At 39.9% G+C, this 68960-nt stretch overlaps 3 protein-coding genes across 3 annotated transcripts; 2 read left to right on the top strand and 1 right to left on the bottom strand.

Moving 5' to 3' along the window:
* The first annotated feature begins 12028 nt into the window (after positions 1–12028).
* Positions 12029–12929, top strand: LOC124236747 (putative tripartite motif-containing protein 61). Its single transcript, XM_046655720.1, is given in 3 exon segments — positions 12029–12305; positions 12308–12624; positions 12876–12929. Coding segments are annotated over 3 exon segments (648 nt in total).
* A 188-nt stretch (positions 12930–13117) lies between these two features.
* LOC124236746 (putative tripartite motif-containing protein 75) lies at positions 13118–23978 on the top strand. Its single transcript, XM_046655719.1, has 3 exons — positions 13118–13312; positions 22353–22468; positions 22562–23978. The coding sequence occupies exons 1-3, from the start codon at positions 13118–13120 to the stop codon at positions 23976–23978; spliced, it is 1728 nt and encodes a 575-aa protein (XP_046511675.1).
* A 19672-nt stretch (positions 23979–43650) lies between these two features.
* On the bottom strand, positions 43651–52734 carry LOC124237630 (tripartite motif-containing protein 60-like). Its single transcript, XM_046657503.1, has 2 exons — positions 52662–52734; positions 43651–45502 (listed from the first exon to the last, which is right to left on the bottom strand). Exon 2 carries the CDS (start codon positions 45159–45161, stop codon positions 43743–43745), a length of 1419 nt encoding a protein of 472 aa, XP_046513459.1. The 5' UTR covers positions 45162–45502; positions 52662–52734; the 3' UTR covers positions 43651–43742.
* Positions 52735–68960: the final 16226 nt, after the last annotated feature.

Raw genomic sequence — 68960 nt, 5'->3', positions numbered from 1 at the left:
CCCCCCCCCCCCCCCCCCCCCCCCCCCCCAGTACATAGTTGTATATCCTAGCTGCAGGTCCTTCTAGTTGCGGGATGTGGGATGCCGCCTCAATGTGGCCTGACGAGTGGTGCCATGTCCACGCCCAGGATACAAACCCTGGGCCGCCACAGTGGAGCACGTGTACTTAACCATTTGGCCACGGAGCCAGCCCCGAGCCTGAGTTTTATGTGTGTGTTTTCTGTCGGCCCCACTCTGGAGAGCAGGGACGTGATTCTATTCACTGTCATTTCCTAAACACTAGGAACCTGCCTGACACTCAGTCCCACTCAACCCCCATGTAACAATATGTAAATATACTAATAATTATGTTGTGAGTATACAGTGTAGATAGTACATCAAGGTTTAAATTAAACCATTAACAGTGATTATTGTGGGGCCTTGGTGGACTTTCTCTTTGTCCTTTCCATAAATGTTCTCTTGTTTGTTTATAACCAACATATATTACGTTTTCAAGAAAAATAGTATTTCCAGGGGGCCGGCCCCATGGCCAAGTGGTTGGGTTCATGCTCTCTGCTTCGGTGGCCCAGGGTTCGCTGGTTTGGATCCTGGGTGTGGACCTACACACTGCTCATCAAGCCATGCTGTGGCGGCATCCCACATGGAAGAACTAGAAGGACTTACAACTAGATTATACAACTATGTACTGGAGCTTTGGGGAGAAAGAAAAAAACAAGAGGAAGATTGGCAACAGATGTTAGCTCAGGGCCAATCTTCCTCACCAAAAATAGTATTTCCAATTAGAAAAACAATGTTAAGATATCAAAGGACACCATATTATCTTTTGTTAAGTGGAGGGAAGAAGGTTAAGGAAATGCATGTAGAATATACCACCATTTATGCTAAATAATCCCTCATAAACAAAAAACATAAATAGGTAGATATATACAAATTTCTGAAAGCAAACAATTGAGAATATGAATCCTGATTATATCTAGGTGGTAAGATTAAGGTTGATAATTTCACCTGTGAGTTTTTTTGTTTTTAAATATTTTCTTCTCTGATCGTATAACAATACTAGTAACAATATTAATCAAAACAGTAACAATACTAAACAAAAATTGAGTACTTCATGCTGTAGTGTGCACTTTACATGCATTCTCATTTTAAACATGGATTGAATTTCTGGTTATATGACTAGATAGACTCTAAGGGTAAAGTAGGATTATTGTCCCCAATTTAAAAATGGACAGAATGACTTTCAAGGTGTAAGAGATAACTTGCCCTGCTCTCACAGCTGTAAGGGAGCCGGGCATGACTGGAGTCTTGTAATCTGTGTATGAAATGATTCTATTAAATATCATCTATCAACCAATAAAACTCAGCCCCATGCCCAGCACTCAGCTGTTGCTCCCTCATTAGTAACTGCTGTTTTACTCAATGTTCCCCAGCCTCCTCCGCATCTGCAACCTTCAGTCAGGAAGGTATCACTTCGCAGCCTCCATGGCACTTTGCTGCCCACCATGTTTTCTCCCCCGACTCCCGGCCCGCTGGGGCCCTCTCCACTGGTCTCCTCTCTGCAGTCTGAGTGAGGACTCTGGGTGAGATCTCAGCCAGAAATCTGTCCCATCACCCTCTTCCTACCACTTTTCTCTCCATCCAGGAGTCTTTCCTTGACATCCCAGCACGGACAGTGCCTTTAGGATGCACAGCTGCACCACCTTCTAGCATCTCCTTCTATCCCCTCGCACAGAGCAGCTGACTTTATGGATCTGGCGCTTGTTTAAACCCTTTCATTATGTGAGACTGGGAGTTCTGTAAGGGGAGATGTGGGACTTGTTTTCCGTTAGTCACGGTATCTTAAAAGCCTAGTATCGCAACTGGCCCAGAAATTATGCTCAACCATACTTGTCAAGTTCAGTTTTTAAAAAAAGGTCCTGGTATTATCTGCAAATTGTTCTCTATTGAATATTTCTAATGTCTTCAGTACAATCATGAACAATACAGGGCTGTTTGAGGATTGAAGAACTTGACTGAAGTTGCCATTGGGGTGCCCACAATAGGTATTCTCATCCTTCTACTTCCCTGCCGCCCACAGCCAGTCACATAGAAGCATCTTTACCGAGCCACACGGCCTGGGACCCCCACACCTGCCTTCAGATTTGAATCTACTGGGCAATTGGTCCAGTGCAGCCTCCCTGCACCCTGTCCAGACTCTGCATCTCTGCGTCAACCAGTTATTAGATGCAGCTGCACCAGGAGAGTTCTAACTGTGGGCAAGGCGGCCTCCAGCACTCGCGGCAGTGGGGAGAATGAGTGAGCAGCATCCACTACAACTCGCCAGCAGAAAATGCAGCAGGGGGAAAGAAGAGACCCTGAGGGCAAGTCACGCAGGACACCCAAAGTAAAATAAACCAGGAGCATGGGGCAGGTAGCTTAACTAAGAAGTCCAACTGCCTGGGGGCCCCTGGAAACTTCCTCTCTGTGTGGGGCCCAGAGTGCGGCTGGAAGTAAACTCAGAGGTCAGAGGTCTACCCTCAAATGGTCCATGTGCTTTGGCAAACTGAATAGTTATTGGTGGCATTTCTTCCTGGAATGGGGCACACAGAACTAGCTGCCATGAAGCAAGTGAAGGAAGCAAGGGACAGCGGGCAGGGAGCCATGTGAAGAATCTGGGGTTTGGCCCTGGGAGCAGTGGGAACTGGCCGGCAGCTTCTAAGCAGAGGGACAGCAGGAGCAGCAGGTGCTTTTGAAGAGATCTCCCTGGGGCATCTTAGAGCTCAACCGTGGGGGCTGAGTGGACGAGGTGGGGTAAGATTCAGCGGCCAGATTGGACTGTCAGGAGGCTTCTGCTGGAAATTATGGTACCCTGAGGCGGGGTGGCGGAATGAGATTAGAAGAGGACATAAAGGAATTAGTAAATGGTGGGACATGGAGGGATGGGCAGAGCTCCAGGCACTGAAATAACAACCGCTGGGCGAGAGTGGGATTGGATAGGAAGGCAGGTTCAGTGTCTTTCGTTTTTGTTTTCCGAGGAAGATTAGCCCTGAGCTAATTGCTGCCAATCCTCCTCTTTTTGCTGAGGAAGACTGGCCCTGAGCTACCATCTGTGCCCATCTTCCTCTACTTTCTATGTGGGATGCCTACCACAGCATGGCGTGCCAAGCGGTGCCATGTCCACACCCAGGATCTGAACCGGCGGACCCCGGGCTGCTGAGAAGCGGCACATGCGCAGATAACCGCTGCGCCACCAGGCCACCCCCGGAGTCAGTTTCGAACACTGAGAGTTTGGTGCCATTAAGAAACTGAAATGTCCAGCTTGCAGTTGGATTTACTGATTTGACATTTAGGTCAGAGGTTTAAGCTAAAAACACTGACTTGAGACTCTTTAAAAGAGACACAGTAGTTGAAGTGATTAGAGTGGCTGACATTTGACAGTCAATCAAAGAATAAGGCCTTTGAGTTCTCTGATGTGGCTTCATTTCCTGGTTTTTAGCTCTGAAAAATGACTCAATTTTAAAATATCCAATTTCTAGTCAGAGTTTTTTCTCTCAGTATTCATCCTGTTGGAAAAAAACAAAAAACTTAGTTCTCTTATAACAGATTCTCCTGTGTTATATGTGCCATAGCCAATTCCTTTCTCATTGTGTGGGGCTTTCATTCAGACGGAATTATCCAGTAGGGTGGGGAAAGAGTTTCTTGCTTCAAATGCAACTTGCAGATTCATGGTCCTCAAACTTTAGGGTGCACCAGAACCACCTGGTGGGCTTTTAATAACACACATTGATTACTGTGACCCCGCCCCCACCCCCAGAGTTTCTGATTCAGTAGATTTGAGGTGGGGCTCAAGGATTTACATTTTTAATACATTCCTACGGGGTCCTGATGCTCCTGGTCTACACAGCACACTTTGAGAACCACGTTGCAGACCACTGCTTGGAATAAGTAGTGTCTGGGCCCAGGGCAGGCCACTCCAAAATACCCCACAACGGCATAATGATTATTTTGAATCAAAGCTACTTGAGAAGCAAAAAGGGCTTTCTGATCCTCCTGTCTCTGCTCCCCTGAAAGCAGGAAATAAATCTCCCGTGTGAAAGGTGCTCCCGCTGCACCCTCACCTCCAGAGCTGGGAATTCAGGCTGAGAAGTCTGTATAACAAACTTTGCTGTACACTCGAAGTTACACAATGTTATAAACCATTCTGATCTCAATAAAATTACTGGGGGAAAAAAAAACCCTTGTTAATTTACTACCTTAAGGCTAAACTCTACTTAAATTTCTCACTAATTATGTACCTCAAACCTAAGTTTCTCATCCTGTCATTTCTCACAAATTCATTGTTTCTTGGTATAAAAGATATATATATTGCCTGCTTTGTTCATCCTCTGAGCATCATTTCTCTATGATCTCCAATAGGTACATATTAAGCTGGGTTTTTCTCCTGGTAATCTGGTCTTGTGTCAATTTTATCATCAGTCCAGCTATGAAGACACAAGAAGTGTAGAAGGGGGGAATTTCCCCTCCCTGCCAGTATCCTCACTGCATCTTCTTCACACCTTCATCTCCCACTCCACTAAAATCGTTCTCAATAATGTCATCAAAGATCCAGGTTGCCAAGCCCACAGAATAGTCTCTGTCTCTGTTTTACTGTTCCTCTTGGCCTGTTTAATGTTAGGAGACACTCCTCCATGGGTCTCTTGGGTTTCTGCACATCTTGTGAGCAGAGGCACTGACTGCCTTTTGGTTCTGGACTATCCTTTCAAGGATGTTGGCATGAGGAACTGCCTAGGAAGATAGAGAGAGAATCACCCTCCAGAGCAGAGGGAGGCATGATTGCTGCACAATGTAATAAAGGGGATGCCTCCCTGTCAGGCGAAGATTGGGCAAGTGTGCTTGGAGCCCGTTAGGGAAGATTGAGATATCCTGAAGTGGAGGCTCCTGGACTGCGATGCAAACCCACTGTGTGCACAGCATCCATCTAGGCCCACCCCACGGGATGGGGGACTTGGGGAGTGGATGTTAACATAAAGCTCATGCTGCCTGCTGTGCCATGAGTAAGAAAGTACTTTGTGTCTGATCCACAATGATCCTGTCTCCTGCCAGCATCCATGAAACAGGGACAGGCTAACTTGTTAGCTCAAAAATAAGGTAAAATCTCAGATCCTTCATAGTTCTTAACATGTGTATCAAGCATTTAAAAGGGTTTCTTCTCCCAGATCTTGATTTTTAAATATCCTTCACCAATCAAAGGAGTCACGGTGTCATGGAGAAAGGTTCGAAAAAGGAGAAAGGTTTCTAGGTCTGATATCAGGAAAAGACAAGATGAGACTGAGACCCCATATGTCAGAGAGCAGGAAGGGGCTCAAAGACTAGTCAGGACTTGTCATAAGGACACAGAGTCAGGTAAAGGGGTTCATCTGGTGAAACGTTGAACACTTTGATCCTCAATGAGAAAAGTAATGGGTTAGAACGCACTGGATAAAAAAACAATTCATGAGTCCAAAGGGTGACTTTAAGGAGGCAGGAGAAGGAGTTGGGAAGGAAAGCTCTTCTTTAGAGAAGATGCCAGTAATGCAGAGAGGATGAAGAATCTGAGAACGCCCATATGCTACCCACAATGTGACCGCTGATTCAAGCAAGAATCACCACTGGTTGTTAAGGCCCTTGGAGAAAATGTTGTCAGGAACAGGGTATCCCCTCCACAAAGGAGTTTTATTCATGAAGGGAAAGGGAGCTTTATCACGGAGACATTTGCAGACACCACTGGCCCAACTGATCCTCTTTTATTATTAACAAGATCACTGTCGCTTTTGTCTTACATTAATTTTGCAAAAAATGAAAGTGACGTTCAGAGGAATTAAATAACCTTTCCTGGACACCTAGTTAGTAAATAAGAGAGCCGAGATCACACTGAAGCTTGAACTCGTTCTGTTTCCCCTGTTCATGGCCGTTTCTCATCTTCCCATTTGATAAATACTGCTTGCGTGGAAATCTTCTTATAAATCACAACTTTCCTCTTCTTTGACTATTTTTTGGGAGCGTATTCTCAAATGGGAATTGCCATGGCAAGGGGTAATAAAAAGTACAGAGCTCTAAGCATTTGGAAAGAGCTGGGCTGCTGTGGAGCACAGAGAAGGATGTTCCATCCCTGTGGCCCCAAGTAAGTTGCCATTTGAAGTGTCCCTATGCACTCTTTCTACAATACAGAATTTGAAGTTTCTGTGGGCGGTTTGAGTAAAGCATAGAGCACAGCGTCTCTGATACAGTAAAGGACTCAGTGAACGGTAGCTTTTACTTGAAAACGAGATGGTAAAAAATACTGCAGGAAACACCGATCTGGTGGAAAGAGTATCCTGCTGGTTCTTTAAAGACATTCTTTTTCTACCACGAATAGAACATTTTCCATTCAGGGTTTTGCTCAAAGTTGACCCAAAAAAGCGAAATATTTGTGCTGATATGGGAAAATTTCTAAGACCATATGTTAAGTGAACAGAAGGAGCAAGGGGAAGTTACAGAACGCGTGTCCTCTCCTTTGCAGTTTAGAATCAGGAATGGACCTCTGCCTACGTGTGCGCAGAGCACTTCCAGGATGGACCGAGAGCCGGAAACATTACAGCTCTATGAACTTGGACCCGTGCTGCGGTGGCCGCCAGAGGACTGAATATTCCTGCGTGACTTTTCATCTGTGTGAAGTTTTATAACCATGTAATGTCATTTTGATTGTTCACAAGTTTTCCAGCAGATGGCGCTAGACACACTCAGTGCCCAGGTCTGGCGGACCGAAACACGTGTTCTGGACGGAAAGAAAAGCCTTATCTCCTCTCCTGAACGGATGGTCATCCACGGTGAAACAGGGCAAACACGGCAATGCCTTTTTTATGTCACTTCTCCCTGGATGGCCAGATGCCACGCCTGGACAGTGGCTATTGTCTCTGGGTTCTAGAATTCTACTAAGTTATTAACTGCACAAGTAAAGTTTGTTGAACGGAGAACTAAATGAAGGTGCTGATAAGGAGATGACAGGCATTAAGAAGATGGAGTCAAAGCACAGGGCTGAAGGTCAGATTCAGCAGCGGTTACCACTTAGCTATCAACTGAAAAGAGTAGTTTGTGTCTGAGGTTACCTAAGATCTCTTAACACATCAGGATGTTTTGAAAACTACACACTGTGCTCCCCCAAATCCAAAATGTGTATACATCCCCCTAAACAAGTAGGCTTCTACTCTTTCCTTTCCGTGCCCTGCCAGGGCGTCCTCCTTCCCCTGACCCTCGAAAAGACCCCAGGAAAGGAAAACCCCTACCGGTTTTGAAGGGGAACTGGGCCGGTTCAGACCCTAGCAGTGGCCGCGAGGTTGGGTGTGATGCGTCTTCTGACCTGGATGAGAAGGCAAGTCTGCGCTGCAGGGAAGGGAGGGGCCCCTAATCCTGGGTGGGTGGTCGTGGCAGCAGCACCCGGGCTGCAGGAATGTAAGGGCTGCTTCCTACCCAGAGCAGAGCCGCAACCCAAGCATGTGTGGCAGGCGGGTGAGTGCTTGGGGTCATAGGTGAGCGGGGACTCGGGAAGGGGCGGGGGCCTCTCCATAACCCCAGCTGGGGCAGCCAGCCAGCCTGGGCTGGAAGTGTGGTGACTTGCCGAGGGCCCTTAACCATGGTGTCGGGGTGTTGTGGAGAGGTCCTTAGAGTCACCGGTGAAACAGGGAACGCTGGTCATGGGTGCGAAGAAGCTGCCTCACGCCACGCTCACCACCTGGATCTGGGATTCCTCCCTAGAGGAGCCACACACGCACTGTGTGCTCATGGGGTCAGGCCAGGCTTGACCTGGCCCCACCCTGCGAGTTGGGGTTGCCGGGTTCCAGACTTTAACCAAAGACTCAGATGGAAATGCCTCATTCCGCTGGGTCCGTTCTAGGAAGGGGGCCCTTGCGGGCTACGACAGCCTGCTATGTAGGAAGCGACTCAATCAGGGGAAGCTGGGAGGCTTCAGGGGCAAGTGGGGGTGGTTTGGGAGGGTGAGTTGATTGGATTCACCATTAAAAAACCACCTAGCTGGAAGGTTGGATACGTTAGTCTAATCCAGAAGGGGATGCAGCTCTGGGACAGCAGGAGAGAGAGTGCTCTAGCTGTGGGTGTGGACATGACCCAACATCTCTGTGTCCCCTGCTGGATCTGGACTAGGAGTGAAGGGGAGCTGGGGAAGGGGGTTACTGTGAGCTGCTCCTGAGTGACCCCCTACTTTGGGCTCTTTTTTGTTTTTGCTAAATATTTTACCTGAATATAGCTATAGATATAAATATATTATTATGTAAACATCTTTTTAAAAAACTTTTTACAGTATTCTAATCATGTTGGGAGACCCTGAGCTAATTATAACCTCCTGGAATCTTGTTTTCCCTTCTCTACAATGGAGGCAATAGTAGTACTATTTTTGAAATCATTTCTTCTCTCAGATGGGTAGCATATAGTGGAATCTCAATGTTTATTGAGATTCAGTGAATTAAGTATTTGATGAGAATGCATGAAGAGTTTTCAGGAAACAGCAAGGTGGTCAGTGTGCAGGAGCAGAGAGAACCAGAGATAGAGAGATTAGGAGGTGAAGTCAGAAAACTGAGGAGGGGAGTACATGTTGAGTCTCATAGGTCATGCTAAGGACTTGGGCTACTTTCCTGAGTCAAGTGGAAAGCCAGTGGAGGGTTTAGAATGGAGGAATGACATACTTAATTTATATTTTACCAGGAACATTGGCTACTGTGTGGAAAATAGAGAAGTGGAAGAAGCAGGGGAAGCATTAGGAAGTTATTGCAATTATCTAGGCAAGAAATGATGATGGCTCAGAGCAGGGTGATGGCAGTGGGAGTGATGAGAAGTAATTGATTTCTGGGTTCACTTTGACAATACAGCCTATAGGACTTGATGATCCTGACATGAAGTGTGAGAGTAAAGGAAGAATCATGGATGGCATGAATATGTTTAGCCTGAGTAACTGCTAAAATGGAGTAAGCATTAGCAGAAATGGACAGGACGACAGCAGGAGATGGACTGCTCAGGGCTATCAGGACCTCTGTGTCGAACATATTCAGGTGGCGACACTTATTTGACATATGAGTGGAATGTCAAGTAGAGGTCGGATACATGGATCTAGAGTTTAGGGAAGAACTCCAAGCTGGAGATAAAATTTGGGAGTTATCCGCATACAAATTGTATCCAAAACCTTGACTGTAGAAGAGCTCACCTAGGGAGCCATGTAGATAAAACAGATAACAAGGCCAAGACTGAGTTCTGGCTAGGGATGCCTGATAGACTACAGGATGCCCACTGACATTTGAATTTCAGATAAACAACAAAGGACCATTTAGGATACGTATGTTCCATGTAATATTTCAAATGTAACTGGTTATCCTGCAGTTTTGTTTGCTAAATCCAACAATCCTAGTTGTGGCATCCTTTAGAGGTAGTGGAGATTGGGATGTCTAGTGAAAGAGATTCAAAGAAATGGCCGGAAAGGAAGGGGAAACCCTGAGTTGGTGGTTGGAAAGCCAGGATAAGAAAGTGTCTCTGGAGAAGAGAGTTATCAGCTATACCAAATGCCAATGATAGATCAAGGGTGTTCAGGACAGAAAATGACCACTGAATTTGGCTAACTAGATACCATTGATAAATTTAAGGAAAGAAGTATTCATGAAATTGGGACTATGACAACACTTTCTAGTGGGTTCAGGAGAGAATGGGAAGAGAGAAATGGGCAGTAGAGAAAACTCTGTCAAGGAGTTTTGCTGTGAAGAGTGAAATGAGGTGGCAGTCAGGCAGGAGGTGTTAGATCTAGAGAGGATTCTCTTTTGAGATGGGGGCAATGACATCTCATTTGTGTACTATTGATAGAGAAGCAAAATTGATGCAGGAGGAGGGGGAATGACTCAAGATATGTGGGTGAATAGGGAGGGGATGCGCAGATGCAAATGTTTTATATACTGTGTATACACACTATAGATGAAAATAGGAATGTACTCCCCATGTGGAGAATGCCTCCGTTCCACGAGACATACAAAAGGAGGCCAATGTAGGGCTTCTCTTCACTCCAAGACTTTGGCTTCTCAGGTGCTGACAGCCTTGTTTGCTCTTCCATGCCTTCCATCAGTTGCATTGCATATTCTATCCACTTTCATACTTATTCTCAAGGGAGGAGTTTGACCAGAAAGTTTCAAACATGTTCAAAGTAGACAGATGATTAGTAAAATGAATCCCCACATACCCATTGTCTAGCTTCAATAATTACCAACTCTTGGACCATCTTCTGTCATCTATACCACACCGTCTTTCCTCTGCACCTAATTATATTGAAGCAAATTCTAGATAACATTCCACACATGTCACTTCATATGTACATGCTTGAGCTTGCATCTTTAAAGGATAGGGGCTGTCTTTTTTTAAAAAAATTACATCATCTTCTCTCACACACACAATACACAATTAACTGCAATTCTTTATTTTAATCACATATTCAGTCAGCTCTCATATTTGTGTGATTTTCTTGTTGCACCGGGCAATTTTGATTAATGAAACGTTTTGATTCATAAGATATTGTAGGGCATACTTATTATCATATTAGAAGGATATGGAACAAGAAGCAAAGCTTGCCAGCAGGTCAGCATGAAATAAATCCTTCTGTGGGAGTCCTTCCTCCTTACTCCACTCCCTCACTAGGCTCAGGGAGACCAGATCCACAAGTGGGGGAATCACCCTAGCTGAAGAGCCTCATGTCTAGTTTCCATGGTCCCTTTAAGGGACATATCTAATTACCAGGTCACCATACTCAACAAAGGCCAAAGCTATGGTATCCCCATCAAGTATTTACGGCATATTTTTAGTTCCTCCAAGTCCAAATGCAATTTACCATTAGGGGTCATTTTTGCCATACGCAATGTTGCCTGGCAACACAGGTGACAGGCCACCTTATGAGATTGCTGGAGGAACAGCTGGGAAGTTAACTGAAGGTCAAATATGTGTGCAAAACAGGAAAGGGTTCATTACCTTTTAAAAAACAAAGCTGCTTGAGGTATAATTGACATAAAACTAACTACAGGTTTTTATAGTGTAAAATTCGGTAAGTTTGACAAATGTATACATCCATAAGTCCCTCACCACATTCAAGATAATGAATACATACATCAACCTCAATGTTTGCTCGTGCCCCTTAGTAATGCTTCTGTCCACTACACAACCTCCCCACTCCATCCCCAGCCAACCACCCACCTGTACTCTATTACTATAGATTAGTTTGCATTTTCTAAAATTTTATGTAAATGAAATAGTACAAGATATTATATATATACTTTTCTTTTGGAGGGCGGAGGAGGGTGAGGCACCTTTCACTCATCATAATTATTTTGAGCTCATTAGTTCATTCCTTTTTATTGCTAAATACTACTCCATTATGAGGATGTACCGCTATCTCTTGATCCAGTCACCATTTCTTGGCCATTTAGGTTGTTTTTAGTTGTGGTTGTTTCTTTTGCTGTTGATAGGGTTTGGTTTTACAATATATTCTTTTAAAACAAAATCCAAATAAGGTCAATACATACTTCTCTACTTCCTACTCTGTTTCTTAGCCGGAATACATCTGTGAAGAGAAATTTCCCCTCATCAACATTTTAGTTACAGTAGAGTCTGTGCTAGAAGGCTAGCGTTGGTGCTCAACTGAACTTCAGTTTCGGATAAGAGTAACTTCTTGCCCACAGGAATGACTTGGTGACGTGGATTATGACTCTGTCCCAACAGCTGGATTCCATAATTGTCCTTCAATTTGTCTGGGCATGAGACCAGAGGAGAATGTGCAGGGACATCTCTGTTTGGTGTGTACTGTGGCTCCTTATGGAACCTTCCTCTGGGACGGAAGGGAATGAGGCAGAAGTACCTGTAGGGGCTGTGGCTTCCTGGGTGCTGTCTGCCAGGAAGGAGAGTGAACACTGAGAGCCATTGGCTTCTCATTTCACAAGTTCTAGGAGAACCAGACCTTTCCAAGGGAGAATCCTATGATAGAAACCCTGACTACAAAATGGCCTTTGCAGTCTCCCTGGCCAAGCTCCAGGCAGAAGCCAGCTGTCCTATCTGCCTCGATTACCTGAGAGACCCAGTGACCATTCACTGTGGGCACAACTTCTGTCTGTCCTGCATCCACCAGCGCTGGGAAGACCTACAGGACATCTTCCCCTGTCCTGTGTGCCTCCACCACTGTCCTGACAGGAACTTGAAGAACTCCCAGTTACGTCACCTGACTGAAATTGTTAAGCAGCTGCCCACCACGAGGAGCAGGAGGAAAGGGCAGGAAGAGACACCCTGTGCGAGAAGCACAATCAGGTTCTGGCCCTGTTCTGCGAGGAGGAGCTGGAGCTGTTGTGTCCCCAGTGCAGGGTCTCCTCTGATCACCGGGATCACCTGGTGACACCCATTGAGCAAGCTGCCGCTAGTCACAGGAGGAGGCTCAAAAGCTACAGTGAGCCCCTGAGGGAGCAGGGTGAGGATGCTGAGAAGAGGTTAGAAATCCACATTTCAAAACCATTTGAATTGCGGGGAAAGATGAAGATTCAGCAGGGGGAATTCTACTCTGATTTTAAACAATTTAAGAGTTTCCTGGGGCAGCCCCGTGGCCAAGTGGTTAAGTTCATGTGCTCCGCTGCAGCAGCCCAGGGCTTTGGTTCGGGTCGCTGAGGCGGCGTCTCACGTGCCACAACTAGAAGGACCCATAGCTAAAACATACAACTATGTACTGGGGGGATTTGGGGAGAAAAAGCAGAAAGAAAAAAAAAAGATTGACAACAGTTGTTAGCTCAGGTGCCAATCTTTAAAAAAAGGAAAAAAAGTTTCCTTAGAAAAGAAAAGGAATAATTCTTTTCAAATTACAGATGGAAGACAATGCTGTTCAAGAAAAACTGAATGAAGACGAAGTAAAATTCTGAGAGCATGCGTCCACACTAAAAATGCTTCTGATGAAACAGCAGAAAGGTGTGTGAGTCAGACCTGGATGTGCTCACAGATGTTGAAAGGATCTACAGCAAATATGAAAACCTAAACCCCAGCCTTCTTTTCATATGAATTCAAGAAAAAATGTATTGGGCCTTATGAACAATATTTTAAGCTACAGAAAATGATCAACCTGTTTAAGGTCTATTTGACGCTAGATATTGAAACCACGCACCCCAATCTTATCTCAGAAGACAGAAGAAATGTGACGTTGGGAAAGATGAAAGCAAACTTTCCTTACATCTCAACAGCTTTCCATTTTGCCAGCCATCCAGAGTCTTCAGAGGTGGTCTCTGGCAGGCATTACCGGCAGGCGGAAGTAAGAGGCCGCAGTGAATGGGCCGCAGGGATCTGTGAGGGATCTTTTCCCAGAAATGCTGTGACTTCACCATCCCCAAAAGACGGGTGCTGGCGAATCCAGCTCTGGTCTTACACTGTGTTGCACTGGATACAAAAAAATCCAGGCAGATCGGCATGTTTCTGGGCTATGAATTGGAAGAGGTTTCATTTTGTAATTTGAATAACAGTTCTCATATCTACACTTAGACTGATACATTTAGAGAAAAACATAGGGCTTATTTCTACATCAGACCTACTTGAGACCTTCTTACAATCCGTATAGTAACCCAGAATGAAGAACGACCTGGGAGACCTTGGCATGTTGATATTGTTCATGAGTGCTACCTGGAATGTTATATAATTACCAGTTGTTGGATGATCTGATCTCAAGGATTACGGTGTTTTGGGCTTTGTTTGTGTGTATTTTTTAACTTTTAAAGTAATCACATATTCACAGAAAATTGCAAAGATAGTGCAGCATTTCGTTTATTAACACTTAGGACACAGTCATCGTCTGTCCCCCTGTCTCACTATCTATAACATATTTCTGAGCTGGCCTATTTCACAGAAATGCTGCAGGAAACAAGTGCCAAGGGCTTTTGTAATTCCAAAATAAAATACAAAACATGACAGTTTCTTTTCTTATATTGTCTTTTCAAATTTTCATAAATGCACTCACAGCATTTATAATTTTCCTATATATTCTCCATTTCTAGAAATTCACATTTATTAGATGTTAATTCCATGCTCTCTAACGTATTAAGGAAAAGGGCCTTTTACCTTCTCTAATGTTGGAGACAGAGAAGCCCATTTAATACCAGAAAGTGTTTAGACTACTACTGGAGAAACCAGTGGTTCAGGGGTTTGGAGGAGATGAGGAGGGAAGGACACATGAAAGGAATGTGACCAGTGACGTGGTGATGATGGCTCAGATCCTCCCGCAAGGGCAATGAACACCTGTCCCACGATTAACCACAACAGAAGTGGGCAACTTGGCTTAACCTGTAGGACACTTGAAAGGTTGGTGGAGGCTAATCCTGCCAGTATACGGACCTGTCCTGTGAAGCAGCGGCCAGGGTTACACTTCAGCCAATTTATAATACTCTAGGGTACAAAAAGTATGACATTCAACTTTTCGTTTCGTCTTTTTTTATACAAATTCTTTTCAGAATTCTATTTGTTTTGCTTTTGTCTTGCATTTTTAAAAGCCATGTCCATACATAACTTCAAAATACCACATACCTGGGTTGCATTACATTATGTTCAACTGCCAGCATTTTAGAAAATGCTTCTATTTGGAAGCCTGTTGTGTATTGTTTACAATTCTGGCAATAGAGTTTTATTTTGTATATCTGTAATTTTTGTTTATCTCTATAATGTGAGAAAGGTGCTCAGGAGAGCTTTCTAGAATGCATTTCTTTGAGGTTAAGAGTAACCCCTACATTGATCAGGGTAGCATGGTATGCTGTGGTAATCTCAGTTGCTTATTAGGGAGACAAAACCCTTTAGTACTTATTCTTGCAAAGTGCAGGGAGGGTCAGCAGGCACTGCTCCATGACCTCACCCAGAAATCTGACACTCCCTCAGTCCTGTGCTATCTCAGCACAGGGTCACTGCGACTCGGAAAAAAAGAGCATTAAAATGGCACACAAGCCTCAAAATCCAATACCAGGAAGTGACACACATTTTCTCTTCCTCCATTCTCTAAAGCTAATTGCAAGGCCCCACTAATCGCAAGGGGGCTGTAAAGATATACGTAATATGAGGTAAAAAAACCCCACAAACCCTACTGTTTGCCACAAATCTCGAATCCAACTAGATATTTGTGAGATTTACATTAATAGTGAGTGCCAGAAATAAAATTCTCCAATTAGAACTATAAATAGATTCAGCTAGAAATTGATAATTTTGGCTCAATGTGATGGCGGTTGTTTAATAACTTCTCCCACATAGGAGAAATTTCTTTTAGTAAAATAAACCTTAAGACATTCTTCATTAGGAGAATTATAAAGTGTTATAATTTGGGGGGCATTTTAAGAAATTTTCTTTCATTTTTTTTAATTAATTTTTTTATTGAGATAACGTTGTTTATAACATATAAATTTCAGGTTTACATCATTATATTTTGCCTTTTATATAAACTATATTTGTGTCCACCACCAAAAATCTAGTTATCTGTCACTGTGCATGTGTACCCCGTTACCCTTTTTCCCCTCCCCCCACCCCTTCCCCTCTGATCACCACCAATCTATTCTTTGTATCTATTCTCATTATTATGAAATTTTGGTGATTCATCTGAAAAAAATCATTTAAACACAATGGAATGAAAGCAAAAAAATCTCTTTATTGGGAAAGGCTTCTCTGGATAAGGAGCCTAGGAGCTACTTAAATGACTGGAGTGACATGCTGGAGACCAGTGGTGGGGGTGAGGTAGACCAGAAATACAGACACACACACACACACACACACACACACACACACACACACACAGAGTTCATACTTTATATGATTCTGACATGCACAAAATTCAGTTACCATGGTTAGTTAAATTAACCCAAGTCCCCCAGTGGTTCAAATTTCAATTAACCATGGTATATTAACTGTCAGTAATTCTATAAAGTACAAACTATAGGGACCCAGAGGGTGAAGTCTCCAGCCACAGAGGATACTGTCCTCAGCTAAATATCCAAGTTCATCACTTACAAGTTCTGCTTTCCACACAATGGGAGGACACAATTCAGTTACGTGTTCTCCCACCACATGGCAAGAATCACCTTTCCTCCAGTTTCAAATAACCTATTCCTTATCTTCTGAGCCCTCACCAAAGGCCCTTTAACTTCATGTTCCTGCCAAAATTCTCCTTATGACAATATGTGTATTCTCAAAGGCTAAACTTACTTGTCATGGGCTTGCTGTTGGGCTGGCTAATCCCATTGTCTGTAATATGGATTAGAATACAGAATTACACTGTAGGGGAACACAGCATCCTGACGAAATTGACTTTAAGAGACAATTGTTCCACATTGATTGAATCTCCTAGAATAGGTGATTTAAAGAATTGATATCTTTGCCTCCTCTTCACACTTTAACTAAAATCAATCTGACACCTGGGACCTTATCACTCAGTTGACACTGTTTTCAGTAATTTCATAAGAGATCTAGCAGTAAAGTCACTTGAATACCATTCAGTCTTTATTTACTTCTCTTTGTTTATTGACTGTTCTTGACAATGAGATTAACAGGAATCAGCTGTGATTCTATACCAGTTTTCTGCTTGCCAGGACTCACGCCAACAGGGACTTTTCTGATTATAATTCTGTAGCTTTAGAGAAAGAGACAGCCCCATAGGGAATGGGTGTGGGAATGCAGGGACATAATTTCAAAGTAATGCCCTCAGGACTTGCTGTTGAGGTTAAGGAATGAGAGAATTCAAAGATGCTTCCAAGAATTTCTGCATTTGCAGTTGGGCAAATGATGGATCCATTAGTTAGATGTGGAACCTAGGAGATAAGTAATTTTCTGAAGTAGCAGAGAAGGTTGGAGGCAAATCAAGAAATATTTTTTATGTGTTAGAGGGACAATAATTTGAAAAACCCTGAGGCAGAACAGAGTGTGAATGGCTTGGAGCCAAGGAGGTGTGGGGAATGACTATTGTTCATTCCTGTGTTTCAGCTCCTATAATGGTGCCTGGTTATTAATAGGTGCTCAATAAATATTTGTGGTTTTAATTAACTAATTAATTAATTCAAGAATAAAAAATCTCATAGGTCAAAACCATGGCCCATTGCACACCTTGCTAATTAACTTTGTCTTCTTGGTGCCCTTAGATGGCCAACATTCTCTCTTCTTTCCTATGAGGGTTGACTCAGCTCTCAGCTGTCATTACAACAAAGAAATAGTAAAATCATCACTTCTCTGTCGATCAATGCCACCACCCATCTCCAATGTAGACCTTAATTTGTGCAAAGGAGAATGTGTCCTATGTGACAAAAAAAATGGTATTTATGATCCAATAAAAAAACATGCTTCTTAGGAACAATATGTAAACCCCATGTGATGCACTGAGGAGGATGTGACATCACACATACAGTATTCCTTCCTAAAATGCTTAACCTGAATCGAAAAAGGAAATAGACAATCCCTATCATGGGAAGTTTGCATAACAAGTAGCTTAGACTCTTCAAAAATGTCGACTTTAGGAAAAATAAAGTGAGGCTGAGGACTCTTCTAGATTAAAGGAGACTAAAAAGAGCAACTAATAGTAGTTTGAGATCCTTGATTGGATCTTAGATCAGGAAAAGAAATCTATAAAGGGCATTACCGGGATAACTGGGGAAATTTGAATAGGTCTCTACATTCATGATAACATAACAGTATTGTACCAATGCTAAATATCCTGATGTGGTAACTGCATTGTGGTTATGCAGGAGCAAGCCCTTATTCTTTTTTTTTTTTTATTAAGATTATGATAGTTAACAACCTTGTGAAATTTCAGTTGTACATTATTGTTAGTCATGTTGTATGTACACCACTTCACCCTTTGTGCCCTCCGCCACACCCCCTTTCCCCTGGTAACCACTGATCAGTTCTCTTTGTCTATATGTTAACTTCCACCTATGAGTGGAGTCATACAGAGTTCATCTTTCTCTGTCTGGCTTATTTCACTTAACATAATACCCTCAAGGTCCATCCATGTTGTTGTGAATGGGACGACTTTGTCCTTTTTTATAACTGAGTAGTATTCCATTGTATATATATACCATTATCTTCTTTATCCAATCATCAGTTGCTGGGCACTTAGGTTGGTTCCATGTCTTGGCTATTGTGAATAATGCTGCGATGAACATAGGAATGCATGGGACTTTTGGAATTGCTGACTTCAGGTTCTTAGGATAGATACCCAGTAGTGGGATGGCAGGGTCATAAGGTATTTCTATTTTTAACTTTTTGAGAAATCTCCATACTGTTTTCCATAGTGGCTGCACCAGTTTGCATTCCCACCAACAGTGTATGAGGGTTCCTTTTTCTCCACAACCTCTCTAACATTTGTCACTCTTGGTTTTGGATATTTTTGCCATTCTAACAGGTGTAAGGTGATATATTAGTGTAGTTTTTATTTGCATTTCCCTGAGGATTAGTGATGATGAGCATGTTTTCATGTGTCTATTGGCCATCCATATATTTTCTTTGGAGAAATGACTGTTCATGTCCCCTGCCCATTTTTTGATCGGGTTGTTTGATTTTTTTGTTGTTGAGCTGCAAGCCCTTATTCTTATGGGATATCTATTCTAGCATTTATCCTCTCAAATGGTTCAGAAGAGAAAAATAAAGCTATGTATTAGCAGAGAGAGATAAAGAAATGAGGCAAAATAAAAACAAGTGATTCTAGATGAAGAGTACCCTATGTGCACTATACTCTTCTTATAACATTTCTGTGGGTCGAAATCATGCAAGATGAAAAGATTTTAAGGAGTGAAAAAAATCCCACTCTTTCCTTTAACATGGGAAATATTCTGTCTTTAAGGACAATTGTAAAGGACAGTTATGATACTAGGAATTAGCATTGTGGAATATATAATATCTGCACATTGCTAGATATCTTTTTCCAAAACAACATGCAAAGCATCTTATTTCTTTTGTGTGCATATTCAGATTTCTGTTTTAATGATAAGAAACAGCTTGGTTTCCATAGTACCTAAAAGTGATGATTTTCCATTTCTTGGTTATACTTTTGAATATTCTATTGATGTGCAATATGGGAAACTATTTAGAAAATTGCAGTGAAATCGTTTTTAGCTGTGCCAATTATGCATGAATATCATAAGAAAGCATGCATAATATTGTAACACTTTAAAAAGGGTAAAATAAAAGCAAAAATAAACAAGTGGGACAACATCAAACTGAAAAAGCTTCTGCACAGCAAAGGAAACCATCAACAAAATCAAAAGGCAACCTGCCGAACAGGAGAAAATATTTGGAAATCATATATCCGATAAGGAGTTCAGAAATAAAATATATAAAGAACTCATACAACTCAATAGGAAAAAACCAATCTGATTTAAAAATGGGCAGAGGAATTGAATAGACATTTTTCCAAAGAAGACATCCAAATGGCCAACAGGTACATGAAAAGGTGTTCAACATCACTAATCATCAGGGAAATGCAAATCAAAACCACAGTGACATATCACCTCACACCTGTTAGAACGGCTATTATCAGAAAGACAAGAAATTAGTGTTGGTGAGGATGCGAAGAATAGGGAACACTTGTCCACAGTGGTAGGAATGTAAAGTGGTGCAGCCACTATGGAAAACAGTATGGAGGGTCCCCTCCAAATTAAAATAGAACTACCATATGATCTAGCAATTGCACTGCTGGATATTTATCTGAAGAAAACAAAAGTGCTAACTTGAAGAGATACCTGCACCCATATGTTCACTGCAGCATTATTACAATAGACAAGATATGGAAATGCCTAAGTATCCATCAATGGATGAATGGATAAAGAAAATGTGATGTGTATATATTCAATGGAATATTATTCAGCCATAAAAAAGGAGATCCTGCTATTTGAGACATGATGGTTCTTGAGGTTTTGAATTACACTAAGTGAAATAAGTCAGACAGAGAAAGACAAACACTGTATGATCTCACTCATATGTGGAATCTAATTTAAAAAAAACTAAATTAAAAAAAATCAAACTCATAGATATAGAAAACAGATTAGTGGTTGTCAGAGGCAGGTGGGTAGTGGGGTGGATGAAATGGGTGAAGGTAGTCAACAGGTACAAACTTCCAGTTAGAGGATAAACAAATGCTGGGGATGTAATGTACAACATAGAGACTATAGCTAACAACATTGTATTGTATATTTGAAAGTTGCTAAGAGAATAGATCTTAAAAGTTCTCATCACACACAAAAAATTTATAACTGTGTACTGATGAATTGTTAGCCAAACTTATTGTGGTAATCATTTCACAATATATACATATATCAAATCATTATGTTGTATGCTAAAACTAATACAATGTTATATGCCAATTATATCTCAATTTAAAAAAGTGAAAATTAAAAAGCACAAAACTAATTTAAATTGTAAAAAAAGCAAGCTATGAAATAATATGTATAGGATGAATCCATTGCATTTATACATATATATAAAATTTCGAAAAGAGTTACATGTGTCTCTAAATATATAAAATAAAAAATGATTCAGAAACATACATGGAAAGGTTACAGGAACTAACATTGGGAAGGTGATGCAATTGTGTTTAAGGGATGGGTTAGTGGGTTAGTGGAGTCAGGGAGGGATAAGGTAGAGGAAAACTTGATCCTATACGTTTCTGTATCATTAGATCTTTTAAAATATGCATTGTTCATTTTGAGCTTAATTAATAATTTTTTCAAAAGATATTAGGTTAACAAATTCACTTACCACTCAGCATGTATAGTGTATTATTTCTGTGGTTTTTTGCTACTCAGAGGGAAGTTATTCAGACTCATTGAATTTTCTTGCTTGTTTCATTGTTGTTTGGTCATTTTGAGGACCTTAGCAGTTCATTGTATATTGTCATTATTCATGCAAGGCTAATCTCTTAACTTTTAGTTTCCCCCTTTATCCTCATTCTCTACTCCCATTCTCTCCCACCCAGGAATTCACACTATTGTACTTGATAAGCTATTTTAAATATGTGTGCATTGGGAGCTGGCCTGGTGGCATAGTGGTTAAGTTCGTGCCCTCTGCTTCAGAGGCCTGGGGTTCACAGTTTCAGACCCTGGGTGCGGACCTAGCACCGCTCATCAAGCCACACGGTGGTGGCATCTCACACAAAATAGAGGAAGGTTGGCACAGATGTTAGCTCAGGGTCAATCTTCCTCACACACACGCACAAAATAATAAATAAATATGTATGCATTTTTGCAAAATATGAAAAGTGGTTGTACCAACTTACATTCTCACCAGCTGTGTGTGAATGTTCCTGAGACAGCACATCACCAAGACTTTATATCTTAACACTTTGAAACTCATTTTGGGGTCTCTAGCAATCAGACAGAGATTGTCTTAAACTATCAGGGTTTGAGCTGATTAAATCAATGGACTCTTTAAGGGGTAGTCCATTCATGATTCTTCTAGTACGTAGCACTTCACTGAACCCAATTTAAACTTTGGAGTATTTTACCAGGACACATTCTCTATGAGGTGCTCTGAACTCCAAGTGTGTTCCCTTCATCCTGAGAGTTTGCCTCTCAGTCTCAATTTTGGAATCAGTAACTGCTTATAAGGGAAAATTCCATGCCCTCCTCTTGGGATCTTGTCCCCACCAATCGTCTCCAGTTGGTAGCTCACCATTGATTTCAGTGGGTAGTTGTATCCATGTGTGTGTGTTTCTCAGCTTCAGCTCACATTGAATTCCTGATCTCCCATTTCATTCTGTGCATCATGTGAAAATCACAGTTTTCCAACTTGGCAGGGTCCTCAGAGTAAATCTCAGTTAGTCCAAATCCCATCCGCTTATGTACATAACTGGATATACCCTGCAGTTGAGAAGCTTAAGTGAAAAGTATTTTGATATATTATGAATTCAGTGCTGTGCTTTAAGAAATATCTGTGGGGCTTAAGCCAAAGTATCTTTAATTGAATATTATTTTATCAGATTTTTGACAAGATTAAAATGATTGAGGTCGTAATTTTTATGCTCATTTACCTAATTCTCTTAGAGACGAGGATGTTATGCAACTTTCCCTAGGTGCCCCTGATAGTAGATGACTGAGGGGGAATCTCACCCAGGGCCAGGCTCTCAAGTCCCGGTGCCCATATCTTTCCATAGTCCCATGGTGCCCCTCCATAGTTATGGGTATAGGTGGAATCCCGGGGGTGGAGAGAAGAATTGGTTTTCCCTCAAACATGGCAGTGAGCAGGGCCACAAGAGGAATGGTAGCCTTGTTTACATGAAACAGTATTTTCTCATCCTCAGGAAAGAATAGGCCCTTTAGGGTCATGTCTGCTTTCTGACCAAGAGCAGTGCTGAGCTCGGATTCAACTACTCTGTGATCAAGGAGCTCCTCTGGACACCTACCTGTGCACCTGAGGCCAGTGGCCTCACAGGAACAAGACATTCAGGACAGGAAGCACGGTGAGATCTGAGGGTGTGTCTGTTCCATGGAGAAATGCTGCAGAGCCCAACCTCCTGAAGAAAACCCACCTCGGTCCAGTCCTTCATTCACAGCGCAGTGGCGGTCGAAGCAGCCCTGGCAGGACTCCAGGCAGAAGCCAACTGTCCCATCTGTCTGGATTATCTGAGAGACCCTGTCACCATCGAATGTGGCCACAACTTCTGTCGATCTTGCATCCAACAGTCCTGGGAAGACCGCTGGGACATGTTCCTTTGCCCCGTCTGCCGTCACCCGTGCCAACAGAGGCACTTCAGGAGCAACGCCCAGCTGGGAAGGATGATTGACGTCGCCAAGCTCCTCCACATCACCAGGAGCAAGAAGAAGAGGCAGGAAGAGAGGCGCTTACGCGAGAAGCACAACCAGCTCCTGACCCTCTTCTGTGAGGAGGACCTGGAGGTGTTGTGTGCCCTGTGCACTCAGCCCCCTGACCACCAGGGCCACCAGGTGAGGCCCCTGGAGGAGGCCGCCTCTCATCACAGGCAGAGACTCAGCAGTTACATCGAGCCCCTGAAGAAGCAGGTGGCAGATGTTCAGAAATTAATAAGCATTCAAAGCAAAAAGCCCTTGGAACTGAGAGAGAAGGTGAAAAATCAGAGACGGAAATTAGCCTCTGAGTTTGAGCACGTGAACCGCTCTATAGCACGTGAGCAAGAGGCGGTTCTGGCAAGGCTGGCTGAGGAAGAGAGGGACATTCACCGGAAACTCAGTGCAAACATTACCGCATGTTCAGACCACATTTCCACCCTCAGAGGCCTACTGAAGGAGGTGGCAGAGAGGTGCGCGATGTCCGAGGTGAGACTGCTGACCGACATCAGGAGCATCCTCCACAGGTGCGAGCGCCTGGACCCCCCAGCTCCCTACTCGATCCAGTTAAGGAAAGAGGGGTGCAGCCTCCCTCCGCAGTATTCGGCTCTGCGGAAAATTATTCAGAAATTTAAAGAAGAAGTTACTCTGGATCCTGAAACAGCACATCCTAATCTGCTTGTCTCTGAGGACAAAAAGGCTGTGACATTTGTGAGGAAAAAGCAAAGAGTTCCTCGCAATCCAAAGAGATTTACAGTGGATCCAGTCGTCCTGGGTTCTGAAGGGTTCGACTGTGGCCGACATTACTGGGAGGTCCAGGTGGATGACAAGCCTGAGTGGGCCGTGGGGGTTTGTACAGATTCCCTTTCCAGAAAGGGAAAGCGGCCCCCTTCAGGACACAGCAGACGCTGGACAATTCAGCTGCAGAATGGTGACTATGTGGCACAAGGCGCTGTTCCTGTCCCTCTTGTGCTGAAGGAAAAGCCCAGAGAGGTTGGCATTTATCTGGACTGTGAGTTGGGTAACATTTCATTTTACAGTTTGAATGACAGGTCTCACATCCATTCTTTCACGGATACATTTTCTGAAGTGCTAAAGCCTTACTTCTGTATCGGACGTGACTCTAAACCTGTGATGGTCTGTGCAGTGAGAGATTATGAAGGATGAACTGTGACTCTGCTTCATTTTCTTCCTGTAGTTTATGTACAGTAGGTAGAATATTGTACAACTGTCAGTGAATCTAGCACCAAAAATTTTTAAAAATCACTTCTATGACTTGAGCACATGAGTAATGTTTCTGCATGTGTCAGGAGTAAGGCACTCACTGCTCCACACTATATTTTCAAGGATGTTTTTATGGGAAACACCTTCAAAGATAGAGATGGCATCTCCATCCAGACTTTCAGGACTCACGCTTCTCTCTTCTCTTTTTCCCCACACCTGGGAAAAGCTGATGAGAAAGCATGGGTGCTCCAGCCTTTGGTGCAGGTGAGAAGTTCAAACCAAACAAGACCCTAGTCGTGCCAGACCCTCCCAACAGCCCCACCCAGTAACCACCATAAACACTTCAGGCTAGTCTCCTCTCCCTGGGCCCTCAAGTCATTTTGGACCTTCTTGGGTAACCACCCTGCTTTCCCCATAAACCTCATTATATGAGCAATAAACATTTTCATATCCTTCTGGTGTGTGTGGCATCAGCCGTCCTGACACTGAACCAAATTTTGAGTGGTGATCCAGCCTGGCCTTACAACCTGGTCTTAACACTTGACATTCTGAGCAGGCTCATGGAGATGTTGACTACCATCTTCAGGGACTTTCTCCTCTTTCTTTGGCTCTGCTGACCAAGGCAAGTGTACACTTTCAGCATTTATGCTCTTACTTGCAAATCAGCCCACTTTTAATGGGGTCCCCTCTAAGAATAGTCTCTAAGACAAAGGAAGGAAGGGAGGAAGAGAGGAATGGAGGTGAGGAGGCAGGCAGGGAGGGAAGAAGGGAGGAAGGAAGAAAGGGAGTGGGGGAGGAAGGTAGGAAGGAAGGAAACTGGATTCAGGAGGAGGAAGCAAAGAACTAGAAGACAGATCCACAATTTGACCTAATTGGAAATCCAAAATTTACTAAATTATCTATAGAACAAAAAAGATAAAACGATGAGACTCTTGGGGGCTGGCCCGGTGGCCAAGTGGTTAAGTTTGCGCACTCCGCTTCAGTGGCCCAGGGTCTCGCCGGTTCGGATCCTGGGCATGGACATAGCACCACTCATCAAGCCATGCTGAGGTGGCATCCCACATGCCACAACTAGAAGGACACACAACTAAAAATATATGACTACGTACCGGGGGCTTTGGGGCGAAAAAGGTAAAATAAAATCTTTTTTTTAAAAATGAGGTTCTCCTTTGTGCCTCCATAACCTAGATGCTGACTTAGTGGGATCCCACTAAATTCAAACATGGTACTCCCTATAATGTTAGTGATGTTACTGAAATAAAACAGACATCAAAGATGTATGCCTCATCTTAATCATCAGAACTGTCGCCTTGCCTAAATTCTCCATGGTCATAGCACACATTGTCCTAAAACGTCCAAGAGAAGGCATGATGATCTGACCCAGTGAGTAATTAATTAAAATCAAGTCATTGGCACTTACAAATTGGCTTCACAAAATGAGACCTTATGGATGCCCCCACCCCTAGTTAAAATAGATAATATGACTAATCGTTAATTACAACAGGGCATTCAAGAATTGAAACCCATTATGCAAGATCTATTCAGAGTAGAGTTATTATCCCCACTGCTTCTCTGTTTAACCCAAATTTTGCCTGTTCTTTAACTTGAAAAGAATGGATGGCATCTCACAATGAATTACTACAACCTTAAGCTGTGGTCCTGCCCAATGTTGTCATAATTACTAATTCCATCCAATCAGCAATGGGTAAATATCTGTCTATTATAGATTTGGCCAATATGTTCTGTTTAGGGCTTATTTTAACAGCCCCAACAGCTTCCAGACATAATTTTCCTTCACCTCCAAAATGATCTCATACATTCTACCCAGAAATCCTGGGTGCCTCAATGGCTTTGTCTTGGCACACCATCTTTGATGGCAAGATTTTTATTGCATCCAACTTTCTCTAGGAGTACCATTATGATTTACAATTATGACATCCTCCTCTAGAGATTCATTTGAACACTCAACTTTGGTTAATTTCCTGAAAATTACTTGGGAAACCAAGGTCATCTCTATCTTTGACACTGTCAAGAAATGGTTATTGACACTTTCAAAATCCACAACATTCCCTGACTTCAAAATATATTACAAATCTATAGTAATCAAAACAGCATGGTACTGGTACAAGAACAGACACACACATCAATAGAACAGAATTGAAAGCCCAGAAATAAAACCATGCATCTATGGACAGCTAATCTTTAACAAAGGAGCCAAGAACATACAATGGAGAAAGGAAAGCCTCTTCAATAAATGTTGCTGGGAAAACTGGACAGCCACATGCAAAAGAATGAATGTAGACCATTATCTTTCCCCATGCACAAAAGTAGACTCAAAATGGACCAAAGACTTGAAGGTGAGACCTGAAACCATAAAACTTCTGGAAGAGAATATAAGCAGTACAGCCTTTGACATCAGACTTAAAAGGATCTTCTCAAATACCGTGTCTACTCAGACAAGGGAAACGAAAGAAAAAATAAACAAGTGGGACTTCCTCAGAGTAAAGAGCTTCTGGAAGGCAAAGGAAACCAAGATCAAAATGAAAAAACAACCCACCAACTGGGAGAAACTATTTGCAAATCATATATCCAATGAGGTTAATCTCCATAATATATAAAGAACTCACACAAATTAACTACAAAAAAATAAACAACCCAATCAAAAAGTGGGTAGAAGATATGAACAGACATTTTTCCAAAGAAGATGTATAGGTGGCCAATAGGCACATGAAAAGATGCTCAACATCACTAATCATCAGGGAAAGGCAAATCAAAACTACACTTAGATATCATCTTACACCCATTAGAAAGGCTGTAATCACCAAGACAAAAAACAACAAATGTTGGAGAGGTTTCAGAGAAAAGGGAACCTTCATCCACTGCTGGTGGGAATGCAAACTGGTGCAGCCACTGTGAAAAACAGTATGGAGATTTCTCAAAAAGTTAAAAATGGAAATACCACATGACTCAACTATCCCACTACTGGGTATTTATCCAAATGACTTGACATGAACAAGTCAAAGAGACTTATGCACCCCTATGTTCACTGCAGCATTATTCACCATAGCCAAGGAGTGGAAGCAACCCAAGTGCCCATTGACTGATACTTGGATAAAGAAGATGTGCTATATATATACAATGGAATACTACTCAGCCATAAAAAAGACAAAATCATCCCACTCACAACCACATGGATGAACCTTGGGGCATCATGTTAAGCGAAATAAGCCAGACAGAGAAAGACAAACACCATATGATTTCACTGATATGTGGAAGATAAACAAACTTATGGACAAAGAGAACAAATTAGTGGTTACCTGGGGACAAGGAGTGGAGGGCACAAGGGGTGAAGGGGCATACTTACATGGTCTATGACAAATAATAATGTACAACTGAAATCTCACTATGTTATAAGCTATTATGACCACAATAAAACACAAAATCCACAATGTGAAAACAAGCCCAACATCTTTTAGGCCTTTTTGGGTTCTGGAGGCACATCTTGTGAAAGAAGGAGAAAGAAAGAAGACAGGAAAGAAGAAGGCAGCCTGTGGAGAGTCCCATGTTTGGGGGACCTGAGGCCTCTCGACAACAACTAGCACCAGCTTGCCAGGCATGTGAGTGAGCCACCCTGGAAATGAATCCTTCAGTACCAGTCAGCCTTCAGATGCCAGCAGCCCCAGCCAACATCTTGACTGCAACATCACGAGAGACGCAGAGCCAGAACCAACCAGCTAAGTCACTCTCTAATTCCTGACTCACGACATGGTGGCTGGCTTTTTTTTTTAAACATGTTTTATAATTTAAAAAAATCTTTCTAAACTTTTTTTAAGATCTTATTTTTTTCCTTTTTCTCCCAAAGTCCCCCAGTACATAGTTGTGTATCTTTTAATTGTGGGTCCTTCTAGTTGTGGCATGTGGGACGCCGCCTCAGGGTGGCCTGATGAGCAGTGCCATGTCCGCGCCCAGGATTCGAACTGGCGAAACCCTGGGCCACCGAAGTGGAGTGGGCAAACTTAACCACTTGGCCACGGGGCCGGCCCCCTATCATTTTATTAGAAATAATTTCAAATGGATTATGAAGAAAATTTATTCGTTGAGTTTGATCAGTTTTCCAAAAACTCTTAATGAAGATATGTTCACCAATAAACAATAAGGCATCAGCAGAACTATCATATATTGGACAAAGAGGCTTATACAACATGCAACATAAAACAGATATAAAGGAAGACAATCTGAATATTAAAAATCATCTCAATATGAATTCTTTGCAACCAGCACAGAACTAATTAGCGATCAAATCCAAACCACACCAAGGCAAGCTTGGCTGATGGAAGCCAGGAGTCAATCACAGGGGAAACAAATAAGTTCCACAGTGCAAGAGATCTGAACAGTGTTTTGGAGCATTTCCCTGGCTGGTACAAGCAGTACTGGAAAATCTTTTGGGCAAGGGAGAAAAATAAGGACAAATGGAATGCTACATTTTTTAAACAAGCAGCCTGACCCAGAAATGATAAAGGTATTAGAAAAGTAGCAATGGGATAACTTTAAAGCATTCAATAGAAAGCAAGATGGAAGCTGCAATGACAGTTTCGGAAATCTCTCACCGTCATTACTCCCCAAAAGGTCTTATTGTTTACACAAGTCAGCCCTATTCAAAGAAGGCACTGCCTAATTTCTTCTTGCTGCCTGTAGCAAAATGGGAGAGGAGATAGATAAGCTAACAAAGCTGGGACTTGCTGGTTTGGAAAATTCCTAGGCAAGTGATTCTAAGATTAAGAAATGACTTTTGGGCAAGGGTCAAAACCAGGGCACTGTCACGAGAGTATGTTCTAAAAATGCAGCTGAGGGTCTGGCTCAAAAATCCTTTGTTAAATTGTCAGAAAGATCTAAGAATGTGCCTCAGAGAACTGCTAGTCAGACAATAGGACATAAAAGAAGCCTCAATTGTTGCAACAGAACCCTAACATAGAGAAGAGCTTATTTTGAAGAAATTTGTGGATGTAACTGTTGTTTAATGAGTGAAGCCCCAATAAATTTCATTTATTAGCTCAGCAACACTGGAAAACTGATCTCTTTAAATATTAGCTTGATCTGTAACATGGGCAATAACAACATTTAACTAAGAATGCAATTAAAGTATTTCTTTTTTTTTTTAAAAGTTGGCACCTGAGCTAACATCTGTTGCCAATCTTCTTTTTCTTTCTTTTTCTTTTTTTCCCTTCTTCTCCCCAAAGCCCCCCAGTACATAGTTGCACATCTTAGTTGTGAGTGCCTCTGCTTCTGCTATGTGGGATGCCACCTCAGTGTATCCTGACGAGTGGTGCCATGTCCTCGCCCAGGATCCGAACAAGCAAAACCCCAGGCTGCTGGTGCAGAGTGCAGGAACTTAACCACTCGGCCATGGGATCAGCCCCTGAAGTGTTTCTTAAATACTCAAATATTTGATAAGAGTATAACAAACATTTTGTTCCATGATCAATAGAGAAACACTTTAAAATATACAAATTACACACAAAGAAAATTAAAGCACTCACAATTTCATTATCCAAAGGCTTTTTTATTGGGTCTCAGCATAAATTATATTATGTATAGTTTTTTAAACTGCTTTTTTAAAAGAAAATGAACACATAAATGGGTTCATTCAATCATTAATTCAATAAGCTTTTATTGAGTACTGACTATGAGCTATCGTACTACAAGCCAGGAATACAAAGATAACGTGACATTCTCTGCCACGAGGTAGCTGACAGTGTAGAGGGGAAAGAATGAGGATATCTGTAATTTTGGCCTGCCTCTATATAAATGGCAGTTCATCCAGGAGAGAGTATAAAAATTACCTTTTAATCAATAGCCCAGATACTGTACTTTAAGCAAGTGCAATGAAAAGCAAGTCTCTCTTTCTAAAGAGAGGGACTCATTCTAAAAAGTGCTTCTGAAACACTTTCCAAGTGTTACCTGGATCTGAAAATTCTTATAATTTTATTTAACCAGGCCTTGGGTTCAGCATAGATTTTTAGCTTAATTTATTTTTCTATAAATATTAGCTCTCATGTTACACATCCACTTCAAATGGATTAACCAACCAGCTGATATTTTTCGATCTACAGGTACTTAAGTTCAATCATCATCTATTTTTAAATTAGCATCCATAAAAGATTAGTATATTTCTAAATCCTTGTCTTTGAACTTATCATCATTTAATTGCTTCAAAGAATAAAACTGTGAAAGTTTTAAGCTAGCAAGCTTATTTTTAAATAATGTAATTTTGTGATACTTTCCAAGACAATTTCTTTCACTTTGGTAAGAGTTATCTAATTTCCTTGCCGCTCAAGGGAGAACTTATTTAACTCTTGAAATATATTTAAAATAAGAGTCACATAATTTTACAATATTTAAATTTTGAGTTTGAATTTTTCATTGATTTCAGAGAAATTTAACAATGGTAGCAAATACCACACAAACTCTTTTAACATAATTTAATTTTGAGATCTTTCATTTCAGAAGTTCCTTTTAATTACATTAATAGCTCTGAGGGCAACAATAGTTTATTTGTGTCTCTTTGACAGAAGATTCTTGTCCACTGTGTTCTTGATAAACAACGCAATGAATTGCTGAAGCACTGCTCCTACTTTTTAAAAGTTGGCTAAAAATCACTTTGTCTAACAACCATAAGTGGTGCTCTATCAGATGCACAAGCAAATGGCACTGGAAAAGAGAATGCATTTTCTTTCTTTTTTTTTAAAGATTTTAATTTTTTCCTTTTTCTCCCCAAAGCCCCTCGTACATAGTTGTATATTCTTCGTTGTGGGTCCTTCTAGTTGTGGCATGTGGGACGCTGCCTCAGCATGGTTTGATGAGCAGTGCCATGTCTGCACCCAGGATTCGAACCAACAACACTGGGCCGCCTGCAGCGGAGCGCGCGAATTTAACCACTCGGCCACGGGGCCAGCCCCTGAGAATGCATTTTCTATTAAATCATTGTTTTAAATATTGATGATGACTTTATATTCATGGCTAATAATTCTAAAAACTAATTTGGTTCTTCATTCTTTACAAACTTTACATATGTCAGCATGAAGCTTCACTTTCTTTCAGTATTCTTTCATCAAGTTGTAACAAAAATTTCTCTTGACAACTTGTTTTTGTCATCTTTCACCATATCCATGATTTTTCAATGCAAATATCATTGCTTACTTTTCTTTGATAAGGAGGGAGATCTGGGATCGACCATCAGCATGTAGGTGTTAGGTGAAGACATGGGCCATGATAACGTTACAGAGGGATTCTCGACATATTCAAATCTGAATGGCTGTTAAAAACCACAGGTCCAGGTTCCATAAGCCTCGAATTCTTTTACACCCCTCGCCCCTCCAAAGAAGCCTGCCTCCACACCCTCCTATCCATCACCCTATCCCAAAGCGCAGTTCAGAATCACAACAGAGAAAGGAGAGCTTATTTCCAGGACTGTGCTCAGCTGCAGGGGGAACTTGAGGAGTGAGAAAATAAGCTGAGTACCATTGGTGGAAATCGAGACAGCCAGAACAGAACCCTGGAAAACACCCACATCCAAGAGGCAGACAGAGAAAGAAGAATCTGCAAAACAGACTGAGGACTAGCAAAAGAGGGACAAGAACACTTCAGAGGACTTGAAACCGAATCCTGACGAAATGACTAAGGATAGTTTCAGCTGAATGAGAGAGAAAAGTGTGAAGAAAATGAAATAAGGGTTATTCTTCCATGGAATCGGTGTGGAGAAGATGCAACCAAAAGAACAATTCTGTCCCCAGTTCTCCTAGATGATTCTATCTGGATTATGCCCCCTAAAACAAAGGAGATGAATATACTTACAGGGATTAAATGCAAAATAGAAGAGGGTTCTTGGGTTAGGAGAAAATCCATTTGTTTTGTTTTCCCAATGAGATGAACACTGATAGAGGGGCAAAAAAAACCCCAACAACTCTGCATACTGAATATTTTAAAACTGATTTATTTTTCAGGGTGATGAACAAGAAAGTAAAGACTAATCAGAAAATTCAAAGGACCTTCTCATTTGACAATGTGATGGTTTTTTGATGTGTCAACTTGGCTAAACTGTAGAGATGGAAAGAAGGGCATCAGCAATTTTGTAGCATATATACATCTTCTCCTGTCATTCAAACCCTAATCTAGGTGCTGCTCTGAAGGAATTTGGCAGATGTAATTAAAGTTCCTGATCAGCTGACTTTAAACTAGGGAGATTACCCTTGTTTAACCTAATAAGGTGAGCCCTTAAAGGGGACTGGGCTTTTTCCGGCAAAAGGCCCCCACACTGCAGATGGTTCTCCAATGGCTCCCTCTCCTGGATCTTCTCTTCCTGACTGCCCGTAGATAGCAGCTTCTACCCTTGCCCTTGGGATCCCAGCTCCCACAACCGCATGAGCAGTTTCCTTGTAATAAATCTCTATACACACGCGTGCATGCACATGCACATGCACCTTACTGGTTTGGCTTCTCTGGCTGAACTCTGATATAGACACCATGGGCAGTGTCATCAATTTGAATAACTCTAATTACCTTACTTCTTCTAAAGAGTTCCAAGTCTGCATTTTTAGCTTAGGCCACTCTCCTAGACTTCAAATCAGTAAATTAATTTTGAATCTCAAATGTACCAAGCACCTAATACATTTAAAACTGAACTCACCTTGCCTGCTCTAATGGTGTTTGCTGTTTCGGTGGCTCTACTGAGAAGCAACAAACTGGGGAGTTGACAGTCACCACCAAAACCTTGCTGTGGTCACCATGTATTCTCCCCAATGTTCTTATTATTTAACCATTTGAAAAATATTTGAAAACACAGAAAAATACCAAAGAGAGCAGAAAATCACACTTAATCCCACCACCTAGATACAAGCAGGATACAAAATTCAATTGCCTACTTTCAGACAATTGTGTCTGTTGATGTATTTTTGAGTGCCTGAGGTGTCATTTAGCAAAAATGGTCTCCTTTTTCTTACTGTTAGCCTGCTCTATGCCCCCACTTAATATATAACGTGGTTGCATTAGTTTTCAAGGGCTGCTGTAGGAAATTACCACAAACTGTGTGGCTTAACTCAACAGAAATTTATTCTTTCAGTTTTGGAGGCTAGAAGCCCCAAATCAAGGTGTCAATGGGACCATGCACCCTCTGAAGGCTCTAAGAATCCTTCCTTGCCTCTTCCAGCTTCTAGAGGCTCCTGCAATCCTTGGCGCTCCTTGGCTCATGGCTGCATCCCTGCAATCTCTACTCTTGTCTTCACATGCTGTTCTCCTCCATGTGTCTGTCTGTGTCCTCTCCTTTTCTTAAAAGGACACCAGTCATTGGATTTAGGGCCCATCCCAATACAGTATGATCTCTTCTTAACTAATTATATTGGCAAACATCTTATTTCCAAATAAAGTCACCTTCTGAGGTACTGGGTAGACGTGAATTTTGTGGGGACACTGCTACCATGGTATTCTTTAATATCATAAAAATCCTTACCTAAACTGGAAATATGTTTATTGAAAAAATGTATATTGGCTGTGAAATAAAGGACAAAGTGAAAATGTACCAATGACCCAGAAATAACACAATACTATTTTCATACTTTCCTATTGTACGCTCACATTTTTAACATAGCTATTTAGAAGACAAATGTTTAATGGGTGCCTCCTAATTGTTAGGCATTGTTCTCAATGTTGGGGAAATTATGATGAACAAACCTAAGCAGACACACATAAATACAGATGAAAAATAAATGTGTAATATGTCAGATAATGATGAATGATCTATAAAAGAATAGTCAGGGTAGGACATAGTGACAGAACGTGATACATTTACACAGGCTGATCATGAAAGGTCTCATGAATTTTGAGCAGTAATCTCATATTATACTATTTTATTTTCTCCACAGAATTATTTTGATTTTTTCCAATCAATATGTTTGTTGCTACATTTCCCTTAAACAGCTGCATGATAGCCCATTGTATGTATGTACTGTAATTTATTCAAATATCCCCCTGATGATAGTCTTTTAACCTTTTCTGGTGTTTTCTGGTGTTTAGAAAGGAAAACAGAAATTCGATACACATCGTTTTGATTTCTAGTAGTATTCGTAGATATAATTTCTTGTAAGTGTTGTTACTGGTACAACGACAGAATCCAATTTAAATTTGGAAAAATATAGCTTGTTTGCTTCCAAAGTGTTATACCAGATCACCTGCTTACCGACAAGAATGCCATCTGCCATGCTTCCCATTCCTAAGCAAGGAGTATTTTCAAGTTCTACAAATCTGTTTATGAATTTCCAATCTGATTTTTTTTTTAAGATTTTATTTTTCTTTTTTTTCCCCAAAGCCCCCTGGTACATAGTTGTATATTTTTAGTTGTGGATCCTTCTAGTTGTGGCGTTTGGGACGCTGCCTCAGCATGGCCTGATGAACCGAGTCATGTCCGCGCCCAGGATCCGAACTAGCGAAACCCTGGGCTGCCGCAGCAGAGCACACGAACTTAACGACTCGGCCACGGGGCAGGGCCCTCCAAACTGATATTTTATTAGCATGTTTCAACATTATTTACAATACTGTTGGCCAATTTATCTTGCTTTTGTGTCCTTTAACCATCTTGAGTCACGTATTATTGGTTTTCTTATCTCTTTCCCATGTTGCTGAAACTCTTTATAGATTATGAATCATAATCTGTAATGGAAACATTCATTCTACAATGCAAATATTCTTGGCACTTTCATTTACATTCAAATTTTTGGCAGTATTTTATGACTTTGGGGTTTAAGAGCATATATAAAAACCACCTTCCTCAAAGATTAAATATATATTTAAGATCTCCTGAAATACCATTAGTCTATTTTTATGCTTAAACTTTTAAGGTAGAATTTAATATTGTATATGAGAACTACAAAATACCAGAAGTCAGAATTAATCTCCAAGTTATCTCCTACACAGATTAGTTCCTAACAGTGTTTAATACAGTCAGTAGCTTAAAATCAAAAGAGCAATTATGGAAATTACGCATCAATTTTGAAACATCTTACATTTACTGGCTTAAGATATTCTGGTTGTCCAAGGATAAAATGTGCCAAATACTGTAATTAGGTTCATGCTGCATGTTCATAAGTCAGAAGAAGGAACCCATAGGGAGTATTACCATTATTCACTGGTATCACTGGCAGTCTGGGAAGGTGAGGAACCTGCACTGGGTTAGACTGGTTCTACATGGTGGAGCCTGAAATCTCATACTTGCAGCGTCTCACTCAAAACCTCTTTTGTCAACCTCAGTTTGGGTAACTTGGGAAGTGCGAGAAGACAGGGGACTGGAGGGGCCTGCTGAGTGGAGGCAGGGTCCACTGTGGTGGTGGAATGAGACTTAAGGGTGGGGCCAGAAATCTGTGCTGGGCTGGAAGGCTGAAAGAGGGCACTCAGCCCAGAGGGATGGGAGTGGGTGGCAGAAAATGAACCAACCAACCATCCTGGGTTCCTTGAGAATGCAGACTAATGGCCCACAGGAGGACTCTGTGCCTCAAACCCGCGCCAGCTACTCTGCTGTGGCTGCTACTCCAACCGGTGTCAGATCTGTGGAATCCAGAACCGACCAGAGGATGGGGTGGCTGGGGTAACTGGCCAAGGCTTTGGGGTGCCTCTGGATATAGTCTCTACAATTCTGACTTCTGTCTTCATCACTTGTAAGCAGAAGAAATTTGTTTTTTCTTCCTCTATTTTATAAATTATCAATAAAATAGTATTGAAAATACCTACTCCCTAAGGATGTAATGAGAATTGTAAAGTGCTTTTGATACGCAAAGATGAAAGAATTATGTTCTTACCAGGCCCCAGCTTACACGGCAAATAATTGAATGCTTTACACATTAAAACTTTACTGAAATGATGTATATATATCTCTTTTTCTTTTTTTCTTATTGCAGGAACCTTGTTTTATAACATTATATAACTTTCAGGTGTACATTGTTATATACTGCATTTTCTGTGTAGATTACATGATGTTTACCATCCAAAGACTAATTACAGTCCATCACCACACGTGTCTAATTACCCCTTTTGCCCTCTTCCCTTCCCTCTTCCCTCTTCCCCTCTGGTAACCACCAGTCCAATCTCTGTTGCTATGTGTTTCTTGTCATTTTTATCTTCTACTATGAGTGAGATCATACAATATTTGACTTTCTCCCTCTGACTTATTTCACTTAGCATAATACCCTCAGGCTCCATCCATGTTGTCACAAATGGCTGGATTTAGTCATTTCTTATAGCTAAGTAGTATTCCATTGTGTATATATACCACATCTTCTTTATCGATTCATATTTTGATGGGCACCCTAGCTTGCTTCCAAGTCTTGGCTATTGTCAATATGCTGCAATGAACATAGTGGTGTATGTATCTTTATGCATTCATGTTTTCAAATTCTTTGTATAAATACCCAGCAGTGGAATAGCTGGATCATATGGTAGATCTATTTTTAATATTTTGAAGATTCTCCATACTATTTTCCATAGTGGCTGCACCAGTTTGCACTCTGATATATATCTTTTTAAGTCCAACAATACTACGAGGTTTACAATAAAAAAGAAAAGTGTGCTGGCCCATGCCATCATATCCCAAATTCCTGTTTCATAGAGGCATGATATATTTTTCTAAGTAATAGTGTTTTACCTTACTATTTCTCTATAACTATGTTGTAATGTTTAATGTTAGACCGTTTTTTTTTTTTTTTAATTAACATTCTATTAAGTAAACTGAGAATTTAGGTCTCTCATACCACTCAGGCACATACTCTTTCTTTCCTTGGAAGTGCCTAAATACATTTATATAATAATTGGATTCATACATTCATATGACTACATAATTGTTCATAGCTGAGCCACCTAGGTACTATGATTATATTTCCTCTGATACACAAATTTTTCTACTGCAATTGAAATTGCCTAATTTCTTTAAAGAGGAGAAATTACAACAGATACCACAGAAATACAAAGGATTATAAGAGAATACTATCAAAAACTATATGCCAACAATTTGGACAATCTAGAGGAAATGGATAAATTCTTAAGACTCTTACAACCTTCTAAAACTGAACCAAGAAGACATATAGAATCTGAATAGACCAATCACGAGAGATTGAAACAGTATTCAAAAACCTCCAAAAAACAAAAGTCAAGGACCAGATGGCTTCTCTGGAGAATTCTACCAAACATTCAAAGATTTAATACCTGTCCTTCTCAAACTATTCCAACAAATTGAGGGAGACAGAACACTTCCTAACATATTCTATGAAGCCAACATCACCCTGATACCAAAGCCAGATAAGGACAACACAAAGAGGGAAAGTTACAGGCCAATATTGCTGATGAACATAGATGCAGAAATTCCCAACAAAATATTGGCAAACTGAACACAGCAATACATTAAAAAGATCATACACCATGATCAAGTAGGATTTATACCAAGGATGCAGGGATGGTTCAATATCTGCAAATCAATCAATGTGATACATCATATTAACAAAATAAAAAATAACTACAGGATCATCTCAATAGATGCAGAGAAAGCATCCGACAGGATCCAACATCCATTTATGATAAAAAGCCTCAATAAAACAGGCATAGAAGCAAAGTACCTTTAACAATAAAGGCCATATATGACTAATCCACAGCCAACATCATACTCAACAGGAAAAAACTGAAAGCCATCCCTCTGAGAACAGGAACAAGACAAGGGCACCCACTTTCACCACTCTTATTCAACATAGTACTGGAGGTTTTGGCCAGAGCAATTAGGGAAGAAAAAGAAATAAAAGAGGTCCAAGTAGGCAACAAAGAAGTGAAACTCACTGTTTGCAAACAACACAATTTTATATATAAAGAACCCTAAAGAATCTATTGGAAAACTATTAGAAACAACTACAGCAAAGTTGCAAGGTACAAAATCAACTTACAAAAATTCAGTTGCATTTCTATACTGTAATAATGAACTAAGAAAAAGAGAACTGATGAATACAATCCCATTTACAATCACAACAAAAAGAATAAAATACCTAGGAATAAATTTAACCAAGGAGGTGAAAGATCGATATGATGAAAACTATAAGACATCATTGAAAGAAACTAATGATGACATAAAGAAACAGAAAGATATTCCATGCACATGGATTGGAAGAATAAATATACTTAAAATATCCATACCACTTAAAGCAATTCACAGATTCAATGCAATCCCAATCAGAATCCCAATGACATTCTTCATAGAAATAGAACAAAGACTCTTAAACTTCATATGGGGCAACCAAAGACCCTGAATAGCTAAAGCAATCCTGTGAAAAAAAGAACAAAGCTGGAGACATCACAATCCCTGACTTCAAAATATACTACAAAACTACAGTAATCAAAACAGTATGGTACTGTTACAAAAACAGAGACACAGATCAATGGAACTTAACTGAAAGCTGAGAAATAAAACCACACATCTACAGACAGCTGATCTTCAACAAAGGAACTAAGAACATACAGTGGAGAAAGGAAAGTTTCTTCAATAAATGGTGTTGGGAAAACTGGAGAGCCACATGCAAAAGAGTGAAAGTAGACCATTATCTTGTGCCATACACAAAAATAAACTCAAAATGGATCAAAGACTTGAAGGTAAGACGTGAAACCATAAAACTCCTAGAAGAAAATACAGGCAATACACTCTTTGACATCAGTCTTAAAAGGATCTTTTCAAATACCAAGTCTACTTGGACAAGGGAAACAAAAGAAAAAATAAATAAGTGGGAATTCATCAGACTAAGGAGTTTCTGCAAGGCAAAGGAAACAAGGAATGAAACAAAAAGACAACCCACGCACTGGGAGAAAATATTTGCAAATCATATATCCAACAAGGGGTTAATCTCCATAATATATAAAGAACTCACACAACTGAAGGAAAAAAACAAACAACTCTATCAAAAAGTGGGCAGAGGATATGAACATTTTTCCAAAGATATACAGATGGCCAATAGGCACATGAAGAGATGTTCAATATCACTAATTATTAGGGAAATGCAAATCAAAATTACACTAAGCTATCACCTTACACCCATTAGAATGGCTACAACTACCAAGACAAAGAATAACAAATGTTGGAGAGGATGTGGAGAAAAGGGAACCCTCATACTCTGCTGGTGGGAATGCAAACTGGTGAAACCACTATGGAAAACAGTATGGAAATTTCTCAAAATTTAAAAATGGGAATACCACATGACCCAGTTATCCCAGTACTTGGTATTTACTCAAAGGACCTGACATCAACAATTCAAAGAGACTTATGCACCCCTATGCTCACTGCAGCATTATTCACCATAGCCAAGACGTGGAAGCAACCCAAGTGCCCATCAACTAATGATTGGATAAAGACGTGATATATATACACAATGGAATACTACTCAGCCATAAAAAAAAGACAAAATCATCCCATTCACAACAACATGGATGGATCTTGAGAGTATTATGTTAAGCGAAATAAGCCAGAGAAAGACAAACACCATATGATTTCACTCATATATGGAAGATAAACACACAAAGAGAACAGTTTCATGGTTACCAGGGGTAGGGGGTTGGAAGGGGCACAGGGGTGAAGGAGTGCACTCATATAATGACTACTAATGTACAACTGAAAAAAAGTGTGGGAAAAAAATGAACTTCCCATGCACCCTATTTAGGAAGCTACTGAAGGACATTCTCCAACAAAACAAGAGACCAACTTCCAAATGGAAAAACATAAGGAAACAGGAAAAACAAGTCAAGAGATGCTAAGGGCATTCCCAAGATGAAATCTGGGCAGCTGGCTTAGTGAACAACCTGCCTGCACTGGAGCACGTCAGAGGGCTCCTTGAGTAATCTGCAAAATCAATGGGGTAGAAAGATAAATGTGTTTCAATTGAGATTCAGACAACTACAGGGACAGTTTGGGGCTGAATTAAGGATAAGGACAGGAAAACAAAGCAAATAAGAAATATAAGACAACTATTAGCTACAAGAAAACAAAGTTGTGGAAAAATAAAAAAGCGATCATTGCATAATATGTGGCTCAGAAGTGAATGGCATTGATACAGCCAAAATAATGCAAACATCAGAAAACATTCCATACAAAAATGCATAATTCTATTAGGAGAGGCCCATAGAGTGAAAGCTGCTCTAAATTCTCATCTTCCAAAGTAGGACATCAAGTGATAATACCAGAAACTGAAAAATCCAGAAGTGTCACTATTAGCTTGTTATTTTGTGACTATAAAAGTAAACACCCAGAGTGAAGGACTTGAAAGTAGTTGCCTCTGAGAAGCTGGCAATAGTGGTTGTAAAGCAACGGTTGGTGATTCTAATAAATCTTGTCAACAACGAACATGAATAATTCAAACATTAAAACTAGATTAAAAATAAATTTGAGTCAAATTCCCCTCCCTAGAGGAAATCATGAGTTATTCTTAAAAGTATAAAATGTTTAGCTGCATTCAGTTTAACTGAAACGAGGAAGGGGAGAGCAAGCCTGAATACTTCATAGTATATTGAGGGTGGCAGTTGGAGCATCTAGTCTTTATTCAACTCTATGAGGTACATTATTTTTCCATTTTAAAGATAAGGAAACTGGTTCCAAAACCTATAAAGTTCAAAATACTGCAAAACTTTTGCTGTTATCTAGTATTTGTGCTTCCTCCAGAGACCACATATCAACTCTTCTGTGTAATTCTGGAAGGTCCCTTCCAGTTCATGGAGTCCACTCACCTGTCAGGGAAGTTATAAGATCTACTGGCCTCCTGGGATATGAAGTTTAAAGTCAGCACATCTTCTTCACCTGCTCAATGTCCTACCTGAGCTATCTCATAGGAAGCCCAATAGAAGGACTCCCGGACAGCTATGTAGACAACAGTAAGAATTCCCACAGAAATGTCTGAAGCTACCTGCTGGCAGCCTGCTTACTGTCCAATATCCTTCTGAGTAATCTTGATGCCAAGTGTTACCTATGAAAGTCACGTGAGTTAGAATGTCTAGTTGTACATAAGGTGGCCCACTGGTGGCTGTTATATGTTATTAAAGGAGACTTAAATAGATGTAAAGGGCATACTATGTTCATAGATTGGGCAACTCAATAAATGTATCAATTTTCTCCAATTTGATTTATTGCTTGAATATAATTTCAAATAAAGTCTCTATAGTTATGTTTAATTTGCAAGCTGATTCTAAAAGTTATATGGAATAGGCCAAGGTTGTCTTCTCATCTGAAGAATATATGATGAAATTGTCACCAGATATCAAGAATGAGAAAGCATTAATATTTGAGTATGGTATTGGCTCAAGGATAGACCAGTAGAGCAGTAGAACAGATGAGATGTCAGATCCTGGTGGCACTGAAAATCAGTTGGAGAAATGACAGACCTCTGAATAAATGGTGGTGTAACCATTGGTTATTTATACATTGTACATAATCAAATACATAGGCAGGCCCCATTCTATTCCCAAACACAGAATCAACTCCAAGTAAATGATTAAAACGTTTAGAAGCACATCTAGAACATTTTAATGGCCTTGGTGTAGTGTAGGATTTCTTAAAAACCTCAAAAGACTGAAACCAACTATATCAAATTTAAGAACTTCTGCTCAAGACACCATAGTAACAGTAAGATAAACTCGGAGAAGACACCTGCAGTGAATATAACTGTTATAGGACTAAAATCCAGAAAATATAAAGAGCTCTTATAAACCAATGAGACAGACAGACTAAGCGAAAAACAGGGGGAAACAAATAAGAACAGGTATTTTACAGAAGAGAAACAGAAATGATTATTAAACCTTTGAAAATATACTCTATTAGAAATCACAGAAATAATTAAAACCAGAGGTAACATTTAATATCTTGTGAACTACTAAACATTTAAAAAAATCAAGTCCTGTTGATGCAGAGCAGTAAGAACATTTATACTCTTTGGGTGGGCATGTAATTTGGCACAGCACTTTGGAAAATAATTTGACATTATCCAATAAACGTGAAGGTCCAGCAACCTACTCTCTAAAGAAACCAGACGTATAGTTTTCATAGCAGCTGTTTGTGAAAGTCTCAAACTGAGTATCCATCAGAAGTAGAATAAAAACAAAGTAGACCTTAAGCAAATCATGATGAAACTCACATTGTTGAATGAAAAAATCTAAGAATAATTCTGTAATGACTTTATGTAAAATTTAAAAACACGTGGAACTAAACAACATATTGTTTAGGGATACAACCATCCATGGCAAAAGGCTAGGAAAACAATGGAATATCAAACTATGAATAGTGGACGGAACTAGATAGGACCAGGAAGTGAAGAGGCTGGGGTGAGGAACACAAAGAATCTTCAAAGGTGATATTAATGCTCTATTAAATTGAGCGTAATTGAAAACACATGGGTGTTTTCTTCTCCATTATGCTCTACGTTTTTACTGAATATTTCATTAAAAGTATAAATATGCATTCATTGTACATTATTTGCAAAAGTTAGATCTGACCTAAATAAACATCCATCAGTGGGGAAATGATTAGATAATATTAAATTGACAGTATTAAATAGAAATTATTTCATGTGAAGACTGAGGGATATCAAAGTTAGGTAATAAAAGTATAGAAATTCAGAGAGGAAATGTGAGCAGTCAAATGAGGGGTAAAACCAATTATATAATATGTTAAGAATCAGTATTGTGCTGGAGGTCCTAGTAAATGCAATCAAGTAAGAAAAAGGACCTAGATTGTAAAAGAAGTAAAAACATTTTTTATTTGCCTATTACATGATCATCTCTGCAGAAAAGCCAATGGACTGTACTTAGGGATAAATCTGACAACAGATGCTGAAGACATATATACTAAAAACATCAAAATATTGGAGAGAAGTTAAAGACCGAAACAAATGAGTTCATGGATTAGATGCCTCTATATTGTCAAGATGTCAGTTCTCACCAAACTGATCTAAAGATTCACCACAATCCCAAGGAAAAGCTCAGCAGTCTTTTTCATTGATCTAAATTCTTCTAAATGTTACATTTCTGTGATCTCCTGAAAGATGTGATTGCCCAAATAGAGTAATTCTAAGGAGGAAAACACAACTGAATCAACAGGGATTCTGAGGTCAGTTCCCAACATGAGGTGAAGGATGGCAGCTAAAGAGAGCTAGAGGGACTGTTGTCCACATGGGAACAGAGGGAAGATTACCTGTTGATTGTGTGTATATACATAAGTACACGATGTGTGCATATGGTGGGTGCACTATCTCATTTTCCATAGTACTAAGTCAAGATTGACAAAGATGCACACACAGAGTAAAAGAACAAAACATGTTACTGAGAAATATTGAGATAAACAGATGAAAGTTGAAAGTGGCTACCTTTACAGAGCAGGTGGTCCTGGAGGGGTTCATCTACGCCTTTCATAAAGGTTTATTCTTTTTTAAGCATATCTTTCCAATCTTAGAATCTGTAAAGCTCTTTCCAATTGGATCTCACAATTTATCTGTAAAGTAGGCATTATAACCACATTTTTTAGGAGCTGCTGAAACTGAGATAAAAACCATTCTGATTGTTTAAAGGGAAAACTAAAAACGGATATTGTTCAGACTAGATTCACTGGCTTAGTTTTGTCCACTAACTGAAAAGAAAAAGAAACAAGAGTCTGACAATAGTTCATCATTCAGAATCTGTTATTGTACAGATTTTAAGAGGTTTTGAATCAGTTCCAGCATAGAAATAAGGCCAACATGCTTCTGTAAAAGAATCATTAAACATATAGAGAAGAGATCTATCATTCAAATTGTAAAAGGAAACTTCACCCAAATCACAATCCAAAAAAATGCCGATCTTACTAGGTATTACTGCTGGCAAAAGATTAATTTTTTTAGGACCCAATGCAATATAATTACTCTCACTACATCGCCCAATACCCCATAATCCGTCCCGTGCTAACATCAGTTGATTCTGATTCCTCCTCCTCCTGGGAAGAGAGTCTTTACAGACACCCAGGATCCATTCAGGCTTGTCTTTCACTTCCACCTCCCAATACTGCCTGCCAGAATCATACCCCTCAGAACCCAGAACAGCTGTGCACAGATAAAATCTCCTTGGGTTATGAGGTAAGTTTTGCAGTGTATTTCTATATTCCACAGTTTTTCTATCTTCTGAGACAATAAGTTTACGATGTGCTGTTTCAGGATCTAGAATGACATCCACTTGAAATCGCTTAATTTTGTTTAGGCCAGAATATTGTGGAGGAAGACAGTAACCGTATTCTTTTAATTGGAATGAAAAAGGTTCAGGGGCCTTTAAGGTTTTATATCTATGGTACATACTTTTAACATCTGTCAGAAGTTCCAGTTCTGACTTCACATATTTGCTCTGTATCTCCTTTAATAGACATTTTAATGTGGAAACATGATCTGAAAATTTTGTTAGGTTTTCATTTAGTTTTGATAAAATATCCATTTCTTCATCTTCTAATTGCAGAAGAACAGTCTCTTGCTCATTTTGAAGAAACAATGTAAGTTGCTCAAATTCAGACTTTATTTCCTCTCTCCTATATTCTACCTTCTTCTTCAGTTCCAATGATTTTCTGGTTTGCATAGTTATCACTTTTTCAACCCGTTCCACTCTCTCCTTCCACGGCTCAATGTAATGCTCCAACCTTTTCCTATGATAGGCGGCAGCCTTCTCTATGGGCCAAACATAGTGATTCCGGTGGTCAGTGGAGAAACTGCATTGTGCACATAAAACCTCTAGATCCTTCTGACAGAAAAAGGCCAAAAGCTGATTGTGCTTTTCACATACAAGATTCTCTTCCTGCCTCTTCCTCTTGCTTCTTCTTATCTGGAGTAACTTAGCAATTTCAGTCAAATTGCCTAGTTGGAGATTGCTTGTGAATTTCCTTTCTGGACAACAAAATCGGCAAAAAGGGCAGGGGAAGGTATCATTTAGATCCTTCCAGAACATATTGATGCAGGAGAGACAGAAGTTATGCCCACAGCTGATGGTCACTGGGTCTTTCAAGTAGTCCAAACAGATGGGACAGCTAGCCCCTGCTTGGAGGTCTGCCAGGGCTGTCACAAACTCCATTGAGCCGTGAACAAAGGCGATGGGTAAGGTAACACGTCCTTTACTGAGACCTGGCTCTCTAGTGCTCAAGAGTCAGCAGTGGATATCCTCCCCCAGACCTTGCAAACTGAACAGCTTTGTTTCACTGGCTTGGTATATTGATGGCAGCCTCTACAAACTTGTTTATCCCTCTGCCCCTTAGCTTCAGGGTCTAGTGACAAAAACACGCCACAGGCTGCAGTCTATTGCATATGAGAACACACGAGCTGGCCTGCTGCTCTTCCCACTCAATGACGTGAAGTCAAGCTTAATGGGTTTATGGTTCAAAAAAGTGGCCTTAGGTCCAAGACAAGGAATCCTTCCTATGGGTGAGAAAAGATATTAAGTTAAAAATATAATTGCACAATCACCAATATATTAAAACATTTACACAAGAATTATCAATGAATGCTAAAATCATTAGGTGGAAATTCTTGGAAAAAATAAGAATTCACACTTGTAGAGATTCACCTCACACATTTCTTATTAATCAAAACAACAAAAATATGGGACAAACTGACTTTATGTACTTCCTGATATGATGCACATAGTAAGCATACATTGCCTATAAAGTATTTTCACCAAAAATATTCCATCTCAATCTAATCAGGAGAAAATGATGAATCTAACTTAGACTGTGGGGAATTCTACAAGAAAACTGGTACGAATTCTTCAAAATGTAAATGTCACGAAAAGCCAAAAAAAATGTCTAGATTAAGACTAAAGAAATATGACAAACAAATGCAACATGTGATCCCAAACTGAATCTGGGATCTTAAAAGAAAAACTAAAAGAACATTTTGGGGGAAAATGTGAGAATTTTAATACGGATTGTGTATCATATAACATTGTATCAGTATTATTTAATTTATTTGTGTTTAATTTGTAAGTAAAAGTATGGCGGTTGGCCTGATGGCACAGTGATTAAGTTCGCACGTTCCGCTTCAGTGGCCTGGGGTTCACTGGTTAGGATCCCAGGTGTGGAAATGGCACCGCTTGGCAAGCCATGCTGTGGTAGGTGTCCCACATATAAAGTAGAGGAAGATGGGCACAGATGTTAACTCAGGGCCAGTCTTGCTCAGCAAAAAGAGGAGGATTGGCAGCAGATGTTAGCTCAGAGCTAATCTTCCTCAAAAAAAAAAAAAGTATGGGGCCAGCCCTGTGGCTAAGTGGTTCAAGTTCTGTATGCTCTGCTTCAGTGTCCCGGGTTTGCAGGTTTGGATCCCAGGCACAGACCTACTCCACTCACCAGCCATGCTGTGGAGGTATCCCACATACAAAATAGAAGGAAGACGCACAGATGTTAACTCACGGCTAACCTTCCTCAAGCGAGAAAAAAAAAATTAAAATGTCCTTGTTCTTAGGAGAGATACTGAAGCATGGGAGGGAACCATCTTGATGGCTGCAACTTACTTTCAGAAGGTTCAATAATTTAAAAATGTATATATAAACAGAGAAAAAGCAATGATATAGCAAAAGGTTAACAATTGGTGAATCCAGGCATAAGGTATATCTCTGTTTACTGCATATCCTTTCAATTTTTTTGTACATTTGGAATTTTCAAAATAAAAAGTTAGGGGGAAAATTTCCTGGCTTGTGTTCAAGATGCCCACCTACATCCAATTTTAAGCAAATCAAATTCCTCCAAGCTTGTGAGCCACCTAACCATCAACAGTATTCTCTCTCTTCCACTCCCCTTCCTCATAACCAAAGACAGGGAAAATAATATGAGCATGGTTTTGACATTTGAAAGTGGCTTTGCTGTGGTGACCTAGCAAGTTCTTTTACCACCCAGAATTTCTCTTCCTCCTAGCAGAATAGGAAAGATGCAGTACAGGCGTATCTCAGAGGTATGTTCAGTTCCAGACCACCACTATAATGCAAGTTATCACAATAAAGCGATTCACACCAATTTTTTGGTTTCCCAGTGTGTATAAAAGTTATGTTTACATTATACTGTAGTCTATTAAGTGTGCAATAGCATTATGTCTAAAAAAACAACGTACATACTTTAATTAAAAAAATACTTTATTGCTAAAAAATGCTAACCATCACCTGAACCTTCAGCAAGTCATCTGTTTACTGGTAGAGGGTCTTGTAAAAAATGCAGTATCTGTGAAATGTAATAAAACGAGGTATGCCTGCAGGCATACCTTAGAGATATTGCAGGTTCTGTTCCAGAACACTGCAATAAAGCAAATATTGCAATAAAGTGAGTCACAGAAATTTTTGGCTTTCCAAGTGCATATAAAAGTTATGTTTACACTATACTATCATCTATTAAGTATGCAATAGTATTATGTCTAAAAAAAAGTGCATGCCTTAATTAAAAAATATTTTATTGCTAAAAAATGCTAACCATCATCTGAGCCTTCAGTGAATCAGTCTTTTTGCTGGTGGAAGGTCGTGCCTCAATGATGATGGCTGCTGACCAATCAGGGTGGGGATTGCCAAAGTCTGGGGTGGCTGTGGCAATTTCTTAACATAAGACAACAGTGAGGTTTGCTGCATCAATTGACTCTTCCTTTCACAAACAATTTCTCCATAGCATGCAGCGCTGTTTGACTGCCTTTTATTCACAGAACTACTTTAATAACTGGAGTCAATCCTCTCAAACCTTGCTGCTGCTTTACCAACTAAGTTTATGCAATATTCTAAATACTTTGTTGTCATTTCAACAGTCTTCACAGCATCTTCACCAGGAGTAGACTCCATCTCAAGAAACCACTTTGTTGGCTCATCCATAAGAAACAATTCCTCATCCATTCAAGTTTTATGCAATTAAGCAATTCAGTGACATCTTCAGGCATCACTTCTAATTCCAGTTCTCTTGCTATTTCCATCACATCTGCAGTTACTTCCTCCACTGAAGTCTTGAACCTCTCAAAGTCATCCATAAGGGTTGGAATCAACTTCTTCCAAACTCTTGTTAATGTTATTTTGACCTCTTTCCATGAATCACAAATGTTCTTAATGGCATGTACAATGGTGAAACCCTTCCAGGTTTTCAGTTTATTTTGCTCAGATTCATCAGAGAAATCACTATCTATGGCAGCTATAGCCTTACGATATGTATTTCTTTTTTGTTTTTGTTTTTTGAGGAAGATTATCCCTGAGCTAACATCCACTGCCAATCCTTCTCTTTTTGCTGAGGAAGGCTAGCCCTGAGCTAACATCCATGCCCATCTTCTTCTACTTTATATGTGGGACACCTACCACAGTATGGCTTGCCAAGCAGTGCCAGGTCCACACCTGGGATCCAAACTGGCGAACCCCGGGCCACTGAAGTGGAATGCGCGCACTTAACCGCTGCGCCACCAGGCCAGCCCCTGCATTTCTTAAATAATAAAACTTGAAAGTTGAAATTAGTCCTTGATCCAAGGGCTACAGAATGGATGTTGTGTTAGCGGGCATAAAAACAACATTAATCTCATTGCACATCTCCATCAGGGCTATTACCAAGTGCAATGTCAATAAGCAGTAATATCTTGAAAAGAATCTTTTATTCTGAGCAGTAGCTCTCAACAGTGGGCTTAAAACATTCAGTAAACCATGTTGTAAACAGATGTGCTGTCACCCAGGCTCTGTTGTTTCATTTCTAGAGCACAGGCAGAGTAAATTTAGCATAATTCTTAAGAGCTCTAGGATCTTTGGAATAGTAAGTGAACACTGGCTTCAACTTAAAGTCACTAGCTGCATTAGTCCCTAACAAGAGAGTCAGCCTGTACTTTGAAACCAAGCATTGACTTCTCCTCTTTAGCTATGAAAGTCCTAGACGGCATCTTCTTCCAATAGAAGGCTGTTTCACCTACACTGAAAATCTGTTTAGTGTAGTCACCTTCATTAATGATCTTAGCTAGATCTTCTAGATAACTTGCTGCAGCTTCTACACCAACACCTGCCGCTTTAACTTGTACTTTTATGTTACAGAGATGGCTTCTTTCCTTAAACCTCATGAACCAACCTCTGCTACCTTCAAATTTTTCTTCTGCAGCTTCCTCACTTCTCTCAGCCTTCACAGAACTGAAGGGAGTTAGGGCCTTGCTCTGGATTAAGTTTTGGCTTAAGGGAATGTTGTGGCTGGTTTGATCTTCTATCTAGACCACTAAAACTTTCTCCATATCAGCAATAAGGCTGTTTGGCTTTCTTATCATTTGTATGTTCAAGGGAGTAGCACTTTTAATTTCCTTCAAGAACTTTTCCTTTGCATTCACAACTTGGCTGTTTGGCACAAGACGCCTAGCTTTCAGCCTATCTTGGCTTTTCTTCTTCTCTTTTTTTTTAAAGATTGGCACCTAAGCTAACAACTGTTGCCAGTCTTCTTTCTTTTTCCCTGCTTTTTCCCCTGAAATCCCCCCAGTATATAGTTGTATATATTTTTTTAGTTGTGGCATGTGGGACGCCACCTCAACATGGCCTAATGAGCAGTGCGGTGTCTGCACCCAGGATCCAAACCAGTGAAACCCTGGGCCGCAGAAGAGGAGCACTCAAACTTAACCACTCAGCCACAGGGCCGGCCCCAAGCCTTCACTTTTTAAGCTGATTAAATCTTTCCTCTCATTTAAACCTGTCAATATCTCACCATAAGTCAGGACAAAATACTCCACCTGTACCATTCAGAGCCCTTCATATCTCATTATCTTCATCTGGCCATGGTCCCCCAAAGCACTTGGCCTTTATTTTTTTTTTCCACCGGAGGTGTCATGCTCTCCTTCCTCTGCACAAACCACTCCCTGCTTAGATTACCCTTTCCTCACTTCTTTCCTGGGACTAAGGTTTGCTCCTTTGAGAGATTCAGCCAAAGAGAAATGTTTTCTAGGATGGCTTATTATGTGTCAGGCACTAAGCTAAGGGTCTTTCATACAGTCACTGATTCAATTAAGCTCTCAACAACCCTGTAAGTTAGAAGCTATTATCTTCAATTGGAGCTGTAAAAAGATGAGTCTGCAATAATTTGAATACACTTATACAACACTACATTACATGGGATAACCACAGGCATGACACGTCACTAAGCTGTACCAGCCCTTCTTCATACTACCACAGCATCCTATGCATCCCTCTGTATCTAACTCAAAGCACCTTCTATTTTTCCTATTTGATATGTTTGCATTTATTCATGTTTGATGACATATTCCAAAAATTTTTGAGGAAAAAAACAGATTTACTGATTCCAGTACTGTAACAGTGAAAACGGATATAACACAAATTGAGAGGTAGCAATACCTGAGAAAACTGGGTTTTCATCCAACTCTGCCACTTAACTAGCTATATGACCTTGACCAAATTAACTTCTCTGAGCTTCAGTTTTCTTTGCACTAAGTGAGAAATAATACTATGTGACATTGTAATCAGTAAATAAGAAAAGAATGTAAGGCACATGTCACAGTGCCTGGTGTTTCACACACGTACAATGGAAAGTTCTGTAGGACTATCTCATAAAAGCTCTTAGAAATCTAGCTGAATCCACGTTTATTTTATACCACATTACACTTTATTACATTATACATTCCATATACGTGCATACTTACTTACATGTAAAAAGCACTAATTTTTAACCCAAAAACTGCTATGTCTTGTACAGTCACTAAATCTCTGATGACTAGTAAAGGCATTAACTTCCATGAAGCTCACTGTAACAGTATCTTGCAGGAAATTTTCCTACACTAATTTTAGAGGTGCAGGAGTGAAGCTTCAGAATTTTCAAATACACCTTTAATTTTATGTTAAAATACATTCAACTTGTAGTAAACTGCAGCAACAGGGGCCGGCCCAGTGGTGCAGCAGTTAAGTGCGCACGTTCCGCTTCAGCGGCCCAGGATTCGCTGGTTTGGATCCTGGGTGCGGACTTGGCACCACTTGGCAAGCCGTGCTGTGGTAGGCATCCCACATATAAAGCAGAGGAAGATGGGCACGGATGTTAGCTCAGGGCCAGTCTTCCTCAGCGAAAAGAAGAGGATTGGTGGCAGATGTTAGGTCAGGGCTAATCTTTCTCAAAAAAGAAAAAGAAAGAAAGAAAGAGGGGAGTGCATGGGACTGGAGGTAACACTGCATCAAGTGGCCAGGGATTAGAAAACTGAGGCTGAATGAAGTTTTAAGAATCTTGCTCAATGTCACACAGCTAGTAAATTGCAGAGGAATTTAAACTAAATCAGAAGAAAAAAAATACTTTCAAGAACGTCTGTACAAAAAAAGGACTCTAGTATGGTTGAAAGAACCTAACAGATACTCACCAGGTATCACTGTGCCTCCCTCCTCCCAAGCACACAACACAAATCAGTTTTCCTTGCATTCCAGAATCAAGCCATTAAGTAAACAGATCATGAAGTGAACAGAACCAGCTTTGTGGGCACTGCCTACCACCCTAGTTCCAGCTACTCAAATCTCTCCTCTGCAATAGCGTATGAGCCCTCTTTCTACTTCAAAGCACAATGGGGCCTCCCATCATTTCCCTAACTCTGTAGCTAAACTGATCTTTTCAAATACAAATAGTCCTTTTATCTTCCAACTTAAAACATTCCATTGGTTCTTTATTAAACAAAGTAGTTTTCAAACCTTAGCTTGCATCATAATTACCTGTAGGTCTTGACAAAAGATGGCTGGGTCACATCCCTCCTTTCTGGTTCAGCTGGTGTGTTGTATTTCTAAGTTCCCAGGTGACTGCTAGCTGGGGGACCATACTTTGTGAACCACTGCTTTAAGGAAAACTAAGCTTAAAAGACCGTCAAGATCCAACTAGCATCTTCGCCCAGTTCCTCATCAAATCATATATCATAGTTGTGATTTGATTTTACAATGATTTTTGCAATTCCTTAGCTAATGTGTCCCACTTTCCCGCTAGACGGTAAACTTCTTGGTGGTTATGCGCCTCTAGTTTATTCTTGTCCTGGGCAGATAGTGGGTGCTCAAACAGTACTTCATGAATAAACAGAAGGTATGGTAGATTCCTAGCTCTCAGTTTCAACCATTGTCATAATGGATGATTCTTAACACACGTGAGACTAACCTGGCTCACGTGTAAAGTTGAAGTGATAATTCCTCACTCTAAGATCTTTGTGAAGATCAAAGGATGCTTAAACCGACCAGCAGGTGTAGGCTCTGTAGGATAGTGGGTTCTCAAATGGTGGCTACCGCTCCACTCCCTTCATTTCCCACCTCCCTCCCCCGCTCCTTTCCCTCACCAAACACAGTAATTCTCCGGGGACAACGAATGTAGCAATTCCCAAATTCTCCTTCAGATAAAAATCTTAATAATTCAATTAACGCAGGCTCCCCATCCTCATACTGAACCCCCAGGTCTGGGACCCGGAAGCTGTGGTTTTCACAGGATCTTCGCCAGAGAGAGACTGAGGGTGAGGCGATCCACTCGAGTTCAAGCTGCGACCCGAGGTCTGGCGCACAGCGTTCAGCTCAGGAAGCCCCTGCTCAGCTAACCCGCACGACAGCCGCGCCTGGCCCGCTTCTGCAACCCTCCCAGCTTACCTGGAACAGATGGCTCAGCCCCTCTCAGACCTGAGACTGCAGAACCCTCAGAGCCGGTGCAGCGTGGGACCGAGACTCCAGCAAGCCTGGGGTGGGCGGGTTCCTCGGTAGAGGCGCACACTCAGCCCGCACGGTGATTGGCCGTTCCCCCGGAAGTGGGCAGGTAATGGTCTGCATGTGCCCAGTGACCCCGATGGAGGAGGAAAACCGGAAGAGATCCTGAGCATAGCCCGGGGCGCTTCCCTCAGTGATCAGGCCGTTGTTGGCTTCGACTAAGCATTTAATTCTCAGTGGCTCCTTTTCAGATTCTTACCATTTTTATTCCTGTGAGCAACTGGAGGATCAAAGTAAGGGGGCAGGCTGGTTTTAAAAGCGTCACCACCACACCTTCCTCCTCTCAAACACTAGGAAGGGAGAGCTTTGCGGCGGACCTGGTTCCCTTAGTCTGGGGTTGTGGGTGAGGATGTAGAAAAACCTTGAAAGAGGAACAGTCGCCTCTGTGGATCAATTTGCATCTCTATGGGTGAGTGGGTGGGTCTGTCCCACCCGGTAAAATTGTGCCCCACCTCAGCTCAGGCTCCCTGAGGTTTCGCCTGAGGAAGTGACATTTAAGGTGAAATTCGAGGAATGAATTTGAGTTATTGAACAAATTCGAGGGTAAAAGTCTTCAAGCCTTAAGGAAGAGCCAATGAGAAGGCTTTTCGCTCTAAAGAACTTGGTACAGAAGGGACAGAAAGAGGTTGGTTTGGCTGGCATCTCAAGGGGAACTAGGGAGGAGGAAGTAGAAAAGGTGAAAAGTGGCTTTTATGAGGCTGACGAGATGGGTAAGAACCGCTGCTGCAAAACCTTCAAGCAAAGTTGAGTATTTTGGTCTTTATCAAGTGCAAAGGAAAGCCGGTGAAGCATTTTAAACCGTTACCATGATATTTAAAAAATTTGAATTTTGACAGGATAACTAGCTACAATTCGGGAAGCAGATCTTTTAGTGCCTTTAAGAGATCCAAGAACTGGTGCGTGGTAGGCAGTTAAATACAGACGTGAATTAGAGAATCCTCAACAGATGTTGTTAAAGTTGTGGTTCCTCAACTAGAAGGACCCACAACGAAGAATATACAACTATGTACCGGGGGGCTTTGGGGAGAAAAAGGGGAAAAAAATCTTTAAAACATGATTGCTACCATTTTTTAAAAAAAGTTGTGGTTCCTAAAGCTTTTGAATTGCTGGTGGCAGCAGCTTCCTCTCTTTTTGCTTGTTCTTTTACTGTGGGGTGAGTATATGGTTTTAAGTTAAATACTATAACATACAAAATATGAGTCGTTCCCTATCACAGTTCATGACATGAAAACTTACTTAAGACAGGAACCCCATCATATGACACAGCATCAGGAAAGGCTGGTCATGCTTTGTAGGATAAAGCGTAGTTCAACATTGTGGGGCCAGCCTACCTGCTAGATGCTAAGTAACCTAAAGAGTTGATTGTTAGATATTGGATTCTTCCTCTGGACCCATCGCTTTCAAGAATTACTCCTCAACATTTTCTCCTCAACAAGACTAGTTCAGAAGCAATCTGGCTTTCACCCTTCTCCTGTGTAAGAACTGAAACTGTTCTAAGTTTATCAGTGATCTAGTTTCTCAGCCAAGGAATATTTTTCATGCCTGCTACTCTCTGAGATGCTTTGTAATCTTGGTCTCTGGCTGCTCAATCTTGTTTTAGCAAATTGTTCTCCCTTGCCCTGCCCTTCATCCGCATATGTAAAGTCATGAAAGGTCACATGACAAACTTTTAGTGTATTGAAACATATATATGTATGTTTGAAACACATATGTAGTATGTATATATATGGGCAGACACATATTTCTATGTGCTTCTGCATGTATAGAAGAAGCTCAAGAGTAGTAGTGATATGGAACCTCTTAATCTCAAGTTCCTGTGCCCGACGCACAGCAAGCCAAACTCTGAGACATCAGTGTTTGGAGATGGAGTAAGATTTATTCAAATTGGCCAAAACAGATGGGTGGGAGCCCGGGTTTGCTCAAATCCACCTCCCCAAGAACAGAAAGCAGAGGGGTTTTATGGAGCTAAGGGGCTTCACAAGAGGAGCTTTGGGAAACAAAGGGGTCACTCCCGAGAAGCCCCTGGGCAATCTGACTTCTGGGCTTCAACTGCTGCTGAGGGTCGGCCACCCAGTGATCGGGACCTCCCTGGAGGCATTCTCTTTCTTCTGCAAAACAAGCTCAGAAATCCTCTAGACCCCTGAGTCAATCCTCAAGTTAAAGAGGAAAACAGCAAATTGGTTTAACATCTACAGTACCCCTCAGGTATCTGGCTTCATTCAAATCCAAGCTCTGCCTTCTACTTTGTGTGCCCTTTGGCGGGTTATTTATTTATTTATTTACTTGCATATTTTCTCCTCTGGTTCAAAAAAAAGAGGGAGGACAATAGTACAACTTACTTCATACAGCTGTGACTACTAAATGAGCTTTCATGAGTTAAATCACGCAGAACAGTGTCTAGCATGGTAAAGGTAAGCATAAAAAAATACATTTATAGCACATGTACATTATCTATAAATTTATCTAAAACTTCCTATTTCTGTTTCCCTCTGAGAGCAGAAGTGACATTTAGAGGAAGCAGGTATAAGTGTCCCATTTTGTTTTATATCATTTGTAAAGCATTTTTTTAAAAAAGAAAAAATAACGCTAAAACCTATGTATTTTCTTTGCCATTTGAAAATAATTTTTAAAGGAGAAAAAGCCAGTCTCTTTGCTACTTTTATTTTTAGAATAGTTTGAAATATTCTGCTTAAATATGATAAAAGGAAGAATTTTATTTATGCAGGTACTTTTTTCTTTTTAAAAAATAGTTAAAACAAACAGAATTAATTTTCAAGTTCCCTTGAAAGGAGAAAGAAGGAAAGTTGGGAGGGAATGAATCCAGATTTTGTTGAATTAAATATGAGTTATATATACCGAAAGATACACAGGTCTCTGGCTTAAGTCGGCTGACGTGGTGATGGCTACACTGATCTGCCTCCATGAGGAAGCATAAACCTGAGGACCAGAAAATGTTCCTCATTTTTCAGTTGCAGGTCAGGAAACTATTTGTTATTCCGTTACAAAATGTGTGGCTTTCATAAATAGCTTAAAACTCCTCTTAGATCCTAGTGCTTGAGAGCACATTTTGGAAGGCGCTTGGATTTGTATTCCAACTGTAGCAGTTTACTAGCTGTGTGATTTTAGGTTACTCTCATTTTCTAAGTTACTGTTTCCTCATCTAAAAATGGGCAAAATAGGGGCCGGCCCCATGGCCTTGTGGTTAAATTCAGCGCGCTCAGCTTCAGTGGCCCAGGTTCAGTTCCTGGGTGCAGACCTACACCACTCATCAGCAGTCATGCTGTGGCAGGGACCCACATACAACATAGAGGACGACTGGCACAGGTGTTAGCTGAGGGCAAATCCTCAAGCAAAATGATGAAGATTAGCAATGGGTGTTAGCTCAGGGTGAATCTTTCCTCAGCAAAATAATTAATTAATTAAAATAAATTTAAAAATAGATAAAAATGGGCAAAATAATAATCCCATAGCGTTACTGGGAAACAACTTTGCAGAAGCTCAGCTCCTTTCTTTCCTCCCTCCCTCTCTCCCATCCTTTCCAACAAGTGCACTTTAATTAAACAACCCAGAAACCTAAATAATAATAATAAAAGCAGCTTAGACACTGTAAACAGAACTCTAAAAATCACAATATGGACAATAACAATCATCTACAATCTCATCAGAGGGAAGAGTATCTTCACAGAAAATACCTTGATTTTTTTGGTCAAATTCCAAGTTTAAAACTTTTTCATTTTTCAAAACTAGTATTAGTAAGATTTTACCAAATGCTGAAGAATTGGAAATGTTTTTCTTTTGGTTTACTTGTAATATGTGAACTTTTCATGATACTTGTGCCTCAGTGTATACAAGTCATATTTAGTTAAGCATAACTATTTTGAGTTATGAAACACAAAAGCTTTGTCTACAACTCACCAGAAGAGAAGTAAACAGTATGGAGAATGACATACTAACACATCCTCCCAGGAAATGTTACATTAAAAATAGAAAAACTGAGGGGCTGGCCCCGTGGCCGAGTGGTTAAGTTTGCGAGCTCCACTTCAGCAGCCCGGGGTTTTGCCGGTTCGGATCCTGGGCACGGACGTGGCACCACTCATCAGGCCATGCTGAGGCGGCATCCCACATGCCACAACTAGAAGGAGCCACAACTAAAAACATACAACTATATATTGGGGGGCTTTGGGGAGAAAAAGGAAAAATAAAATCTTAAAAAAAAAAAGAAAGTAGAAAAACTGAGAATTGGCTACATATCAAAATATTCTTTGCTCTTGCCCATTACCAAGTTAAAATCTTTGAGGAATATTGTTTGGCCATTTAAATAGAGTGCCACAAAACAGTTGATATCAGGTATTACGAGAACTTGCAAAAAGAGAGTATTGTAATAATCCTAGAAGTGTAGAGTCAGGAGATGCTGTAGGTAGTTCCTGCGGACTCATAGTGTACAGTCAGATGACAAACTTCCAAATGAGGCTGATAGGACTTTTCTGCATAGCAATTGACAGGGGCTAGAGCTTGAAATCATCAACTTCACTACCTCTTACCAAGATGCATTGGAATCCAATTAGATGATTTTATAGTGGGATGAACTTAGATGTAAAAAGAAGTCAGGGCTACGATCCAATGTTTTTTCCATCAATGCTCTGGCCATATGGAAGCCAAGAATGGAAAATGGGATGTTGATCTAGAGTTTAGGGAGTAAGGTCACTATGAGAAGTGAGAACAAAGGGAAGAAACAAAGGGCTGGACCTCAGGCTTTAAGACGCCAAAACAAGGGATTTAAATTGCTAAGTTTTTCCTTTTCCCTAGGCTCCAATATGGCCCAGCCAATCCTGTCTTTATCTGAAAATTTGATTATTTTGTTCACCATGCATGTTTTGAGGGATTTTTTTTTTTCAAAAATGATGTTAAAATATTACTCACCTTGATTGCTGAGGTTTTTGGCTCAGCCTTAAACTTTGTTCCCAATTAATCTAGTCCTGGCCCTGTGAAGGAGGGTAAAATGCTGCAGGAATGGGACCAAAGACCTCACTGATTTCAGAGTTTGGAAGGAACTGGGCCAAGAAAGAAAGAATCAACATTTACAGCTGTTCTTTGATCCACTGCTCTCCATCTGCTCCACTTGACTGACTCACCACATGGCCCCAAATTGGGATGGTCCCATTACTTCTGATCCCTTTAACCATCTTGATTAAACTATATAAAATCTATTTTCCTTTGTGTTCTGAAAATATTAGAAATTACAAAGAACATTTAATAGAAAAATAAGAAATCACCAAATCATAGAGAAAGTTAAATTTAAAGTACACATATTTTGACAATCCTCTGGTCTCCCCTGCCACCTCCCCAGCAAATAAAATATGTCTCCATTGTCATGGACTTGTCCTAGTATGCCACTTGTGGCATCTATGTCACTGGTTGCTGAGTTCTTATAGATTTTGATAATCTTGAATTAAGTAAAAGATCCGCAGTGGCAGGACATATATTAAAGCTGTTCAGTCTTAAATGCTGGAATTAAATGGAACAAACAATGGAAATAGGGATATGCATCAGGAACATTTCCACCATGCTGTGCTCAACACTCTGAACATTTTTTAATCAAGTAACGACAAGTAGACACTCAAATCACTGAATATTTTATTGAACAATTATTGAAGTCGATGAGCAGAAATCTGTAACCATTTAATTACCTTCCAATGATATGACTGGTTTTTAACTTCTGTGACTGTGAGAATCTGTATTTGAAAAAGTGTAGGCTTGTATTAAAGGAGATTCATCTGAACTGTATAAAATATTAATTTTCTCTTTTTGTCCAAAATATATAAATGAGTACATGTTTTAAACATAAATATAATTGACAGTAGCTTATATTATTACTGAAATGTACTTGTGTAAAGGAATTATAATTTATCCAGAAAATCATTTAGAATTTCCCCAAAATATCCAATTTAAATAATGAGGTAACACATTTCATAAAACACTTTTTGTTTGTGTGTAAATTTAATTATATTTCTTTATATAAGCACCTTCCATTACAAAAGACACCATTAATAAGCTATAAAAGGGAGACAAATACCATGATGTCAGAATTTCTATTTCAAATTCTTTATATGGTGATCCCAACCTTTTATTTTAGCAAAGTAAGGGTTAATGGTTATGACTTCTCCCATTCTATAATGTTTACAAAATAAAGTTTCCAGTGCTGATATGAATTTGTAAATTTTATATCTGGAATTAACTTATAGTAAAATAATAAGAACATTACGGCACTGAGATAACAGTCTTTCAATAAATACAAATTAAGATCATATTTAACAACTTGGGAACACCTAATTATCAATACAGTTCTGATTTAGATGGGATAGTTTCCTTTTGGTAATCACATCCCTGAGTCTCCTATGATTTTTTCATTTACACGTCTCACCACCACAGCACCAAATCAGCACCAAAACAAAGCCCAGCGGAATGGTGAGCACTCATACGTTAGAAAAGAGATATTGCCCTGCTTGGGAGCTCATTGGCATAAGTGGATTTTAAATGTCAACTTTAAGTGGGCCTTTCTAAGAAACTATCTGTACAAATGAATCAAGGACATAGAACTTCAAAGGAAATCAAACCTTGGCTTCTTATAACTACATCATGAGAAATAGATTCAGAAATGAACATTTCAGCTGTAAAATAAAAGGAACTAAATTAGTATTTCAAATGTTCTTTTACAACTTTAAGTGGGTATTATTCAAAATAAAAAAATACTTTTATAAACATTAAAGTCTATCATATAAAATTGGTAACAATAACTTCTTTCTTAGTCTCTCTACATAAATAATCCATGAACCAATTATTTTCTCCTTATTTTACAAAGCCAGATGGTCAATGCATTTGATTTCAGGTTTAGCATTTTTTCAAAAAAATCACTCAAACATATAAAAAGTTATTTAATAGTTTTGGAGAATTATAAGAATATGAAAAAAATTTTCAGTTCTTGTACTTTTTACAATTAGAGAGTTCTAAGATATTAAAAAGTATTTTTCTTTTTAAACCATGTAAGAATAATAATGTGCAGAAAAAGATGAGAGATTTTTGTTGCAAGTAATTGTGCTTCAGACTAGAATTGCTTTTGAATTTATGATATTTTCCCTCTAAAGAGAAACCAAGAAGAAGAGAATCTCGTGAAACTAATAAACCATCCCAGGTGCTTTCAAACACTTCCTTTCTTACAGGAACTTCTAAGCAATCACACTATTATGTGGATGGATTCACTTCTTTTCTTCTTCCGGTAGACCAGGTGAATTTCACTAGAGAAGATCTATATTTGGAAGGCAAAGGAGAAAGAAACATATCTTAATAAGAAATGCTATCCAGCAGACCAATTTACCCATGCTTCAGTTTTTGAAATAGACAATGAGTTATGAAAATTTGTCAGAGTTTTTCAGTGCTGAAAGCAACTTCATACTTCCTTACCTTTCAAAATAAATACAGCACCTATATTTCTTCAAAAGTCTGAATTTATGCTATTGAAGAGATTTTTTCATTAAATTATTTATCACCTAATAATCTTTATTTGCTCAGTGGTCCGCATTAGCAGTCTCAACTATTTTTCTTAGTATTTTGGATTTTGATTCCTGATATTTATACCGGCTAAGACAGTTACTTAGAGCAGATCAACAGAAAGATATCAGAATCAAAATCTTAATTTGGAGTATTTTATTTAAGAGATAAAATGGTCCCTAGGAATCTTTTAATGCTATGAAACTAATAATTAGTACTCCGCAATAAGTTTTAAATATAAGGTAGGTGAAAATATAACTAATTTTTTAAAGACAAAAATGAGTCTCTTATAACAGGAGAATTCCTGGTGCCAAGGTTTTCCTAGGCATTTGTTTTGGCCCCCTCTGGAAAACATGAAGGCAGCCCCTTGCTTCATTTTTGGAAGCTTCCACCTCCTTCACATTTCATTTTCTTGACAGTCATAGTGGAGTAACTATAACTAATTTAGTAGTAAACGGAGAGAGGTATGTCTTTTCTAGGAATTATCTCTCAACTCAGACTGCCTAAAATTTGAATATAAAAATGAGATAGTTATTTTTCTTTCTCAGATTGGCAAAGATTAAAAGTAATGATAACATCCACAGTTGGCAAGAGTGTGGGAAATAAGCATTCTCATGACTTGCTATTGGAAATGTAAAGTGGTGTAGCTTTTCTAGAGAACAATTTACCACTAGGTATCAATATTTAAAATATGTTTAACCTGGGGTACTTAAAGAATGATGGTATAAGGAGCTCTGTGGACCCTCTTCCCAGTGAAACAACCATAGCTGGTGAAAATTATTTGAAAAAAGGAAAGAGTATTTAAAGTCTCTAGAAATTATCCTAAGGGAATAGAGCAAATGGAGAAACATTTATTCAAGTGCTATAGATTGAATGTTTGTGTCCCCCTAAAATTCCTGTGTTTAAACCTAATCCCCATTGTGATGGTATTTGGAAGTCGGGCCTTTGGGAAATGATTAAGTAATGAGGGTGGAGACCTCATGATTAAGATTAGTGCCCTGATAAAGTAAAACCCAGAGAGCTCCCTTGCCCCTTCCACCATGTGAGGACACAAGAAGACAGCCATCTGTGAACCAAGAAATGGACTCACACCAGAAATCAAATCCACTGGCACCTTGTTCTTGGACTTTCCAGCCTCCAGAACTGTGAGAAATAAATTTCTGTTGTTTATAAGTCACCTAATCTATGGCACTTTGTTAACAACCTGAACAGACTAAGACATCAGAAAAATGTACTAATAACAAGAACCAGAAATGGTAAACAAGAAGGCTAATTATCAACTCTATATAAATATATATATATATATTTCCTCTCCTTCTCTCAGCTTTAAAGGATCTAAAGTTATATAAAGTAATAATAACAAAGTTGGATTTATGTATAGAAGTAATATGCATAACTATAATAGAATTAAAATAGGAAGAGAGAATAGAGCTATATAGGTATTCCTATACTCACTGGACTTCCAATAGAAGTAGATTCTGATTAGTTCAGACATATATTGTTTAAGTCCTAGAGCAACCACTAAGAAAATAACAGTGTGAAAAAAATAGTGAAAAAAATCATTAAAATGATTAAAATATTGCACTAGAAAATATTCATTTAATGCAAAAGAAAGCAATAAAGGTGAAATAGAGGAACAAAGAAACAAAAAAGACATGAGACATATAGGTATCAATAATAAGATACAGATCAATAATGACATTAAATGTGAATCTACTAAACAATCCATTCAAAATGTAGAAATTGTTAGGCTGAGTGTAAAAAAACCATGATCCAACTATATGTTCTCTATAAGAGTTACACTTTAGATTCAAAGTCAAAAATAGGTTGAAAGTAAAAGAATAGAAAAAGATATCATGCAAACAGCAAGCATAAGAGAGCTGAAGTAGATATATTAATAACAGGAAAAATAAATTCTAAGACAAAAATTGTTATTAGGGACAAAGAAAGACATTTTATAATGATAAAAGGGTTGGTTGAAGAATGTATAAGAATTGTGAAGATACACGAACCTAAAAATAGAGCCCCAAAATATGTGAAGCAAAAACTGACAGAATCAAAAGGAGAAATAGATGATTCAACAATAAGATGAAGTTAGAAATCAATAGCAAATAAATTTGGGAAATTTACAAATGTGCGGAAATTAGCACCACACTCCTAAACAACTAATAGGTCAAAGAAGAAATCACAAGGGAAATAAGAAAATACTCTGGGGGGCCTGCCTCATGGCCAAGTGGTTAAGTTCACACGCTCCGCTTCAGCCGCCCAGGGTTTCACCAGTTCAGATCCTGGGCACGGACATGGCACCGCTCATTGAGCCATGCTGAGGTAGCGTCCCACATAGCACAACTAGAAGGACCCACAACTAAAAATACACAACTATGTACTGGGGGGCTTTGGGGAGAAAAAGGAAAAATAAAATCTTAAAAGAGAAAGAAGAAAATATTCTGAGGTGAACATGAAAAGTTATAGGATGCAAAGTAGTGCTTAGAGAGAAATTTATAACTCTAAACATATATATTAAGAGAGAAGAAAGATCTCATTCAATAAGCTAACATTCCACCTTTAGATACTAGAAACAGAAGAGCAAACAAAACCTAAAGCAAGCCGAAGGAAGAAAACAATAAGGATTAGAGCAGAAGTGAATGAAATAGAGAATGGAAAAACTATAGAGAAAATCAACCAAACTGAAAGTTGGTCCTTTGAAAAGATTAACAAAATTGGTGGAGCTTACCTAGGCTAATCAAGAATAAAAAGAAAAAACTAAAATAACTAAACGGAGGAATGAAAGAGAAAATATCACTACTGATCTTAGAAAAGTAAAAAAAAAAAATTATATGGAAATATTCTAAACAACTGTATGCGAAAAAATTAGATAACTTAGATGTAATGAACAAATTCCTGGAAAGACACAAACTACCAAAACTGACTTGAGAAGAAATAGAAAATCTGAATGGGTGTATAACAAATAAAAAAAAATTGAGCTACCAATTTTAAAAACTTCCCACAAAGAAACGCCCTAAGCCAGATAAATTCACTGGTGAATTCCACCAAAGATTTAAATAATCAGTCTCAGTCCTTCACAAACACTTCCCACATATAGAAGAGGAAGAAACACTTCCCAACTCATTCTATAAGATCAGTGTTACCCTGATACCAAAACCAGAAAAGGCTATCACAAGAAAAGAAAACTACAGACTAAAATCTCTTGTAAATGTAGATAGAAAAATCTTTAACAACATACCAGCACACTGAATCCACCCATATATAAAAATGATACTACTTCATACCTAATGGGATTTATCCCAGGAACGCAAGATTTGTTTAACATCCAGAAATCACTTAGTGTAATACATGATTTCAATAGAATAAAGGACAAAAATGCACAATGATTTCAATAGAAACAGAAAAAACAGTTTTGTTTTTGTTTGGTTTTGTCAAAACCCAACACTTCTTTCATGATAAAAGCTTTCAGCAAACTAGGAATAGAGGGAATCTTCTTCAACCTGATAAAGAACATCCACAAAGACCCACAGCTAACATCATACTTCTTGGTGAAAGACAGAATGCTTTCCATCTAAGATTAGGAATAAGACAAGGATGTCTCTTCTCACCACTTCTATTCAACACTGTACTGGAGGTTCTAGTTAGGACAATTAGACAAGAACAAGAAATAAAAAACACCCAGACTAGAAATAAAGAAGTAAAACTATCTCTATTTTAAGATGTCATGAGCTTTTACGTAGCAAATCCTAAGGAACTTACTAAAACTATGAGAAGAAATCAACAATTTCACTAAAGTTACAGGATACAAGATCAATAAACAAAAAGCAATTCTATTTGTAAACATTAGCAATGAACAATTCAAAAAATGAAATTAAGAAAATTCCATTTTTAATAGCATCAAAAGAATAAAATACTTAGGAATAAGTCAAACAAAAGAAGTATAAAACTTTTATTCTAAAAACTAAAACATTGTTGAAAGAAGTTAAAATAAATCTGAGTAAATGGAAATACATCAAATGGATTGGAAAATTGTAAAAAAGGCAGTACTTCATACATTGATCTACAGATTCAACACAATCTCTAGGCAAATTCCAGCTGGATCTTGACAGAAATTGACAAGCTGATCTTAAAATTCATATGGAAATTCAAGGAAACCAGAATTACCAAAACAATCTTGAAGAACTACAAAGTTGGAGGACTCACATGTCCCAATTTAGAAACTTGCTACAATATTACAATAATCAAGACCATATAGTATTAGCACAAGGGTTGACATATAGATCAATGAAATAGAACTGAGAGTCCAGAAATAAACCCTTACATTTATGGTCAATTGATTTTCAACAGTGCCAACATAGTTCAATGGGAAAAAGAACAGTATCTTCAACAAATGGTGCTAGAACAACTGGATATTCAAATGCAAAAGGCGTTGGGGCCCTTCCTCACAACATATATGAAATTTACCTCAAAATGGATCATAGAATAAACCTAAGTGATAAAACTACAAAACTCTTAGAAGAAAACGTAGGTGTAAATATTTTTGACCCTGAATTAGTCAATGGTTTCCTAATATGACACCTAAAGCACAAGCAACCAAAGAAAACATAGACAAATTGGACTTTAACACAACTAAAATCTTTTGTGCTCAGGGCTGGCCCCGTGGCTGAGTGATTAAAGTTCCTCTCACTCCTCTTGGGCAGCTGGCAGCCCAGGTTCATGGGTTTGGATCCCAGGTGTAGACCTTGTCAAGCCATGCTGTGGCAGTAACCCACATACAAAATAGAGGAACATTGGCACAGATATTAGCTCAGGGTGAGTCTTTCTCAGAAAAACAAACAAAACAAAACCTTTTGTGCTCAAAGGACACCACCAAGAAAGTGAAAAGACAACCCCTAGAACAGAAGAAAGTATTTGCAAATCACACATCTGATAAGGGTCCTGTATTCAAACTATGTTAAGAACTGCTACAACTCAACAACAAAAAGACAAATAAGCCCACTGAAAAATAGTCAAAGGATTTAATAGATATTTCTCCAAATAAGATAGACAAATGGCCAATAGGTACATAAAAAGATGCTCAACATCCTTAGTCACTAAGTAAATGCAAATCAAAATCATGAGATACCGTTTCACACCCAATGGGAGGGCTATAATAGCAAGCATTGATGAGAATGTGGAGAAACTGGAATCCTTATATACTGCTGATAGGAACGTAAAATGCTGCAACCACCATGGAAAGCAGTTTGGCAGTTCCTCAATGAATTAAACATACACTAACCATATAACCCAGCAATTTCACTCTTAGGTATATACCCAAGAGAACTGAAAAAATATGTTCAAGCAAAAACTTGTTTAGAGCAGAATCATTCCCAATGGCCAAATAGTGAAAACAACAGATGATTGGATAAACAAAATGTGATTTTTCTATACAATGGACTTTTATTCAGCCATTAAAAAAGAATGAAGTACTGATTCATGCTACTACATAGCTGAGCCATGAAAACATTAAGCTGAGTTAAAGAAGCCAATCACAAAAAAAAAAAATTAGGAGAATCTATTTATATGAAATGTCTAGAATAGGTCAGTCTATAGAAACAGAAAGCAGGTTAGTAGCAGTCTTAAGATTAGAGAGTTGGATGGGGCCAGCCCGGTGGCCCAGCAGTTAAGTGCGCACGTTCCGCTCTGGCAGCCAGGGGTTCACCTGTTCGGATCCCGGGTGTGGACATGGCACCGCTTGGCAAGCCATGCTGTGGTAGGCGTCCCACATATAAAGTAGAGGAAGATGGGCACAGATGTTAGCTCAGGGCTAGTCTTCCTCAGCAAAAAAAAAAAACAAAAGAGGAGGATAGGCAGCAGATGTTAGCTCAGGGCTAATCTTCCTCAAAAAAACCCAAAAAACAGGGGGGTGGGGGAGGGCACTAGGGGTGAAGTGGTGTACCTACAACATGACTAATAATGATGTACAACTGTAATTTCACACACACACACAAAAACCTACATCTCACACGCACACAAAAAGTCACCTTAATCTTTGTTATGTAAGGAGCTTGAGTTGTTTGGGATAATTCAGGCGTAAGTTCCTCTACATTGCATGCCATATTATATGTTTCACTGTAATATCTGTGGAGCTATTACAATTTTAAATGGCAACAAAAGGGAGAAATGAAGATATTATGTGGTGCAGTTGCTTTAAATAAAACACTTTTGTCCTTTTATGAGAAAAAAAAAACAACCCAAAAAACAAAAAAACCAGAACTCTGACCCACAAACTGTGCAACAACCAGTCCAGGAAACCAAACCACAACCTCTGCAGCAATTGGCCCCAAGTGGTGATTTTGTCATAATTGCTAGTTTCCCTAATATGTGCCCCTCCTTCCTCCAATTCCAATTCAGGACTAACCAGAGAAAGCCATACACGCTCCCCAAACCAATCACACAGGAAGCCCCACTTCTAGGCAGCCTGCCTCCAACTTTCCCATAGCAACAACCGCCAATCAGAGCATACCTGAAGCCGTCCCCTTTTTTCACTATAAAGCTTTCTCACTCCCCTGCCTATATTTGGTCCTCTGCCAAACAGAAGTGATGGTGGCTGGCTCCCTTGCTATAGCAAGCTCTGAATAAATAGGCTTTGCTTCTGCTCATTTGGATAGTCTTCTTCCCCGCATCCCCCTGCTCCTGCCATCACCCCCAGAGTATTATCAGGCATTGTAAAGAGGTAATTGAAGCCAAAGGAATGGCTGAAGCAGAGCAGGAGAGAGTAGAGAGAACTTCACCTTGCAAGTCTTGGTAGGTAAGATTAAGCCTGCCTAGGAGCCAGAGGATCAGCTGAGAATTTAACAGAAAAGTATAAGCATGGTTCCAGAATTTAAGGGAAGAGATTTTGGCAGACCAACTAGTCAGTTGCTACTAACTGAGAAATTCTGCTGAGAAATCAGGAGGAAGACTAAAAATTGTCAGTTTAGAAATATGAAGATGATTGATGTCAATTTTAAAATAGGTGTAAGACAGATTAGAGTGGATTGAGATGTTGACAAGATGATTCAGAGGGCAAAGAGAATGAAGAAAATGTGTTAAGTGGTGGTTTCAGATTCCTGAGAAAGTGGGTAGGGAAGGGATCCACGACAGATGGAGAAAGGGTCATGCCTTCCATGGCACCAAGAAGGACGAGGAGGATGGAGGTAGGCAAGGTGGGAGGAAGATTAGAAGGGATTCTAATTTGGTCCTGGAGGTGAGTGATGGACCATCTGATGACTTCTCTTTTCTCTGTGATGCAAGAGACAAGCCATCTGCCAAAAATGAAGATAAGGGTCTGAAATTTAAGGTGAGTAGAAAATGTTAGAAACAGTTATTGTGGAATGCAGTGCAGCAAGCTGACCACGGAAATGTAGTAGGTTTGCTGGACAGAGTGAAGGGCTAACTGAGATTGGAGGTAATAAATTTAAAAGTGGTTCCAATCTGACTTCTTGCGTGTTGGCCAGGAACAATAATGTGCCTGGATGAAGCCTTCAGGATTCTTCCAGAACAATGAGATGAAGACAGAGAAGCAAGGAAATCTGTAATGTTGACAGCAATTATGGAAATAAAGAATTAGAGAATCTGGGGCCAGCCGGGTGGTGCAGCGGTTATGTGCGCATGTTCCGCATCAGCGGCCTGGGGTTCACCGGTTTGGATCCCGGGTTGGGACGTAGCACAGCTTGGCACGCCACGCTGTGGTAGGTGTCTGACATATAAAGTAGAGGAAGATGGGCACGGATGTTAGCTCAGGGCCAGTCTTCCTCAGCAAAAAGAGGAAGATTGGCAGCAGTTAGCTTAGGGCTAATCATCCTAAAACAAAAAAAAAAAAGAAAGAAAAGAATTAGAGAATCTTAGCTAGAGAAAAGGAAGACTAGAGGGGGCCAATGGGCCTGGAGAAGGATGGCCAATACTCTGGAAGGCCTGATGTGGTTGGAATAGTGGCAGGGTTGACCAAGCTCCTGGCACAAATGGGTGTGCATGGCTGAGAGCTAGTGAATGAGGTCTTGGGAAAGCCTCTGTATTATGCCTATTTTTCCTCTCTAATAAAACTTTAACAAAGCAGAAGACATGTGGTTTGCATTGTTAATTTGTTAGTTCCGTCAAGTTGATTCCAAGTCCTAATAACCCTGTGTACAGTGGAGTGGAACTCTGCCTGGTCTTTTTGTGCCATCCTCTCACCTTCTGGCACTGTATCAGACAATGCCCTGCTGCTATTCACAGGGTTTTCAAGGCCAGTTTTTTCAGAAGTGGGTGGCCAGCTCCTTCTTCCTAGTGTCTCAGTCTGGAAGCTCCGCTGAAACCCGCTGCAACTGCCATAGTACGACAACCAACAGACTGGTGGTATGGTGCCCTTGCCAAGAGAGAACACGGGCCTTGGTGGTGAGAGCATCAGATCTTAACCTCTAGACCATCGCATTATTAATTATTTTATTTATAAATATTTATAAATATTCTCAGTGGTAACAGATAAACTATCAAGGATTTAATTATAAATTTGCAGTATTCTGAGGGATTATAGATAATCTGACAAGAATTTGAAGGTCTCTAGTGATAATTGCTTATCATTTTATTAAGATCAGGAAGTTTAGAATTCATCTATACATTTGATATTACTGACAG

This window comes from Equus quagga, chromosome 3 (assembly GCF_021613505.1).
Source record: "Equus quagga isolate Etosha38 chromosome 3, UCLA_HA_Equagga_1.0, whole genome shotgun sequence".
NCBI lineage: Eukaryota > Metazoa > Chordata > Mammalia > Perissodactyla > Equidae > Equus > Equus quagga.
The sequence above is the reverse complement of the archived record's forward strand: the minus strand, read 5'-3'. Positions and strand labels throughout refer to the sequence as shown.

What these genes read in the sequence shown, in the direction of transcription:
- LOC124236746 (XM_046655719.1), top strand. Translation starts at nt 13,118, where the DNA reads ATGATCAACCTGTTTAAGGTCTATTTGACGCTAGATATTGAAACCACG. An exon ending in GGCATTACCGGCAGGCGGAA is followed by an intron (nt 13,313 to 22,352) that starts GTAAGAGGCCGC and finishes TTTCTGACCAAG; the next exon opens with AGCAGTGCTGAGCTCGGATT. An exon ending in CATTCAGGACAGGAAGCACG is followed by an intron (nt 22,469 to 22,561) that starts GTGAGATCTGAG and finishes CTTCATTCACAG; the next exon opens with CGCAGTGGCGGTCGAAGCAG.
- LOC124237630 (XM_046657503.1), bottom strand. Translation starts at nt 45,161, where the DNA reads ATGGAGTTTGTGACAGCCCTGGCAGACCTCCAAGCAGGGGCTAGCTGT.